The 72,089-nt window shown below is 34.7% G+C and overlaps 2 protein-coding genes, 1 long non-coding RNA gene and 1 pseudogene across 6 annotated transcripts; 2 read left to right on the top strand and 2 right to left on the bottom strand.

Annotated features, from left to right (window-relative positions):
• Positions 1-1,250: 1,250 nt before the first annotated feature.
• On the bottom strand, positions 1,251-11,059 carry LOC120174057 (annotated as a pseudogene).
• A 29,483-nt stretch (positions 11,060-40,542) lies between these two features.
• On the top strand, positions 40,543-50,164 carry LOC120174129 (formin-like protein 14). 3 transcript variants are annotated; one of them, XM_039181092.1, is made up of 18 exons: positions 40,543-40,641; positions 40,884-40,993; positions 41,088-41,791; positions 41,877-42,098; positions 42,235-43,874; positions 44,303-44,429; positions 45,386-45,457; positions 46,594-46,692; positions 47,424-47,465; positions 47,548-47,628; positions 47,709-47,759; positions 47,873-47,954; positions 48,038-48,132; positions 48,692-48,763; positions 48,854-48,970; positions 49,492-49,560; positions 49,650-49,716; positions 49,821-50,164. In XM_039181092.1, exons 2-18 carry the CDS (start codon positions 40,921-40,923, stop codon positions 50,012-50,014), a joined length of 3,807 nt encoding a protein of 1,268 aa, XP_039037023.1. In that variant the 5' UTR covers positions 40,543-40,641; positions 40,884-40,920; the 3' UTR covers positions 50,015-50,164. The 3 variants fall into 3 exon arrangements, with proteins under 3 accessions (XP_039037023.1, XP_039037022.1, XP_039037024.1); XM_039181091.1 differs by having other exon boundaries at positions 40,545-40,641; positions 40,919-40,993; positions 49,821-50,163; XM_039181093.1 differs by having other exon boundaries at positions 40,584-40,641; positions 40,893-40,993.
• Positions 50,165-60,583: 10,419 nt separating this feature from the next.
• LOC120174124 lies at positions 60,584-65,461 on the top strand. Its single transcript, XR_005521129.1, has 3 exons — positions 60,584-60,595; positions 65,228-65,237; positions 65,334-65,461. It is a non-coding gene; the product is annotated as an uncharacterized LOC120174124 (long non-coding RNA).
• LOC120174123 (nascent polypeptide-associated complex subunit beta-like) lies at positions 65,345-67,314 on the bottom strand. Of its 2 annotated transcripts, XM_039181086.1 has the most exons (6): positions 67,213-67,314; positions 66,503-66,570; positions 66,042-66,190; positions 65,902-65,958; positions 65,666-65,704; positions 65,393-65,574 (listed from the first exon to the last, which is right to left on the bottom strand). In XM_039181086.1, exons 2-6 carry the CDS (start codon positions 66,568-66,570, stop codon positions 65,393-65,395), a joined length of 495 nt encoding a protein of 164 aa, XP_039037017.1. In that variant the 5' UTR covers positions 67,213-67,314. The 2 variants fall into 2 exon arrangements, with proteins under 2 accessions (XP_039037018.1, XP_039037017.1); XM_039181087.1 differs by lacking the exon at positions 67,213-67,314 and having other exon boundaries at positions 65,345-65,574.
• Between the last annotated feature and the right edge of the window lie 4,775 nt (positions 67,315-72,089).

Raw genomic sequence — 72,089 nt, 5'->3', positions numbered from 1 at the left:
GAAATAATATTTCTAACATTTCTCTAACATTATTTAGAATTTTTCAAAATTCTGATTCAATCGGATTATCTAAAATCCTATCGAACTTTATTACTTTATAGTTTTTAATACAAATCCCGAATTAAAATTCTGATTCCCACAAAAATGTCAATTTTGTAATAAACTATTCATTTACAGGCCAAAATATACAAATTTTGAAAATTACAGTTTTGGTCTTTAAACTTTTACAAAGTTTATACTTTAGTCAATGAACTTTCAAATTTTACATTTTGGTCACTAGGCAAAATTTAGAGTTTTACATTGGGATCATATTATATATGGTTAACAAGGTACTGATTTGGGTGACCGATTAATTCGAGTCAATGACGACAATGATGGCGTCAAATACCTTAAGTACTCCATCATCGTATTTCGAAGGTGGATCTCAAAGTGGAGTGATGTTCAGTACACTCTTGTTGAAGAAGCAAACTAAGATGAAGACGATCAAGACGAAATCGAAGAGCCCCACGTCATTATCATTCAACCACGCCTCGACAACGTTAAGAATTACGAAAATATAAGTAAGTTTTTTAAGGATTGTATTAGTTTAAAATACTTTTATTATTATTTTGTAATTATAAGTTTTTTTAAGGATTGTATTAGTTTAAAATACTTTTATTATTATTTTTAATTATTTTTTAAAGAAATTTGAGAAAACTTGTCACATCAACATGACGAGTTTCAACGGTTATATTTTTTAAAATTTCAAAAGCTTCCCATTAGGCAACGGCTAGTGGATTTAAATTCCAATTGAACTCGTCATCTCGACGTGGAAGTTCTAAAATTGTATAAATTTTTAATTTATATTATAATATTGGCTCATATAGGACCCACTTACTTGGGACCATTTAAAAATAATTTCCAGACAAACTCGTCACATCAACAAGGTAAGTTTGCCCCACACTGTAGAGTTTGTCGTATATTACAAAATAAAAATTAATATCTTTTCTTTTAATTATAAGAACTTGTTATTCTATTTTATCAATGTATTTGAATAGAAATAAAATAAATTAGAAATTATAGAAAATTAAAAAAATGAAAATTGTAATTTATATAAGGGAGGGAAAAAATGTAATTTTAGGTTAAAGAAACAGATTACTAGTTTCAATTAGCCAAAAGAAAAGAAAAAGGTTTGAGTTTATTGGGAAAAGCCCTGAAATGCATGGGGAAATATCGGCGTACACAAGGGGATAGATGCAGTTTAAGGGTCTTCAGGCTTTAGCTTCATCGTTACTGCTGTCAACCATAATAACTTGTTTGTCGGTCTTCAGCTTCTTTCTAGGATGTCCCTCTTCTTTAGGGCTTTCTTCTTCCTTCAACTCATTATTGTTTGGATGCTCCATACGAGGATGTCTGTCTTCTTCAGTTCGTTTTTCTTTATTCGACTCATCGTTATTTGGACGCTCTGTATTACCATACTTTTTTACTTCTTCAAGAATTCTCTCCCCATACTTTTCTGTCTTTAACTTCCCAATTATCTTTTCCAGCTGCCAGAAACAGTACACACAGACACACATAGTTACCGGAATTGGAACTAGTTTTGTTCTACCAATTGGTAAGCATAGGATGTATGCAAGAGAAGAGTATGAGAAATTTTTAGACTTGCCTCTTCGATTGATTTTGGTAGATTGGCGCTTATTCTACTGATCTGTTGGCCAGACAACGCGGAATGAGGGAATATTCCCTCATCATGAGATGCTAGTTCCTTCCTCAGCTCATCTAGCTTAGACTCCAAACCCGTTGTGACACTGTGTTTAATGGATTTCCGGATATCATCCATGCCGTTCAATATGCTACTGACTTCCATCTTAATGATTTGTTTCCCTGCAGGCTCAATTGTAAAGATATAATATTCAATCGAATGAATAAGATCTCCACAAAATAGACAAAAGACCACATGTCCTGGATGGAATACAATGTTATACTATCAAGTGTAAAACCGTAGGCAAAAAATGAATAGCATGCATTCTGGAAGAGATGCACACAGGCCTTGCATGACTAGGTTTGTTGTTGGCCCTACTTTAACATAAGCATTTGTTGCATAAGTTGTATTCTGAAATTCTTCCTTCTGCATGATTGAAAGCGGCAAAGAGAAGTGAAAACAGATCGGAATCATAAAATCGCATTTAAAAGCAAAGTCTCTATAATCAGAACCATAGAAGCACCCAAAATCCCCTACATTGAAAACTATCTGATGATGATTATTAATTATGGTGGCAATTGGCAGGTTTTCTTCCAAATAACAATGTTTAAATTTAACATATGTTAATTGTCTATTCCTTTTTCTCCCCATATAAGTAGAGCATGAAAATGTCACTTCATAATTACTAAAAAATGATAAAAAGGTGAGCACGCGTGTATGCTCGAATAGTTCCAATTATAAAGTGCAATATAACTTCTACTGAAGTAATCATGCCTTTAATACCCTCTTGAGAGAACTTTGTGTGTTTTAGCCATGATAAACTCGAGATACTGAAATAATGACTGCCTAACCCACATTTTACATCAGTCATTTTGCACACATTTAAAGGTACAGTAGTTTACATTTAAATCATCAGCACATGATTTCCTAATCTAATTATGTAGGAATATACGTGTTAGGAAATAGATTAAATTAGGAATGCTTTTAATAGGATTCCGTGAATATTTCTTGTAGTTACAATCTCTTACTTTAAGGGATTATATATTTCCCTAGAATTAATTTCTTTCCTAACTTAAAATTTCCTAAGATATAGATATAGCTTGTCTATATATATGTAACAAATCCTATTGGTTATGGTATGGAATAACAGAGAGTTACTTTGATTTATCACATGGTATCAGATTAGGTTTTGATCATTCTAAATCCTAATCGATGGCCAACACTTCTTCCTCTTCCTCCTCCTCTTCTTCTATTGAGATTACCTCCTCGCCAGAATTTGTTTCTAGTTCTGATGACCTTCATGAAGCTTAATGGTAAACCAGTTGACTGGAAATCCAAGTCCTCTTCTGCAACTCAGTCCACCTCACCTTCTGCCACTACTTCAGAGGATGTTTAGTCAATTAGCAGGGCCTCGAGCAAGTAATCTAGTCATGGCTAAACCAGAAGGTAAAACTTTTCCTACAACCCTTCCTCTCAATAATTGACTGCCACTTGGGTCCTTGACTCCGAGGCTTCAGATCACATGACTGGCAACAAGACATTGTTTAAAACTTTTTTAGCTATATTTGGTACGGCTATTAAAACTGCAGATGGTTCCCTTTCCCAGATTAATGGACATGGTTCTATCTATCTTAATAAGATATGCATCTTGATAATGTACTTTTTGTACCTAATCTTGCTTGCAACCTCATATCTGTCAGTAAACTTTCGAAGGATTTAAATTGTGCTATCAATTTTAATGAATATAGTTGTACTTTTCAGGCACTGGACATGAAGAAGATGATTAGCAGCTTTCAAACGGACTCCTCATACTTCTTCCACAGCCTTAGAAAATATTGATAATGTTATGTTATGGCATTTTAGGTTAGGCCATCCTGGTTTTCAATATCTAGCAAAGTTATATCCTTATCTTTTTATTAATAAAAAACCACATTTGTTTAAATGTCATATTTGTTCTCTTGCTAAACATGCCAAAGCATCCTATTCACCATTTAAATATAAGCCTTCACGCCCTTTTTCTTTGATCCATAGTGATATTTGGGGCCTTTCTAGAGTGAAGAAAGCTAATGGTTGTAAGTGGTTAATTACATTTATCGATGACCATGGTAGGCTAATTTGGACTTATTTAATGAGAGACAAATCTGAAACTTCCGTCATATTTGAGAGATTTTATACCATGGTTGACACCCAATTTCATCAAAAAATCAACTTTTTCATTCTGATAATGGCAGTGAATTCCTTGCAACATCGTTGGGTGATTTTTTTCAAAACCAAAGGAATAGTTCAAATTAGTTCCTGTGTTGACACTCCACAGCAAAATGGAATTGTCAAGAGGAATAATAAACACCTTCTTGAGGTTACCCATTCTCTTCTCTTCACCAACAACGTTCCAACCTATTTGTGGGGACAGGCCTTGTTAACTGCTACATATTTGATAAACCGTATGCCTGGTAAGGTTTTGAATTTCCCTACTCCTCAATCCATTTTCTAGGAGAGTTACCTCCACTTCAAGCCTATTTATTCTGTTTTACCTCTTAAAGTCTTTGGATGCACTGTTTTTATCCATAATTTTGCTCCTAATAGGTCTAATTCGATCCTAGATCCCTAAAATGTGTTCTGGTAGGGTATTCTTCACTAAAAAAATAGTTATAAATTCTATCATCCACCTTCTAAACGATTTTGTGTCACTATAGATCTCATTTTTTTAGCAGGACCCCTATTTTCCTAAAGCTAAAATTCAGGGAGAGACATTGAATGATTTTCAGCCTTATCATCAACATCAAGTAACCTCTCCTAATTTTCAACACCTTCAGATTTGTCACCTTCAAATCCACCTTTGTTACCTACACCTAATACCTTTCCTTCCATACCTTCAGTTTCTTATACACCCACTCCTAATAATCATCCTGATACTTCCAAAACTACACCTCTTAAACAACTTCTGGTTTACACAAGAAAAAAAGAAAACTATACCCGAGGTTATTCTGCAATCTGACACTTGCCGAGAGTTGGATTTAGGTACAACTGCCAATGTGGAAAAAGAAGGAAATGAGTACAATAAGTCCACTTCTCCTAATCTTGATGGTTTTCATATTTCCATTAGAAATGGAGTAAGGTAATGCACTAGACACCCTATTCAAAGATTTATTGGTTATACCTCTTTATTGCCTTCTTTCCAAGCTTTTATAACTAACTTGAATGAAGAACAAATCCCCTCAAATATTTATGAAGCATTAAAGGATACTAAACAAAGAAGGGATGTTGAAGAGGAAATCAATGCACTCGAGAAGAATGCTACATGGACTATAACAGACCTTCCACAAGATTAAAAACCTATTGGTTGTACATGGATCTTTTTTGTGAAATATAATTCTAATGGCAGTGTACATAGATACAAAGCAAGACTAGTGGCTGAAAGATATACACAAACCTATGGGGTAGATTTTATAGAGACTTTTGCTCCAATGGCTAAACTCAATACAATACGGGTACTACTAATTCTTGTTGTCAACCATGATTGGAAACTACATCAACTTGATGTTAAAAATGCCTTTCTTAATGGAAAACTCAAGGAGGAGGTCTATATGAAGGTACCACCTGGTTTTGAGTCTATTGAAGGAAATCATAAAGTCTGCAAGCTTAATGTAGCTTGAAATAGCTAAAATAGTCCTAAAAAAGTAGTTTGTTACTGATCATACACTAGGGCTTGGTTTGAAAGGTTCACCAAAGTGATCCTAAGCAATGGCTACAGATAGTCCCTTGTCGATTATACACTCTTCATCAAGAAAAATTCCAGGGAAAAAAGAGTTATCCTAATTGTGTATGTGGATGACATAATCCTGACTGGAGATGATGATGAGGAAATTAGGAATTTAAAAACACTCCTAAACAAGGATTTTGAAACTAAGGACTTAGGAAAGTTGAGATACTTCCTAAGTATGGAAGATTACAAGATCTAAAGAGGGGCTCATGATCAACCAAAGAATGTATGTCCTTGACTTACTCAATGAAATAGGTTTTTAGGGTGTAAGCCATGGCAGATACACCAATGGAAGCCAGCCTAAAATTCAAAAAAGAGGCAGCAAGCTCCTTAGCAGATAAATATAGATTTCAAAGGTTAGTGGAAAAGCTAATCTACTTGTTATTAACCAAACCAGATATAGCTTTTTCAGTAAATGTAATTAGTCAACACATGGCTAATCCTAATGAAGAACACATGGCAGTAGCTAACAAGATCCTGAAGTACTTAAAGAAAACTCTTGGACATGGTTTAATGTTCAAAAAGTCACAAGAGAGATCTGTGAAAGTCTTTACAAACTCTAGTTGGGCAGGGGAGTTGACAGAAAGTAAATCTACTAGTGGCTATTGCACATTTATGTGGGGAAACCTTGTTACTTGGAGAAATAAGAAACAATCAGTTGTTTCGAGAAGTAGTGCTGAGACAGAATTTAGAGCCTTGGCATTGGAATGTGTGAAGGAATCTGGATACTTAAGCTGCTAAAAGAATTATACCTTGAACAAGAAGAATGTTTTGAAGTTCTTTGTGATGATCAATCTGCAATTCAGATCGCCAAAAATTCAATTCAACATGATAGAACAAAACACGTTGAAATTCATAGACACTTGATTTCAGAAAAAGTAAACAAAGGGATAGTTGCTCTATCTTACATCCCTTAGCAGACACATTTACAAAGGCTTTATCAAAATATGCATTTGAAAATTTTGTATCCAAGATGGAATAATACAATGTATAGTCTCCAATTTGAGGGGGAGTGTAGGAATATACTTGTCAATAAATAAATTAAATTAGGAATGCTTTTAATAGGATTCTATGAATATTTCTTGTAGTTATAATCCCTTACTTTAAAGGATTATATCTTTCCCTAGAATTAGTTTCTTTCCTAACTTAAAGTTTCCTAAGATAGAGATATAGCTTGTATATAAATATATAACAAATCCTATTGATTATGGTATGGAATAACAGAGAATTACTCTGATTTATCATAAATTCAGCACGTACGAAGCATTAATTCCGGACAGAATTGAGCAATTTCAGCAGTGAAGTATGTTTGACAGACAAATAACTAATAAATTTTATATCATGCTCTTATAAAAAATATATATATATCATGCAGAATTGTGAGTATAAAATTTCAAAAATATCTCAGCCACCAACACGCATTACAAAATTCTCATGTAGCACTAGCAGCCAAATTAGATGCCTAATCATGAGTCACACTAGATTCATGGCCCACAAACTGAGTGATTCTTACCAAAACACGGTTTATTATAAGCTGTGCTACGATACGAGTTGTTCCATCTCCTCCCTCTTTAGTTCAAAATCTGGTAAATACAAAATAATAGATATGTTTGTGGCTACAATACAATAAATGGGAACTGCCAAGAACTAACTTTACCTTAATGATAATGAATGTGAGACAGTGAGAGAATAAAACAAATATGACTTTAATCTTTCATATAGAGAAGCAGATTTATATAGCCCACATGTCGAGTATGTCATTAGAGATAATGTTATTATACATCTCAAACAGTACCGACGAAAAGTATAATAAGTTTCAATGGCAAAGAACATGTTAATACAATATTCTTAGCTTTGTGAATTTTGAGGTACTCTCAGGAGGCATAAGTGCCTCTATGAAAATAACCAAATCGCAAGTTATGCTTCGAGTTTTTTTTAACCATGTAATACATGATATATGTCTCTTAAGATAGCCATTATTTCCATGCACCAAGAGAGAGCAATACATGGCCACTACTCTCTAGAGGTAATAATTTTATGCGGTGCCATTATTTTCATGCACAAAGAGAGGGAAATACATACCTACCACCCTCTAGAGGTTATAATTTTATGCTAATATTTCACCCCATTGAATGTTATGCTCTCCTCACACACATACAAAACTCATCCTTTTGCTTTTCTATGCCTTACAAGATTGCAAGCAAAAAATTCAAATCATGGCAGAAATTATAAATAGAAATGCAAGTATATATTGGCATCTATAATGGCATATATATTTACCCTTGCCACACTTATTGGATGTAGTACAAGAAGAGATGGATTAACCTAGTTGCTTTTGCTTATTTTTCAATCTGTCCACCAACTGCAACATTGTCATTTTTTGATCTACATCGTGCATAGCTTGCAGCAGAGAAATCACGAGTCTTGCATGACCTGCAAAGAATGATCATATGAAGTAAATACCACTTATTAATCCATGCCAAATAAATAATACAACAAATATTTTACATACTAAAATGAGTTCAATATATGGAAAACTCAGTTTTCTCTAAAAAATTTTGAAAAATGTAATAAGAGTACAAACACGAACTCCCTTATGTCTAGAATTTTAAATTGTTAATCACTTGGTCTCACCTTGAATAAATTGTTCCTTCTTCAACCTCGCTACTTCTACCCCTAATGAAGTTCTAGTGATGACAGTGATGGAAGGGTATAAAAAGAATAAAAACTGGTTCCAGTGTGCAAGCTTTAACATGGACTCAGGAGATTATTTACGACTGATAATCAACATGCAACCTTGAGTATTTATCATGTAGTTATCTTGCAAAAAAATATATATGTATATATATTTTATCACATACAACAGGTTGTTCTGAATAATTGTAGAACACAATTTGCAAACTTTTGGAAGTATCATCTTCATGAAGGTGTTAGAGCCAAAATGTATTTGGTGTAATTGCAATTAAAACCCTAGGTGAGATTTCCCAGGTACTTTTTTCAGTTCTCCCTCTTTATTGTCTGTTTCTTTTTTCTTTTCTTTTCTTTTTCAAGGAAATCTCTAACATCTACAATATAAAAGAAGCGGGAAGGGGGAAAACATAGAAGAAAGAGAAAAATCCAAGTATCTAGAGGTAAATCAAATGATAATTGATATCTGTAAAGAGAATGTGTCTCATTTCCTTTAAAGTTTCTCAAATGAAAGGTCTAAGTTCCATTTTAAACTACATCACCATGTGGCTGGCTAATTAGAGAATTAAATAATATCAGTAGACAACTCCTGGACCCGAAAAGTCTAGGAAATAAACAATCTGTTCAAGAAGCTAAAATGAAGACAATCCTCTTCTAGAACAAAATTAAATAAGAAAAAAATATTTAGACTTCATTGAAAGGTCTAGACATATTATTGGAGAATAAAGGATGTTGAGATATTTTGCTTCCATAAAATAAATTTGCTTTTCACCTTGAAATAATACAGGCAAGACACAAAATTTTGACTAGTTGCGTAGGGAATACAAAAACGTCACGCCACAGAAAAGTTTAGCCACAAAATGTAATTAAAGGAAGAGGATAAAACCAAAACGAGATGGCTGAGCTAGAACAGCAGAAAGTGCCTTGTAAATAATTGAGTTGAAAAGAAAGTTGAAGAGAAGATTACTTGAAAGATAAATTCTAAATACTGAAAAAGTAACTTGGATGCATACAAGTCAATTAAACGTACCCGAAGCATCCACTTCCTTAATTTCACTTGGAGAATGCACAGTTGTCTCACATCCCTAACACAATATGAAATTATGATTATATTGACAAAATTTGGCATAAAAATAATTCAAAATAAAAGCATAATACCATTGCACTCTTGTAATGGCTCAGCGAAATACCGGAAAAAGGCACACTTCGTCGACATTGTCTTTTAGACTACAATAAGAAGAAAAATGTTATTCTTAGCAGCTCTCTTGAAATAAAGAATCTTTCACATACACAAATAACATAATCAAATCAAAATGCAATAAGTACTAATCCTTAAAAAAACTGCGGTACACCTAATGGCACTGAAACTAACAGCCGGATAAATCAATGATAGAATCAAACATTGATTCTTCTAAACCCTAAAAGCATAAGCATTTGTAGTAGGATTCATTGAACCCATTTGTGAGAAAAAAAATTGCCACACGGGTGCTTCTTTAACTTAAACACGGTATTCCTTCCATTTTCCCCCATTAATTCCATCAAAATTAATGAGTAAGCAACAAATAATGTACAAAGTACAAAATAGATCTATATGTATGATAAATAAACTCATTCTTTCAAACTACCTAATATATAAACAGCAAGCACCCCTATTAAGCCAATTCAGAACATATGTATACATACATGACAGATCAAAAACAGATGATTATACCTGACAATATCGTACTATGTCATAAAGGTTCTGCAATCCAGAGTTTTCATGGAAGACCATAGCACTCTGTTCAAATAAAGATCACAATCAATACAATGTCTGAAGGAAACATGACAATTAAAAAAAATATTACCTGTCTAGGAACATCAGCGGGCCTGAAAAAGAGCAAACACCCATACGGGAGTCCATCTCTTCCAGCTCGGCCACTTTCCTATAGCAAATTAAGTTAGAAAATATAGAGAGAGAATTTATGAAGGAAAAAATTCACAGAGGAAAGGCCAAAAACATGGTAATATGTCTCCATTGATTTACTCAAGCTATGATGAATAACAAACCTAACTACAAGCAGTACAACATCAAATAGTAAACATGTATTAGATATAAGAGAAGCTTGTATAAATTATACTTAACATCATACACCTATTAGGAAACTAGTTGGCTAGACATTAGGGAAGAAGGGAATAAAGAGAACAATGAAAACTATCGAAAAGACTATTTTTCTTATTATTCAACAGTGAAAACACTTACAAATAAATACACAAACCTAGGGCATATCTTAGGTAACTTCTAAACTAGGTAATAAACTACTTCTAGTAATAGAATACAGATCGTTAGAATAGGGGATCTAATCAAATAAAATATTTACAAATCCTTCAATTAAGGAAATTAATCTCTGACAGTCCCCCTCAAGTTGGGACATGGATGTCTTCCACCTCAGCTTGACTGTTAACTTCTGAAAGTCTTTACCATGTAGTCCCTTGGTAAGTACGTCTGCAACTTGATTTCTAATGGTTATATAGGGAGTACAGATTAAACCACTGTCAAGTTTCTCTTTTATGAAATGTCAATCCACTTTAACATGTTTTGTTCTGTCATGTTAAACTAGATTATGAGCTATGTTGATTGCAGACTTGTTATCACAATATAGCTTCATTGGTACATCTTATTTCACTTTTAAGTCTTCTAAAATAATTTTCATCCATAATAACTCACAAATTCCCAGTGACATGGCTCGAAACTCAGCTTTTGCACTAGATCTAACCATCGCATTCTATTTTTTACTTCTCCAAGTAACTATGTTTCCTCCAAGAAAGGTGTAGTAGTCTGAGGTTGATCTTCTATCAACTATTGATCTTGCATAGTTTGCATCTGTGTATGCTTCCAGAATCAATTTCTCCTCTCTTTTGAACATAATTCCTTTGTCTGGTGTGCCCTTCATGTACTGTCAAATTTGAACTACAACCCTTAGGTGTGATTCTTTAGGGTTGTGCATAAATTGACTCACAACCCCAACAACTATGCTATGTTTTGTCTGGTGTGTAACAAATAGATGAGTCTTCCTACCAGTCTCTGAAATAAATTTCTATCAACTTCCATATCACCCTCCTTTGAGTCTCCAAGCTTTTGATTGATTTCTATGGGTGTTGTTGTTGGTTTACATCCCAGTTTTCCAGTTTTCTTCAACAAATCCAAAGTATACTTTTGTTGAGATATAAAAATCCCTTGTTGTTAGTGTGTCACCTCAATACCAAGAAAGTACTTTAATCTTCCAAGTTCTTTCACTTCAAACTCTTTTACAAGGCACTTCTTTAAGTTATTAATTCCTTCTGAATAATTACCTCTAACAATAATATATCTACATACACCAACAATATAATTACTCCCCTTGAAGAAAAGTGTTTCACAAACAAAGTATGATCACCTTGGCTTTATTTGAAGCCTTGTCCCAGGATTACTTTGGTAAATCTCCCAAACCAAACTTTTCGAGGACTATTTTAGTCCATATAGAGTTTTCCTTAATCTGCAAACATTTTGTCTAGTAGTCGAAGCAAATCTGGGTGAAATATCCATATACACTTCTTTCTCAAGGTTTCATGTAAAAAGGCATTTTTGATGTCAAACTACTACAGATTTCATCCCTAGGTAGCTGATAAAGAAAGTAGGACCCTCACTGTGTTCATCTTTGCAACAGGTGTAAATGTTTCAAGATAGTCAACCCCTTTGCCACCAATTTTGCTTTGTACCTTTCCAAAGAGCCATCTGACTTGTATTTTACAGTAAGGAAAGGACCCACATGCATCCCACTATTTTTTTTCTTCTGGCTAGCTTTACTAAGTCCCAAGTCTTATTTTTATAGTGCCTCCATTTCTTCTTTCATAGCCTTTTTTTAGTTCAAATTTTCTAACGCCTCTAATGTTGTTTTAGAAATAGTGATATCATTCAGGCTAGTAAGGAATGCTCTGTGGCTGGGTGAAAGGTTTCTGTAAGTCATAAACAAATAGGAGGGATGTTTAGTGGTGCGGGTTCTTTTTCCTTTTCTAAGGGCAATGGGAAATTCAAAAATAGAAGTAGTGTCATTATGTTCAGAGGCAGATATAACATCATTATCATTATGTTTAGAAGAAGTTTCAGGATGTACCTCAAGTTGTATAGGAATAGGAGTAAGAGAGGAGAAGGGAATGCTTTAATATGCATAGGTGTCTTTCTCCTCGAAGAGGTCCTTAGGGGACAAATAGTATCTTGAATATTGGGTTGTGATATGTTAATGACTAGTTGAGGAGTTTGAGCAGAAGATGAAGTAGGAATAGGAGAAGATGGTTGAGTAGAATGTATTTCTATAGTAGAAGGAGTAATATGAGGCTAATCAAGAAGGGTCTTTAAAAAATGTCTGTTTCTACTTCCTTATCTTCCCTAAAAGATATCTCCCCCTGAAGATACAGAACAGTAAAATAACTCTCCTATTCAACAAAAGTAACATCAGTAGAAGTATAGAATTTTCTAGTAGGTGGGTGATAAAACTTGTAGCCATTTTTAGAGGATGAATAACTAATGAATATGCATTTCAAAGCCCTTGGGTCAAGTTTACCTTGTTTTGAGAGTGAATATGAACAAAAGCAACACACACGAATACTCTTAGTTGTAGATGAAGAGATGTACTGAAGTTTGAAAAGAATTTGACAAGGGTTTGAAGAGGACTTTGGGATGAAAGGATTTTAGAGGGTATTCTGTTTATCAGAGAATTATGAATCAATGTAGCTTCCCCCAATATTTTCTTAGGGACATTGTTTTGAAACAAAAAGGGCTCTAGTTATAGCAAGGAGGTGTCCATTATTTCTTTCTGCTACCCTATTCTGTTGGGGAGTATTTATACAAGATGACTCATGCATAATACCATTGTCTAAGAAATAAGGAGATATGAATTGATTAAAGTAGTCTCTGGCATTGTCAGATCTAACTTTCTTAATTTCAGCCTCAAACAGAGTATTAATCATGGTGTAAAAGGTTTTAAAGGTAGAGGTAACAACTGAATTTTTATTTCAAAAGATAAATACAAGTAACTCTGCTGCATCATCTATAAAAGATATAAACCACATAGCCCCAGTTATGTTTGGAATGGTAGAGGGCCCCCAAACATCATTATAAATAAGATCGAAGGGATGATTGGTTCTTTTATTACTTGCTGGAAAAGATGAACGTTTATGTTTTGCAAGTTCACAAACTTCACAATGAAATTCATTAATATTTAGGGTTTTACATAAAGAATAAAACATTTTTTAAAAGTATAAAAAAGGTGGGTGACCAAGGTGAAAATGATGTAGCCAAAGACAAAGGTTGAGTATTCAAAGCATTAGCTAGTCCACCAAGGACCTCAAGGTAGTATAAGCCTTTTATTTCCCTTGTACACCCAATCATACTCTTCGTTTCTTGCTCCTGAAAAATACATTGTGTTGGATAAAACAAAACATTGAAATTAGTATCTTTAACAAGTTTTTCTATAGACATAAGGCTAGTGAACAGCTTTGGTACATGTAGAACATTTTTAAGTCAAGTCCTGTAAAGGCTACATAACACAAGAAAATGAGAAAAGAAATCTAAGCAAAAAGGTTTCAGTGGATGTAATCCGAGACTAGCCCATAGGATTGGGAACGAATTGGTTAGATGTAATCTTAAAAGCATCTTGGACACATATCACTACAGCAACCGATGCTAAAAACCAAGCTAAGACTGTTATCCTCAAAGAAAATCGTTTTGGATCCAAATTTGGGCCCAATTTCCAACCAAGGAAGAAGGAGATGAAGAATAAAGAAAAAGCGAAAGAGGTCAACCTAAAATAAGATGATAGTCTTTTGGGCCATATAAAAAATGCTTTCCATTTTGGAAATGTTAATGATGAACTACATTTGGTAAAAGTAACTGATGAAGAAAAGCACATAAAATATCAAAAGATGCATGTCAACGAGAAGACTGAAGATGATGAGGTTGAAAATTTTGCACCGAAATCTGACCATGTTTCCCTAAAGAAGAACTGAACAAGTGGACTACAAAGGATCTCATTGTAGTTTTTAGATGAAATTTAGAGTAATACTCAGAATTAACCCTTATTCTTTTATCTGCAAGCATTAAGGAATCTTTTGTGAAGTGCTTATATGTTAATTCTACTTTTTCTGCAATTGAAGATGATTTCCTTCATTTCTCACGTGGCAATCATTTATACATTTTCATAGTCTTTATCATTCTTTACATCTTTTATTTCATTTTTGAGATTTTTATTATTTCAGTCATTCCATAAAAATGTCTATTACTCTTCCAAATGTATATATTCGTTCAAAATTTTCTTTGTGAGTGCCCTAATCATTAATATCATGGATGTTTATGAACTTTAAGAATGAGGCAAATTTCGAGCGGCTTGCGTTTAGTAGAAATCTATGAGTGTAAAAATGAGATAGAATGTGACGTTTCTAACAAATTATTGAGTTTGGTGAAAAAGAAATTTGAACAAATCTTAGCTCACCATGAAAAAATCAAGATTTTGAATGAATGAATAAAAAAAGAGAGATAGAGAGTGACATTACTTTGTAACATGAAATAAAACAAAAGCTAATAGAGTTGCTTCAAGATTTCAAATGCATATTTTTCTGGTCTTACCAAAACATGTCAGAATTGAATACAAATATAGTGGCACAAGTTCCTGATACCCCAAATGTCTTTGAAAATTCATTGAGATATGTGTTGAAGCTGGATGATAAGTCTGGAAGGATTGGAAGAGCCATTTATTATCTTAGCAAGAAGCTCATTGATTGTTAGATACAATACCTTCCGATCTAAGAGGCATGATGTGCTTTGGTATGGTAACCTGAATACTTAGTCATTACATGTTATATCTAGACTTGATCTTATAAAGTGTTTAACACATTCACCAGCATTAACTAGAAGAATGGCTCAATAGCAAGGGTTGTTATTAGAATCTGACATTGTGTATGTGAGCTAAAAGGCGATCGAAAGGAGTGCCATAATAGATTCTCTAGCGAGACGGGTATCAGATGATTATGAGTCCTTGGGTTTTAATTTTCCAGATGAGGATTTATTATGCAGCTCTACTGAAGAAGAGATTAAAACAAGTGATGAATCTTTGAAACTTTAATGGGGCATCCAACGCTTTTGGAGGAGAATTTAGGGCAGTGATGATTTCTATTGAAAATGTGTGTTATCCTTTCACAAACAGACTAGAGCTTTTGCACTATCAATATGGAAGAACTTGAGACCTGCGCTTTGAGAATAAGAGCAGTCATGGAAAGAATATGTCAGTATATAATGTATGTGGACGTTCCTCGATTAGAAGTCTGTTAACTATAAGAGCAGTGAGAATTGTCACAAGATATTATCCTTGGTCATGTATGTGTGTCAAACTTCAATGTGTGCTATGATGGGGGTACAACACCTTTCTCTTGGGTCTTGGAGTAAAAGTATACTTACTCATCACAGTCGAGATTTCATTACTTTAAATTTTTGACAAAAATATAACTAAGATTAAGCTTAAGCATGATGTGATCAGTTGAACTCCGTTGAAAGAGGTTAAAAGCTATCTGTCATGGACAAAGGTGTGAGAAGAAAATGATGCGAGCTATAGAAATCTGAGAGGGTGAGCTAGTGATTGAAAAGATCTTGCCAATTCATAAAGATTTTTGTGAGAAATGCATGCCAAATTGGGAAACGACCATACATTATCAAAAAGGTCGTTTCTGGAGGAGTTTTGATTGAGTGATCCAATAAATTTATATTCAGGTTGATAAATATTTCACCTAAAGAAAAGAAGAAAAAAAAAATAAAAAAGAGAGAAAAGAAAAAGGAAAAAGGAAAAAGGAAAAAAAAAAAAAAGAAAGAAAAAGAGAAAAAGAAAGAAAATAAAAAAAAGAAAAAGAAAACTGAAATGAGGGTTCAAGACGAGATTCCGCAAAGGTTTTCTTGAAACCAAAGAAAGGATTTGAGTTGAAAACCTGAAAGGGCAGCTCAAATATGTTTTAATATTAGGCATCTGACAAATAGAACCCTCTCAAGTGTATAGTACTATGGGACGAGTTTCACGTCTGTAAACATTTTGGCTATTTTTGAAGTCCTTTAGACACAATCTCACCTTTGATCTTTGGGGCTGTTTTGAGTTGATTGATTTAAAGAGCCCGATATTTTGAGGAGAACTTCACATCTACAAACTTTTCGAAAACATTTGAGATCTTTTAAATAAAATCTTACATCAGTGCTCCAAATTATATCAAGTCGATTGGTTCAGGAACATTCACGCTAGTGATGCTTGAGGTATCCAACTTTATTTCTTGATTTTTATCCTTTCCATGATTTCCATGACTTTATAAAATTCCAATTTTCTGATTTCAAGCCCTAACTATGTTCATTTCAAGCATCTTATAAGTAGATTAACATAGTTTAAAAGAAAACAAAAGATTTCTTGGTATTACTTTGAACTAATCTTCAAATGCAGTGAATCCAAAGTAGCACAAAACCTTGACGCACATGTTCATTTGTAAAAGAGTACATGACAAGAGAATATATACAAACTAACTCATGAGGGCAGCTACTCGATCCCCGTCAAATATATTTTCAATATGTTTTGATATGGGGCAAATAAACAAGATGATTACTCGAGAATGATAAGAGATCCTTGAAACTAGTGCGGCTTATTCTGCCTCAAATGAAATGCAAGGGCAGTGGAGACATTCTCTGATCCTTGGTACCATAAATTCTAACAGATCGAAAGAATCAAGAATGAAACTCTTCACAATTCTTAGTGACATCATCAATAACTGACCAAGAAGCAGATAACCTTCTTAATAATAAAAATTCAATGCACTCATGCATCAAGCATATTGATCAATCTTCTAAATGGCCTTGAAAATAAGAAATCTTTTCCATAATTGAAGATGACATTAACATTCCAAATCTTCATAAGGAACTAGGACAATGTTTATATGGCTGATAGGATGTAATTCTTTATGGATGATACAAAGAGTGAGTCCATTCAAATTTGAACCTTTGATACTCAAATAAAGATAAAATGTGAAAGTATCCACATTTGGGCATGACCAAAGACCCAAATCATGTGGGGATAACAAGATTCAAATTAAGAATGTATTGAGAATTAACCTCACTGCTCAGAGTATCAGGGGCAGAATATAGAGACAAGAATAACTTACTTTGAAAACCAAACAATTCATGCTTCAATTGGAAGAAAATTCTTGAAGAAACGGCTCTGATAAAACAAATGGGTCTGAGACTAAAGGCATCAAGATCATGTGTCTGATCGTAATAAGAATTAAAGAAATATCATTTCTTCTGATATTTTCATGAAAAAACAAAAAGAGAAGAGAGAAGACATGATGGCACAAGTTGATCAGATTGCTCTTCCAAACAAAAAGAGAACGTTTGCTTAAATTCACAAGTTTCCGCTCTAATGATTGGAGTAGGCTCTAGCTGAGATTAGCTAAGAGGAGGAAGATTGAGTTCTCCACTTTGAAGCTAAAAAGAAAATAAAACAACATTTTTGCAAACATCATTTGCACAGGAAAAATGGATTACATTTAGACATGTTTAATTGAATTCATATCTTCATAAATAAGTACATGTAATAAACTTCATCTTGACATCCATAAAAACATCCAAATGCATCTTTTTTATATAGATCTTTTAGGAAAGAAATTTTGGTGATGACTAGACGTCCTCAACATGAAGGAACAACGTCATTCACAGATTTGATGTCCTGAAATGAATCATTGGCAACTATGATTAGATCTCCTCAACGAGAAGAAGTAATGTCATCATTAGATTTGACACCAAGCAACGATTAGCTCTCCTCAACATGAAGGAGAAATGTCATTTCAAAGGCAAAATTATCTTCAGACAATTACACTTGCTCAGCAAGAAGGAAAAATGTTGTCTTCAGATTCACAATTTTTTAAGAACAACTAGATCTCCTCAACATGAAGGAGCAGACTGCTTGTCTCCCTTGAGACAGTTTCTCTTGAAACATAAACCTTTCTGATTGTTTCTCTTAAAACAAATTTTGTCTCACTTGAGACAGTTTCTCTTGACACATAAACCATTGAGATTGTTTCTCTTGAAACAAATTTTGTCTCGCTTGAGACAATTTCTCTTGAAACATAAACCTTTGAGATTTTTTCTCTTCAAATAAATTTTGTCTCGCTTGAGATAGTTTCTCTTGAAACATAAACCTTTGATATTGTTTCTCTTGAAACAATTTTTGTCTCGCTTGAGACAATTTCTCTTGAAACATAAACCTTTGAGATTGTTTCTCTCGAAACAAAGTTTTGTCTCACTTGAAACAGTTTCCCCTAAAACTCAAATTTTAAAATTGTTTCACTTGAAACAAAATTGATCTCACTTGAGATTGTTTTCCTGAAAACAAATATCGTCTCGCTTGAGGTAGTTTTCCTTTGAAACATAAATTTTGAAATTGTTTCACTCGAAACAAAAATTTTTGTCACATGAGATAGTTTTTCTTGAAACAAATTTATTTCCCCTAATTTATTTTCACTCAAATGTATAATATTTGACAGGAATTCAAAGTTAGAAAATATTTTGTTTCACAATTCCATGTTGAAGAAGAAGATTTCAGCAAAGAATGAGTCAACATCTCAAGTTTTGAAAAATCTAAATCCATCATAGAAGGAGGTTGATCAACATTTTCGATGGCATGGTTCACAATGGGAAGAACTCATCTGAGTAGTGAGAAGAAGTTCATAAAGAATAGTTTTCTCAACTTCAACAAGTTACTTTAAAAAGGAGTGAAGAATTCATAATAAGAAGAATTTGGAGCTCGAGATTTGTTGACAGTCCAAAAAATTGGTATTTTATGTCTTTGCTCTATTAAGTTTTTACAGAAATGAGCAAAGAGGGGCAGCTGTAATCACCAAATGTTTTACCCCACATATATTATTAATATTATTACAAAAATACAAAAATCACCACATCATATCCTGCCATCCACGCCTGCCCATGCACTACCCATGCCTTCACACCAACTGTTGTTAGTAGCCCCATCCCGAGCTTACCCTACCACCATCATACAACACACAACACCCCTTCATTTAACCCCAAAAAAAGGATTCAAAAGAGGGAGAAAAAAGAAGATGACATCATAAAAAAGAAGAAAATAATGATTATGTCGAAATGATTTTTAAAAGTGTCCCGTTTTCAAATGATTTAGTGACCTATTAACAATAAAACGTGATTCCAGGAGTTGCCATCAACTTTGATTAGGTTGTGATTAGGCACCCAAAAAGTATTTGTTATTATTAAAACAACAAATATTTCGTCTTCATTACCAAAGCGTTGAGTTCGAGAGTCAGTTACGTGTAGCGAAGGATTAACACCCTCACAACGTCCTAAATCGGTACCTGGTAGATTAATTAGTTGTCTTTGCAATGAAATTTAAGAATCGAAATCTAATTTAATTTAAGATCCCATACTCATAGTATTCTGTGAATTTTAGGACGAAACACAATAATATTGAATTATTTCCTATCGAGAAGAATTAACCTCTCATGCCTTAAAGCAATCGATTCTAACTTCAATCGAAATAAAGAAACATTACAATTTCATTCTAAAGTTCATTATTAATTTGAAATAACAACACAAAATAATTCTAAGAGATGAAATGATAATATCTAATTATTTCCAATCGATAATAAATGACCTCTTATGCCTTAAAGCAGTCATTTATTACTCCAGTCAAAATGAAGAGATGTCACTATTTCATCTTAAAATTTAATACTGATTAGAATGAAAACGATAATATCTAATGATTTCCAATCGAGAATAAATGACCTCGCTTGCCTTAAAGCATTCATTTATTACTCCAATCGAAATTAAGAGAAATACTTATTTCATCTTAAAAATCAATATTGTTTCGAGAGAAAACAATAATATCTAATTATTTCCAATCGAGAATAAATGACCTCTCATGCCTTAAAGCAGTCATTTATTACTCCAACCGAAATGAAAAGATATTACTATTTTCAATATTGAGTGTTACTACTTTGAAATCCCATTGAAAAACACATGCAAAAATAAAAAAAATAAAAACGTACATCAAGCAAGTACAATTAATTAGTTATTTTACCAACCTTTAATGAGAATAAGGATGTTCAATTATTTAAATACATCGGGACGAGACCTTAGATTCGATCTAACAATCTTTTCTCGATGAACTTAATTAAAAAATATGATCTTTTTCTCAATCCCCAAGTTTTAAAATAGAATCAATTTAATTAGTGTCACTCAATGGTATAGACTTTCATTTTAAAATTATCGAGAGTAACTTTCTTATACATTAAGACAACCACTTTACGACAATATTAAAATGAACAAATATTACGCTTAGTCAAATTATTTTGATTCGAGTCAATAAATGCTTATGAGGGAATCATGCAAATTAATATAGAATAAAACTAATCAGTGACTAAAATAAAACAACATGCAAAAAATTAAAATAAAACAGCACACAAATAGGACTAAGATATAAGCAAACAAATCATCGTGTCAAAAATTAAAACAAAATAAAGTGCAAAAGTGACTAAAATAAACATTTTAACATTAAGTGCTAAAATTACAAAGAGATACAAATAAATAAAACATGGGGACACTTGGTGTAAGGCGGCAATAGTAGAATGAGGTTAGGGTATAGAAACCATAAATTCTAGATATTGGGCCAGTTGTTGCTTGGTCTCGGGTCTAGATGTAATTTGTTCTATTGGGCTTTGGGTTTGGGTCGGATGGCCCTTTGTAATTGGGGCACAAATTGGGTTTGTAATTTTTCCTACCATAGAAATAAAATGAAAATAATAATAATAATAATAATAATAATAATAATAATAATGGTGTCAGGACAAAAAGCGGGTGTCGACAGCTATCATTCTTTTCCCATTCTTGTGTTAACAAGAATAGGTCAAAGAAGAAGAGACAATGAGTTTTCATCTGGTCAAATATGTACTTGGCGGTCTGATATTTTCTCAAATGAGACTAAAAATGAACATCTCAAGTGAGATCTTTGAATATGGAGTTTGAAAAGAGATATGCTTGGCTGCTTCTTCAGGGTAGATCAGATCTGGAAACGTTGATTCATTCCACTGTTCTTCAGGGAGGATTGAATCGAGGCAGACTTGTTCCACTGCTACTAAAGGAAGATCAAATCTAGAAAAAGGGGATCCATTCCGCTACTTCTTCAAGGAAAATTAGATCTAGAGACATTTATTCAACCCACTGTTCTTCAGGGACGATTGAATCGAGACAAGCTTGTTCCACTGCTGCTTATGGAAGATCAAACCGAGAAAGAGAGGATATGTTCCACTGCTTCTGCAATGAAAATCTGATATGGAATCGTTGATTCATCCCACTGTTCTTTAGGTAAGACTGAATCAAGGTAGACTTATTCCACTGCTACTAAGAGAAGATCAAACTTGGAAGAGGGGATCTGTTCTGCTATTTATTCAGGGAAAATAGATCTGGAAGCATTGATTCATTCCACTGTTCTTTAGGGAAGATTGAATCGAGGTAGATTTGTTCCTCTTGTCTTCAAAAATATCTGAAAATCAAATATTAACCCTTGTTAGTATATGTTTGGGGATTTGAAAACATCATACTCAAAAGTTTTGGAAGAATAATCCTTGGAAATTGATTTTTCTTGTGGGAGCTTGTCTCGTAGCCACCAAATATAGGAGTCTGAATTGGTTACTTTTATGTTGGGTCTTGACATCTCCAATATTTCCTTTTGGAAAACCTGTAAGTACTCAATTGCATTTGTCATCATCATACATTTTATGAATGTCATGATCCTATTTATGCCTAGAATGCGTGCCACGATGCATTTTTAGGGTATTTTCTTTTTAAATGAGAACTCTCTTTTGTCGACCGCTTTGTAATTTAGTCAAATATGGGCACGAAAATCAACAGTAGGTCCTCCCAACTGACAATTCTGTTTAGACACTTTTCGGTTAAACATGACTTTTAATTCTCTTTATTCCTGAATCTAGACATTAATCATGACCAACTTCTTGACCAGCGACAAATATCATGGAATATCCCTTTTTGCTGAGCTCTTACGTGTAGCCCAAGGTTCTAATTTTTGTAGCCCATCATTATGTAAGCCTCATGCTAAAGCCATTTTTTCAGCTTCAGAACACCTGCAATTTTCCAAAACTTTTTGTACAATAATACACAATGATCTCATGTTTCCCAAGTTAATCTACATGTTTTTATTTTCAACTTAAGATACTTGAAACATGGTTTTAACAAGAAAAAGACCTCTTTTTATTTATATAAATGTAAAAAGTTTCTTGGGTAAATACATAGCAAACTTTTAACTAGAAAATCAAAAGAAAATAAAGTAGGCGTTCTCATTATCAATAGTACGAATGCTTTTGAACTAGCACATTGCAGAATAACTCGAGTGTAGCCTCTGTTAAAGGCATCTTGAGAATTGTGACAATGCGCAAGGGTGTGAAGTTCCCCCTGTACTACCAAATTTCTCGAATGTTGGATGTCGTAAACCAATATTTGAATCTCATGTATTCTTCATTTATTTTCTGGTTATTTAAGCCTTCAACCTCTAGTCCTAACCTTGACCACCATTTGATGTCACTTGTTCAAGTCTTCAAAACTAATTCAGAACCTCCAAGCCGCCCTTTGCGGTTTTCAACTTGAGACATCATTTGGTTTCAAGGCGCCCTTTACGGGATTTTATCTTGAACCCCCTTTTATTTATTCTATTTTCTTTTTCTTTTTTCTTTCTTTTTCTTCATTTTTCTCTTTTCTCTTTTTTTCATTTTTTATTTTCATTTTTGTCATTTTTTCTTTTTCTTTTTTCTTTTTCATTTTTTTCTTTCTTCAGGCGAAGTATTTCTTGACAGCGTCAAAATTCACAGGGTTAGGTAACTCTGGTCCATCCACCTTGGTGAGGATCAATGCTCCTCCGGAAAAGGCCTTCTTTACAACATAGGGTCTCTTCCAATTTGACATCCATTTACCTCTGAAGTCTTTCTTAATTGTCAGAATCTTTTTAAGTACCAGATCTCCTTCCTGAAACTCTCGTGGGCGAACCTTCTTATTATGCTCCCTTGTCATACATTTTTGGTACATTTGTCCATGACATATAACTTTTAATGTTTTCTCCTCGATCAGATTCAGTTCGTCATACCTAGCTTATACCCATTTTGCTTCATCTAGCTTAATCTCTGATAACACTCGTAGTGATGTAATTTCTACCTCAATATGTAACACATCTTCCATCTAATAGGCTAAATAAAATGGAGTTACCCCAGTTGATGTCCTTACCAAAGTTCGATAGGCAAACAGAGCAAATGGTAACTTCTCATACAACTCTTTATAAGTCTCATTCATTTTCTCTATGAGCCTCTTGATATTCTTATTGGCTGCCTCTACTGCCCCATTCATCTTTGGGCGATAAGTGGTGGAATTATGATGTTTTATCTTGAACTGCTTACATATTGATTCCATCATCTTATTGTTTAAGTTCAAAGCATTGTTAGTGATGATTCTTTTGAGTAACCCATACAGACAAATAATCTCTTTCTTAAGAACTTGTAAAATGTTGACTGAGTGATATTTTCATAGGAAGTCGCTTTTACCCACTTGGTGAAGTAGTCTATTGCCACCAAGATGAAACGATGACCATTTGAAGCTTTGGGTGAAATCTTCCCAATGAATCCATGCCCCACATAGAGAATGACCACGGATAAGTCATCCCATGTAATAGATGAGGAGGGGTATGGAGTTTGTCTGCATAAATCTGGCACTTGTGGCATTTTCTGACATAATTGATACAATCAGTTTCCATGGTTGACCAATAATACCCTAATATCATTATTTGTCTAGAAATTGCATGTCCATTGGCATGGATACCACATACTCCCACATGCACTTCTTCAATGATTGTTTTGGCTTCTTTAGCATCCACACATCTCAAAAAAACTTGATCATGACTTTTCTTGTATAAGATCTCGCCATCAAGCACATACCTTGCAGCCATTCTTCGAATAGTTCTTTTGTCATTCTCAGTTGTCTGCTCATGATAACTTTGATATAGGATGTATTGCAGGATATCATAATACCAGGATTTCCATCCTCTTCCTCTTCTATGCTATAGCAGTGAGTTGGATACTCATAAGCTTTCATCTCAATGAGCATCATATTTGAAAGTTCATTTACTTTAAAGGTTGCTACCAAAGTGGCTAGAGCATCTGCCATTTGATTGTCTTATCTGGGGAGGTAATGGAATGGCACTTTTTCAAATTCTTTGATAAGTTCTAGGACCAACTTACAGAATTCCACCAGAGTCGAATCCCCATACACTTTAAGTGTTTTTACTTTACGCTCAATGGCAGTTCTGAGACCCAAAATACACGCTTCATATTCAGCTATGTTATTCGTGCAATCAAAATTCAATCGACTGGTGAAATAATAGTGTCATCCACTAGGTGAGACTAAAATTACCATAATTCCATGCCCAAGGCACTCGAAGAACCATCAAATTTTAACCTCTAATGTTCGATAACGAAATTAACTACCTCTTTAGCTAAAATAACAATCAAAGCTTCATCTGAGAAATCGAAGTTCAGCGGTTCATACTCTTCAGAAGCTCTACTTGCAATAAAATCTGCTATACACTCCTTTTAACTACTTTTTGGCTCACACATTTGATGTCAAACTCAAATAATAAAATCTTTCAATGATCCAATCTTCCAGATAAAGCAGGTACACCAATTAGATATTCAAAGGATCAAGTCTAGAGATCAACCAAGTAGTGTGATACAACATATACTGTCTGAGCCTTCGAGTGGTTCAAACTAAAGCACAACACAACTTTTTGATTAGTGAGTACCTTGCCTCGCAATCAATGAACTTTTTACTGAGGTAGTAAATTACTCTCTCTTTTTTCTCCGTTTGGTTATGCTGTCCTAAAACACACCCCATTGAATTCTCGAAGATTGACAAAAAAAGAATTAATGGTTTTCCAGAGATTTATGGCATTAAGACTGGAGTATTTGACAAATATCACTTTATTGCTCCAAAAGCTTCATGGAAATCATCACTCCATATCTATGGGTTATTTTTTTACGGAGAATGCGAAAAATGGGATCACACTTCTTTGTTAATTGTGAAATAAACTGAGCAATGTAGTTTAATCTCCCCAGGAATCCTCGAACTTCTTTTTGTGCTTGTGGGGGTGGTAAATTGAATAGCTTTGACTTTGTCCAGATCTACTTCAATCCATTTTTTGCTCACTACAAACCCTAAAAGTTTTCTATACATCACCCCAAAGGTACACTTACTTGGATTGAGTTTTAGCTGGCATTTTCTCAATCTCTAGAAGAATTTCCTTAAATTATCTACGTGCTCTTCCTCTGTGTTATCCTTAAAGATCATATCATCAACATAAAATTTTATTTATTTATGCATCATGTCATGAAACAGTGTTACTATGGCTCTCTGGTATGTTGTCCATGCATTCTTTAGCCCAAACGACATCACCTTGTAGCAAAATGTACCTTATATGGAGACAAACGTAGTATTTTCCATATTTTCTTGAGACATCTTTATATCATTGTAACCCAAAAACCCATCCATAAATGAGATCAGAGAATTTCCAGCGGTATTGACCACCAGGTGTCTTTGTGTGGCAAAGGAAAATTATTTTTCGGGCTCGCCCTATTAAGATCTCTATAATCAACGCACATGTGAACTTTCTCATCCTTCTTTGGCACCAGGATGATATTTGCCACCCACTCAAGATACTTGGCTACTTTAAGGAATCCAACATCGAATTGATTCTTTACTTTTTCTTTAATTTTCAATAGCATCTCTAGTCTCATCTGTTTAAGCTTTTGTTGTACAGGTTTAAATTCTGACTTTATCGATAATTTTTGTACCACCACCTTGGTATCTAAACCTGGCATGTCCTTATATGACCAAGTAAACACGTCTTTGTACTCTAGAAGCAGTTCAATTAGACTCAGACATTCCTCAGTAGATAGAGTGGTGATAATCTTTACTTTTTTCTTATTTTTCTCTGATCCCATATTCAAAATTTCAGTGGGCTCTTCATGAGGCATAATCTGTTTATCATCCTTCTCTATAAGTTTTAGTAGTTCAAAAGGTAAGTCACATTCCTCATCATTATCATAACCCTTAATTTCCCCTTGACATATGGGCAGCTCGAAATCAATCTTTGGGTTAGTGTCATCAACATTCATATTATTGATACCGGAGGTCCTGAAAGAATAACAAATGAGAGGATATATACATATACACATATATGAGAATTTATCCCATATCAAAATAGAATGAAATAACACTTTGTGAATTAATAGGAATGCATCATTCATTGAACATTTAAAAACAAGTATATTAACCCTTTACAAGAGATCACCTATTGCCCTGGGTTTTAGACAACAGGGAAATTTTTGTGCATTACTATGAAAAAAATTTGTAAACTACATGTAATTTCTCTGTTGTCCAATTATTTAGAATAAAGTCGGGCGGTGCAGGATAGATGCCTACAATTTTTCATTCTTCAGCCTCATCATTCAATATCATATTTATGCCCAAATATCTCAAGGCATTCTCAATAATTGGTTCCTTAGTTGACTGGCCTCCCTGAAACATATAGCCTCTGGACATGAAGGTATCACATAGAGGTGGAAAATTCATAGGTTCCCACTTAATATCCTCCCCGACTAATCTTGCTCTTCTCTTTTCCTAGCTCTTCTAAATACCTTTTAATTTCTCCATCAAGGTTGGTTGATATCCCATACCAAAATAGTCTTTTAATGGTAGGAAAAACTGGATTAACAGATCCCTGAAGACGGCTTTCTAGCCTTTTTCCAACCTTGGCTCCCCTTCTGAGAGTAATCTTCAATTTCATTCTGGTATAGTTGGACAATCTAGGCTTTGATATCTTTTTCCCCTCAATCATGAACCTGGCGTTAACAAACTCCCAAAAGGTAATTATAGGTAGACATGATTTCTGTGACAAGGAACTCGACCTCGTAAGTATATGGGCCTATGTTCAAAGGAATATCAATCTTCCCCATCACCTCTCTTTTCGTTCCATCAAAAGCTCGAACGACGCTATGGCAATTTTTCATGTGTGTACTATTGACGAGCAACTTCTTCAGGGTGCCTAATGGAATTACATTTAGCACAGAACAATTGTCAACTATTATTGAGGATAACAATGCCCCATACACCTGATAGTAATGTGTAGAGCTTTGTGATTACCAACCATCCCAGAAGGGATCTCGTCATCAGAAAAAAAAAGTTAAAATTATTAGCTTGGATATTCGCAACCAGTCGATCTATCTTTTCCACATATACAACCTTTGGTATGAAAGTCTAATTTAAGACTTTCAACAAAGCATTTCGGTGTTCCTTAGATCTTAGTAAAAGAGTCAGGATCGAGATCCAAGGGACTTGTTTATTGTCCTTATAAGGGAATAAATACGGGGGTGTGATTACCACCTTAGGAGTTAATATCTTTGCCACACGAGTTTTTGGCGTGATGACTAGAGGAAAGTTGGCATGGTAAACTCCCTTGGAATAACCTTCAGATGCACAAATATTTTCTATTTGTTATTCAGCATCTTCTTTGTAAAATTTTATTTCCTTATCATACACCATTCTTTTCTCCAAAGCTCTAAACTCAAGACAATCTTGTATGGTATGATCCTCACAGTTATGATACTGGCATGCATGCTTACTCTTATCAATGTTAGAGGCCAACAAGTCTTCCTTGATCATCTGCCTCCATACCCAATGCATGGGCGAATTCACCTCCCTCACCCTAGTTATAATCTTCTTTCCTCTTTCTTCAGCAATTACATTGACCCCTGCACCTGCATGGTTTGGCAGTGGGTCCTGAACCACATTTGGTTGCTCATTGTCACCAAAGTTGATGACGTTCCACTGCCTTAATCTTTGTACAATCTTTTTAAAGGCAATGTAATTCTCTATTAAATGTCCTAAAACCCCTACGTGATATACGCATTGGGCATTAGGGTCATACCATTTAGGGTAGGGATATTGCATCGGTGATGTATGGTAAGGTGGCACCACATGCTTATCATATAAAATTTGAAATAACTCTTTGTAGGACATGGGGATTGGGTCAAATTGAAGCATTTCCCTCTCATGTCTTGGTTCTCTTGTCCATTGTCTAGCATAGTTCTGTTTGGATGGCCCTATGGCTTGAGGTCGAGACATAGTAAACTTCCTCACATTACTAACTTCATTATCATTCATTTTCACTGGCGGTTAGATTCTCCTCCGTCAAGCCTCTCACTCTTGATCGTCATTTCGATCATCTCTCCTGCTGTGAACAAATCAACAAAGCTCTTGGATGAGTTTCCTATGAGGTGGCCAATGAAAGAAGCTCTTAGAGTATTTACAAAGAGCATGTTGGTTTCCTCTTCTTCAAGTAGAGGATGAACTTGTACAACCACATCCCTCCAAATCTATACATATAGTCTGATGCTTTTATTAGATTTCTTCCCCATGCTCTGCAACATGATTTGATTAGGCCTTATATCTTTCACGTGTTTATACTGCTCTAGAAAAGCTTTGACCAAATCCTTCTAGGATTTAATGTGAGCCCTGTTTAACTGATGTACTAACGGATATTTGAACATGCCAGGATATCTTGAAAGCAATGGATCAACAATTGATCATCCCTCATATAACTGGTCATTTTCTGCATAACATAGTGATGTGTACACAACGATATCTCGTGCCATTGAATTTTTCAAAATATGAAATTTTAAACTTTGGAGGTAACACTAAATCAGAAACCAAACTTAGCTCTTTGGTATCAATCCCATACATGCTAGTGTCTTCTCTCATGGCTCTGATTTTATTTTCCAGTTGTCTCTACTTCTCAAATTACTTACTCTGTTATTTTTTCTATCCTCGTCGAAATATGGGATATATTCAACAGGCTGTAGGTTTATAGAGTTGTCAGATAAGTTTATGTGCATTCTTCCTGACTGAGCAGTCAATGCCTGTTGTGCTCTAACATACGGTGGTGTAAGGCCATAAGGATATAAGGGTTCTTCGAAGGAACCAAAAGTGGAAGACTTTCCATGATCAGGCCGAGGTTTGAAGTTCGGGGATACACAGGTTCTTCGGTAGTAGCACTGACGATTAGAGTTTATTCACGGCTTGCATTCTTTCCCTGCAATATGCTTGCTAGTTTTTCCATCATATCATTCTGAGCTTTCAACATCTGTTCATGAATCTTCTCTTGAGCTTTCCTAAAACTCTCCTGTATTTTGAGATAAGTCTTCCTAATTTGGGCAATTCTTTTGTCCATTGCCTTTTTTTCGAGTATGGTACGAATGCTTAGAAATTTCCAGTATTCTTCCACACAATCCTTTTATTAATATTGATATTTTATTAATGAATATAAAAAATATTACTATTAATGAATAAAATGCAATGTGAAATACAATGCAATGTGCTAATTCGAAATGATTCTTTAGAACAACTTTTTTATATTAGAAATGAAGTTTAGTTATAAGGATTAAACATATCACAGATAAATCTGAGCTATCTCTCATGATTACTGCATGTGCCCCAGTAAATCCAAAATCTTGTGAGCTTCTACAATCTCAGGCTCCAACCCTTTACTTTACTCTCCACTGATATTGTTCCCAACGATGGCACCACTGTATAACTCCTTCATAGGGGACTATCGGCAGTTCACTTGCCCTTCTCTGGAAATATTGAACCATAGCTTTAAGTTCATTCACTCGCTTCTTCAAGTTTTCAACTTCTGCACGGCTTGAACTTCCTTCTCGGCTTTGGTACCGTTGTAAAGTTGTCTTCAAACTCAAGACTCTACCCTTCAATTTCTCGTTCTGGGCCCGATTCTCTTGCAATTATTGCTCTAACGCACCTTTTTCTCTTGAAAGTAGCTTCACCTGATGTCTACTTTGTTTAAGCTCTTCACTGCTTCCCCCAACTTATCTCTTTAAACTCGCCACTTCCTATCTCCATTCAGAGGGCAATTTACTTGAGCTAGTGACCATTTGAGCTTGGACCATTTGAGCTTGGACCATTCATTGGTATGATAACTAGAGATCATCGAAATCCAATATGAGTTGTTTTTCTACTTTTTCGATCTGGTCATCTCGACCCTTTTGGATATCGATTTCTAAGCTTTTCTGGTATACCTCATCCTCCATTCGATGTAACATCTCCTTCTTCTATTTTCTTTCAGCCTCAAAATCATGTCTGGCTAGTTCTAGTAGAGATGATATCACTCTGAGATGTTCTTCCATAGGCTGAGTATTTTCGAGATTGACCATTGGGATATTATCATTAACTGTATTGCTTTAAGTCGAAGGTGAAGAGATTTACTCTACGTGTATGCTTTCATGCATCAACAACCCCTTTGAATTTATTCATGTACTACTCTTATTTGAATGCGAACTCCGACCCAGATAAATCCCAAGTTATCGAAATGAACTATCTCAACCCATACTGCCTGGAAACTAGTAAATGAGCATACCCTACAGAACCTCATATTCATGGTAACATAATCCAATCTTGTTCTCCATACCTATACATTATGTCTGAAGAAACGTTCCATGAAGCACACCATAATATATCACTATCTCAGATATCTTTGAAAATGACCATGCACTTCTCTTCAGTGAAACCCTCAGGCCATTCTCGAGTAAGGAAATCCTTTAAAGGTGAAAATCCTTCTGGAAACACTCGATCAGGTTCCCTTTCAAAGTGTTTGAAGTGACTGAGGATCCAAACTAGCAACAGTAGTGCGCACCCTATAAAGCATCATTCTCCTTCTCATCTTCAAGAATGCAAGAAACGTAATGTTTCTGCCAAAATAGTCAGAACATGATCCACATGTATGTCCAGTCTATCGTACAAGTCAATAATTAATACATCAACGTGCCCTATAACCTTCGGGAATATGACTAACCTATAAATACCCAGAGCAAATAGGTCAATCTTCCTTCTTCTGTCGGGATGATGGCCAATTACTTCTCTCAGAGTGGTCCAGGTAATGCACTACCTATCTTCTTTCTTTTTAATGTCTCTTATAACCACTCTTCACTCATGTCGGTCATCAAAATCAATTTCTTCTTGAAAGAATGAGTATTTGGCGACTTAATGTACACCTTGTCTACTTGAAACCTCGGGCAACGAATCAAGGCATGGTACTCCTCTATGGTAGGTTTCATATCCACTCGTCCAAAAGTAAAACAACTGTAAGCGGGATCCCAGAATTGCACAAAAGCCCTAAACAAACTTCGGTCAATCAGAACATTTAAGAGATATGAGATGTTACCATAGAGTTAATAAAACAACTACTTATCGGATGCTTCCAACTTTCCCCAAATTTCTTTCAGATCGCTCAAGTCGTTTTGACGGACATTGATGTGTGTGTACCCAATCAAATCTGACACATACCCAGGATGTAAGCTATCTCCATTTGTTAGCTGGGACTACTCGGACCATCTCAGAACATCTGCATTATCTTCTACCTCTTTTTGAATCCTTCGTTCTATATTACTAGCCTTTTATATGGACATCGGTCACGGATCAACACCATGGATTGAATAGTGCAATGTAAAAATGAAAACACAAAATAAAACAAAAGGACAAGAGAAAATTAGTCAATAATCATAAAGAAATTAATCGGACATAATATAATTTGTCGATAAAACCTACCCCACATGTTAGCTACCCAATCATGCTTTAGAAGATCCTACCCAAACATGATTTCTACCCACATGCTTTGTTTATAGAAAATCTAACCTCATACCATCTAGTTCACATGTTTATTTGAAAAAATAAACCTAACTGCATGATCTCTAGTTCGCATACATTTATTCGGAAATTAAAATTACATTAAAAAATTAAAAGGCTCAAAAAGGTTTTTCCTTGTGTACTCTCCTCACAGAAGTACAACTATATCTGGGTTCTATGTTCACTATATGTTGGGTTCGGTTCTAAAGTAAAAGGTTCTCAAATTGTCCTTGTAAGTGCCCCCTTGGGCTGCCAAACCCTCAGTCCTAACCCATCAGAGGCTTTTGGGTCGAGTTTAATTCGAGGGGACACACCTACTTATGTCCATACGAATGTGAAAACCATCACGAGGACCATAAAGCGGGAGCCCCATGAGCGATTCACTATCCCATATGGAGATGAAAACCACACGAGGGAGTAGTTTCTTACTCCTACTTAAATAGGATGAGCAGGGTTTTAGCTCATGTTATGCAATACAGCTGTGCAATGTGTGAGGAAAAGCAAAAATAAATCAAACAAAACCAAACAGAAGTCTCAAAATCTTGAACATTTATTTAATCTGAAAATATTAGCAAACAAATCAGTACAACTATTTAGTAGTTGATCAAATTATAAACATGAAATTTATTTACACCAAACAAGTGATCAAAAATTAAATCAAAACGAAATCAAAATTCTAATTACAAAGACAATTAATTAATTGACTAAAGGTCTGATTCTCTAAAAAAAAAGGTCCCCAGCAGAGCCGCCAAGCTATCGAAACGATTTTTAAAAGTGTCTCATTTTCGAATGATTTAGTGACATGTTAATAATAAAACGTCATTCGAGGAGTCGCCACCAACCTTTGATTAGGGTGTGATTAGGCACCCAAAAGTTTGTAATTTTAATAAAAATATTAATTTTAATTAAAACAAAAATTTTGATGTATGTGTTACCAAAAAGTTGAGTTCGGAAGTCGGTTATGTGTAGGGAAGGATTAGCACCCCACAACGCCTTAAATCGGTACCTAGTCGATTAATTACTTTTCTTTGCAATGAAATTTAAGAATTCGAGTATAATTTAATTTAAGATCCCATACTCATATTATTATGTGAATTTTAGGACGAAACACAATAATATTTAATTATTTCCTATCGAGAAGAATCTCATGCCTTAAAGAAGTCAATTCTTACCCTAATTGAAATAAAAAAATATTACAATTTCATTCTAAAGTTCATTATTAATTCAAAATAACAATACAAAATAATTCTAAGAGAGAAAACGATAATATCTAATTATTTCCAATCGAGAATAAATGACCTCTCATGCCTTAAAGTTGTCATTTATTACTCCGATCAAAATAAAGAGATGTCACTATTTCATCTTAAAATTCAATATTGATTCGAATGAAAACGATAATATCTAATGATTTTCAATCAAGAATAAATGACCTCGCATGCCTTAAAGCAATCATTTATTACTCCAATCGAAATCAAGAGATATCACTATTTCGTCTTAAAAATCAATATTGATTCAAGAGAAAACAATAATATCTAATTATTTCCAATCGATAATAAATGACCTCTCATGCCTTAAAGCAATCATTTATTACTCCAACAGAAATGAAAAGATATTACTATTTTCAATATTGAGTGTTACTACTTTGAAATCCTATTGAAAAACACATGCAAAAATTAAAAAAAATTAAAAGCTTTCATCAAGCAAGTACAATTAAGTAGTTATTTTGCCAACCTTTAATGAGAATAATGATGTTCAATTATTTAAATACATCGGGCCGAGACCTTAGATTCGATCTAACAATCTTTTCTCGGTGAACTTAATTAAAAGAACATGATCTTTTTCTCAATCCCCAAGTTTTAAAATGGAATCAATTTAATTAGTGTCACTCAATGGTATAGGCTTTCATTTTAAATTTATCGAAAGTAACTTTCTTATACATTAAGACAATCACTTTACGACAATATTAAAAATGAACGAATATTACCCTTAGTCAATTTTTTTATTTGAGTCAATAAATGCTTATGAGGGAATCATGCAAATTAAAATAGAACAAAACTAACCAGTGACTAAATAAAACAACATAAAAGCAACATGCAAAAAATGAAATAAAACAACATGCAAATAGGACTAAGATATAAACAAACAAATCATCGTGTCAAAAATTAAAACAAAATAAAGTGTAAAAGTGACTAAAACAAACATTTTTAATATTAATTACTAAAATTACAAGGGATAAAAATAAATAAAACATTGGGACCCTTGGTGTTAGGCGGCGATAGTAGAATGAGGTTAGGGTTTGGAAATCCTAATTTTTTTGGTACTGGGCCGATTGTTTCTTGGGCTCAGTTCTGGATGTAATTTGTTTTATTGGGCTTCGGATTTGGGTCAGATGGCCCTTTGTAATTGGGGCCCGAATTGGGTTTGTAATTTGGCAGACCATAAAATAATAATAATAATAATAATAATAATAATAATAATGGTGTCAAGATGAAAACGGGTGTCGACAGATTCATGATCCAAAAATAAGTAGTAAGAAATCAACAACCAAAAATAGAGAGAGATCGAGAGAAAAGATAGAAAATAAGGGATTGAAAAATGAAGAGGAAAGATAATCTGACCTTTGAGTCTTCAGTGGAGGTAGTACCGGTGGTCAGACGATATATCCGAACGGTAAAAAGTTGCATATTGACAATGATACCAACATACTTCGGAATGATGATGATCTAACGGTCCGACGGTGAGATCGGAGGCATAGAAGCTGAGAAGTCCAAAGAAAAGTTCCCGGTGTTGAGACAGACCTGTCATAACCATTTTTTTGAAAAACAATTATATTATTTAAAAAAACAATTATGACTTTTTATTTGAAAAATTGACGATTTTGATTTAATTTGAAAATTTTGAATTGGAGTTGCCATCGACCTTTGAGCTAGGTAGGTCGAATACCTAAAAATGTCTTTTAAAACGATTTTCAGAAAAATTGTTTTGTAAGACAAAAATTGGTCTGCGTTTACCAAAAATCTGATTTAACGGGTCTGAGAGTCGGTTACACGTGGGGAAGGATTAACACCCAACAACACCCAAAATTGGTACTTCGTCGCTTATACATTGTCGCGGTAGTATAAATTATAAATGGAATATAAAGTTAAATTATGATCCATGTATTGAACATTGATTAATTTGTTTCGAATTATTTATTAGGGAACATTTCTTAATTCGAAAAGAAATATCGAGATTTCCTCATCCTCCGATGGGAAGGCTATCTCTTCTATTTCTTGCCTAAAAAGAATGTTCCCTCCTCGATTTATAAAAAAACTCAAATCAAATATAAATTGAGCATCGATATTAGCATAAAATAAATGGCTATTTAGAGAAACATGCATTGCATTATTTGAATAAAAATGAATTGATTATCATTAAAAATAAATTTGATTTATTTAGAGTTCACATTTCGTTCGAACTTCATATTAGATTAAACTACTTCGATCAAGCAGTGCTTTCCACGCCCATTCTACAAATCGATGTTCTCGAAAATGTTCGAATAAAATATTCAAAATATGTTATCATTAAGTAAAAATATTGATAATTGGACATTTTATAAATGAAATAATTAAATAAGATCAAACAAAATAAAATAAACATTAGTAATATATATAAATATACAAGGGTTAAGGAATATTAAGTAAATATATACACACATATATGAATAATATGATATAATATATACAAACCACAAAGACCAAATAATAATAAGAGTAATAATAATAAACATACATAAACATACTCATATGGTAAAAATAAAAGTAACATGGACCAAATTATGCCATAAATAAAATAATAGCAAACAAATTATAAATAAGAAGTGAATAAAATACATGAAATAAAAGATCACTAGCTAAATCAGAAATAAACAGTGACTAGAATGCATAAAATAAAAGAACAATAGATAAATCATAAATAAACAATGCATAAAATGCATAAATTGAAAGAACAATAGATAAATCATAAATAAACAGTGACTAAAATGCATAAATTGAAAGTATAACACCAAATTCATGAATAAATAAAGATGACAAAACTAATTAGTGACTAAAACAAAATGATAAAAAGATCAGTGGCAAATTTCAAAGAAATAACATAGCAAATAAGTGACTAAATTGAAATAATATAAACATGGGCATTAAATTCGTACTAAAAATAAATGCATAAATGACCAACATTAAATAAAAGGCAAGATAAAGAGCCAAAATTGAAATAAATAAAAAAGGATGTGATGGTGTCTACTTTGTAAAAATATGCCTAAGTTAGAGTGACTTAATAGGGATTTTACACTAAAATTAGTGACTAAAATGCAGAAACTCGGCTAAGTTAAGAGGACCAATATGGTGATTTGACCCGAAAACTAGTGACTAAAATGGAAATATTCGGCTAAACTAGAGGAGTCTAGTAGGTAATTAACCCTAAATCTAATATATAATAATCTAAAACTTAAACTAACCTAAATTAACACCCTTATTTTTTTTAAAAGTGCTCTCCCTCTCTCCTATATTCCTCGTGCGATCGGCGACACCCTTAAAGACCAACAGCAACACCGACCACCGCTCATTGGTAGCCACTCTAACCACAACTACCCCCTACCGCAACCAAGGAAGGCTAAACGACATTCAAAGTGGCTAATTGACCCTAACCCGACTTAAAACCAAACCAAACTCTCTCTTTTCTATCCTAACCCGAAAATAAAACCTATGGAACCTAGATAAAACCTCACTCTACACGGCCAAACGCCTCCAACCCTTCGGCCACCTCATTCATACGACAAACGAGTCCCTCCAATGGGAAGCTCGAACCAGGTAAGGTAAACTAACTATTTATATTCTCTCTTTTTTTACTTGGAAAATAAGAATTGGTTGCTGAAAAATATGCATAAAACGTGAAAATGCCTTGAAATGCTTTTGGTTGTCTATTTCCAATGAAAAAGTAAAGGGGAATGAGAGTTTACAATATGTTTTTTTAGAACCGAAGAAATCGGGGGTTCCCCTTTTTACACTAATTTGGGGGTTTTATCCCCCATTACATGCGTAAAAAATAAAAAAAGATGTTGTTTCGGTTGTTGGATGTTTGGTGACTAAAGTTGCTGAGAAACATGGCTGCACAGGGCATGGGTGAGGCGTGGGGGTGTTGTGGAGCAGGGCATGGTCATCAGTTGGGTTGGTGGTGGAAGCTACAATTGGGTCAATCAACCGGGTGGAGAAACCCAACCGGGTCATGGGCTCACAAACGGGCTTAACTCTTGGGCTTGGACTGAACAAATGTGTCGGGTCTAGATCGGGTCTGATGTTGGGTCGGGTCTTGTATATGGGTCGGGTTGAAATTTGGGCTGGCTGGGGTGATTTGTATCTTGGGCTTCAGTTTCGTGCCTACAAAATGTAAACAAATCTTGTTAATAACAATAATAATAATAACGTAATTAAAACCTGGACAAAAACAGGTGTCTAGAAGACCTACCCTTAAAGTTTGACGACGAACGGCCACCGGAGAACGACAGCGAACAAGGATCCTCTCTTTCCCGGTGGAACACTGCAACACTCCTTCCTCTCTACTTTTTATTTATGGTAACAAATGTGTATGTGTTTTAATTTTTATACCATATTTCATTTATTGGGAAAATTGCTTTCTTGGTCACTTGACTTCATTATTAATCACATGATAGCTTTTTTTCTTTAATTTTGGTACCTTATTATACATATATTTCATTTTGGTCCTTGTATTTTAATATATGTGTATGTCTCATATTCTTTATGTATTTTATGTGTATGCACCATATGTATATATTTATTTAAAATGTCCTTATATTTAATAGTAATTTTCAACATTTACTCATATATTTTCAAGTTTTTTTATTTTGAACTTAGTATTTTTTTCTTTCGATTTTGGCCCTAGTTAGTTCATTATTGTAATTGTTAATATTTATGATTTGTGCTTCGATTTTTGGTTGACTTATATTTTGGTCCTTTGTTAGTTGTAGATATTTATTTATCTTCTTCAATTTGAACATGTTTTTTATTTCCTATCGATTTAGTCCTAAGATAAATTTGTATTTGATTATTATATTTATTTGATGTTCGATTACTCATTTATATTTGTATTTGATCTAATCCATGTTTGACAATTTTCTTTCTTTTAATTTTGACTTGCTATTTTTGCATATGTTTATTTAATATATTTTGACCCTTATATATTAATGTACATATTTTCCCCTTTTTTAGAACTAATATTTTTGAAAAATTTACAAAACATTCATTTTATTTGCCACTATTTTCAATGTCTCTTGCTCGAATATTTTCAAGAACACTTATCGTAGAATGGGCGTGGAAATCACTACTTGATAGAAGTAATGCAATCCGATACAACATTCGAACGAAAGTGAACTTGAAATAACTCAATTTTACATCGATTAAAAAGGTAATAATTAATTCATTCTTTTATTTTAGTACAAATAATGGGAATGTGTGTCTCTTTAAATAGTACATTATTTTATGCAATTATCGACATCCAATTTATATTCGATTGATAATCTTTTTTATAATAATAAAGAGGGAATATTCTTGTATAGATGAGATAGCCTTCTCATTGGAAGAAGTGTAAATCCCGTGAATTCTTCTCGAATTAAATCATTTTCCCTAACAAATAATCCGAATAAATTAATAAATTTTAGAATTTTATTGTGTTCATAATTTTGAGATTAAAGTTTACTCTTCTAACATCTTTGAGTTAGAGAATAACATAGAAGATCATTAGGTTGAAAGTGTAGACTTATTAAATATATTTGTGATAGATTAACCTCTTTTCTTTGAAACTTTGATCCCTTTCTTTATCTTTAGTTTGATAGGTGGTGATATCAATTTTAGTATTGATCTTCATCGTCAATATATTTTTTGTTAATTATTTATTTTTTATACCATATTTTTTGTTTTCATTTATTATTTAGTTTTTAATAATTTTATCTTTCTAACACATTTTTTATCGTTTGATCTTTGATTTCGTTTATATTTTTTATAGGGTTGAGTTTGATATCGCCATGACTGATCAATATATCACTTATTTGTTATCACACTGTTCTTCCATGGTTTGAATTCTCAGATTGAATTTGGATACACGATTTGCGTTCATGGATAGTTTTCTCACGTCGCTCGACTTTAACTCACGATTTGTCGATGATCTTTCAATATCTTAATTCTTTTTGTTGTTTATTTGTCGACCTAGTCAGATCTATTCGTATCTATCATTTGTTCAATTTTTTTATTATATTTTTTAACATTTTCTTTGTATGGTCCTTGTGCGATATTAGGTGGTTAATTTCTTGCGTTAATAATTATAAAAAATATTCTTATTATATATATCTAGTTCTTGATTATAATTATAAATATTTAATATAATTATAAATATTTCATCTTTTTAATAAAATTAATGAATTCTATAAAAAAATATTTTTTTATAAACAAAATTCATAACCTCTCGAGAGTAAGTTTGAGACAATACTAGTGTCCCCGCGATATATGATTCTCAATTACACAAATATTTATTAATGGATTGATTAGTTATTTTATATATTAGAATTGATCCATATATTTTGGAAAAATTTTAAACTTCCCTTACTTAAAATATGAATTATCTCAAAATTTTAAACTTCTTTGATAAATATTTTTTTTATTAGTATGAGGTAAGTAGAAAACAATATTTGTTTAAATATAATTTTTAATTATTTGATATTAAACGCTCATATTTCTGATACTCGAATTTAAGACTTTAATGAATAACAACAATTCATTTATTCTGATAAATATTTGTTGTTCAATTATGCTCATAAATATATACTAGTAGTCAGGGACGAAGCTCTCGGAGTTCTCTTAGGACCGAAGGGGCTCCCGACCATAGTTACAATTTATATATTTAATATAATTTTGGTTTAATAGTATTTTGGTTCATGTAAAAATAAATACTTAAATTTAAAAAATATAAAAATTTATTAAATATTTAATCAAGTAGGGGTTGAACTAAAAAATGATAAGTATGTGTTCTTAAATTTTTGGTCTAGTTACAATTTAAGTCATTGTAAGTTTAAATATTAGATACATTAAAAGTTTTCTCTTGAATTTTGAGTTTTTTTTTTTAAATTTAAGATGAATACAAGGTAATATATGTACAAAAACTTTTAACTATTTGACAATGAACGCTCATACCCCTACATATGTGCTTGAACTCGGGACCTCAAGAATAACATCAATCTCTTAATCACTAAGGTCGCTTGCTTCATACTAAATTTCAAATTTAAATACATAATAAATTTTTATATTTTATTAAATAATCTAATATTTAATCCCTTTCAATATTTAGTTTTAACTCGTCCCTGTAAAGGGCTCTATACAACAGGCAAATACACGGGGGAACGTGGATAGGATAGATTTGTAATTACGTGACTGTTAACTTATTGGAAAATAAAAAAGGAAATAGAAAGAAAAAAAACCAAATATTTGAAGTTCAAAAATGGAAGAAGACTAGTAAGATTTGAAAATCAAAAGGCAGAAGTAGAGGGAGCCGGAACTTGCTTTCACCAAATCTCAAACGTCTCTGCTTTTCCTGTAATTACTGGTTTGTGTTCCCGAGATCAACCCATAACTATTTTCCTCCTATTATTTGTTATTAGGAATCATTAGTTCGCTTTATCATTTCAAATCAATGCCTTTGAGTGTGTCTCTACTCTTCACGATTGTTTATTTTTATATAATTGCTTATGTTTTTTCTTTTCCTTTTATTTCGCCTTTGTTTTTTCTCTGTAAAATCGCAAGCACGTGGCAACAAATTGAAACGATATGGTGGCTTGTTGTTGTCAGGGTTCTTAGCTCATTGGGTGAAATTGGAGCGGCAGAGATGACCCTTCTGAGTAGATTTTTTTATAGGAGACCCCCGGATGGATTGCTTGAATTTGTCGAAAGAGTATATGGTAGTTTCTCCAACTCTTTAACCTCAACTTGTTCCATTCTTAGCTTCTTTGTTTTCCCCTCATTTCTGAACTGATTCGATTTAAATTATTGCAGTTTTCGATTCGTGCTTCTCCACTGAAGTCTTGCCCGACGGTATGTACCAAGTATACCTGCACGAAATTGTGACCGAGTTACATGAAGAATTCCCCGAATCGTCATTTCTGGCTTTCAATTTTCGTGAGGGTGAAAAACCAAGTAGTTTTGCCGAAATTTTATGTCAATTTGATGTTACTGTGTTGGATTATCCACGACAATATGAGGGTTGTCCCCTGCTCCCATTGTCTCTAATTCAACATTTTCTTCGTGTTTGTGAAAGTTGGCTTTCAGTTGGGAATCACCAGAACGTTATTCTTCTACATTGTGAAAGAGGAGGCTGGCCACTTTTGGCATTTCTGTTAGCTAGTTTCTTGATTTTTAAAAAGCTGCACAGCGGAGAGCGTAAGACTCTTGAAATTGTTCATAGAGAGGCTCCCAAAGGTTTCTTGCAGCTCCTTTCACCTTTAAATCCCTTCCCTTCTCAGCTTCGTTACCTTCAGTACGTAGCACGAAGGAATATAGCTACTGAATGGCCTCCTCCCGAGCGTGCTCTTTCTTTGGATTGTATCATTCTTCGAGCCATTCCGAGCTTTGATGCCCAAAATGGGTGCAGGCCAATTATTCGCATTTTTGGTAGGGATCTTCATAACCGAGATGGCCTATCCAAACAAATGCTTTTCTCGATGTCCAAGAAAAGGAAGGTGCTTCGACATTATCGTCAGGTAAAAGTCCTCTTTTCCCCAACAATTTGTGTTAATTTATGTATGTCCTGTTAACTTATCAAAAATGGATGGCTTCTTGTTGCAGTCTGACTGTGACGTGATTAAAATTGATATCCAATGTTCGGTGCAAGGCGATGTTGTATTGGAGTGTGTCCATTTGGATCTAGATCCTGAAAGGGAAGTTATGATGTTTCGCGTAATGTTCAACACTGCATTTATTCGATCCAATATATTGATGCTGAACTCTGAGAACTTGGATATTCTTTGGGACTCAAAGGTGCGGTTTCCAAAAGGCTTCCGAGCAGAGGTAAATATCTTTTTGACCATCTATTAGGATTTTGGATACATCAATAGAAAGAAGAGATAAGGGCAGTGGTATTAAGCAATTCGCTTTCTTAGCCACTAACATTTGAATCTCTAATTCAATAAACTTCTAAATCCAGGTTTTGTTTGGGAAGGTTGAAAATTCCTCCCCTCCTAAGGCTCCTATAACAGTTTTAAACGGTGAGGAGAAAGGGGGATTACCTATTGAAGCTTTTTCTCGTGTTCAAGAACTCTTTAGTGGTGTTGAGTGGGTTGATAACAGTGATGATGCTGCCTTGTGGCTACTTAAACAACTTTCAGTCTTGAGTGATGTGAAGGAATTGTCCAGATTGCAGAATAAAGGAAATTTATACGCATCTCCTGCTGATTCTGAGGAGGAAAACAATGCATCTAGCACTGCTGATAGTTCGGATGAAGCATTTGATGTGATCAACAAGCCTTTGGTGGATCCAACAAGATCTCTCCTGCCAGACATTGTTGATACAGTTCCCTTGCATTCAGAGAATGATAGTTTACAAGATTTAGATCACGCATCAGTTGAAACTGTTCAGATAGTTTCAAGTTCAGGAATACCGTCTCATTTATCTTCTCCGATGGAACCTTCACGACCTCTTGTACCCACACCTCCAGAACCACCTTTAATACCTAGTGAAAATCTCTCTTTAGGATGTACACATCATGAACCACCACCACCGCCGCCGCCTCCACTGCATCTACCTTCATCTGTCAAGACCATTAGACCTAAGTCATCCCCACCGCCACCCCCACCCCCGCCCCCTACTTTTCCTAGTTTGTCTAAAGGGAACTCTGCGATACCTTTGCCTGCCACTACTGAAAGAGGTCCTCCACCACCTCCACCACCTCCGTCTCATAGTTTATCTGGTAGAGTGTTTTCAACATCACTTGAAGGTATCAACAGCGGCCCTCCTCCTCCTCCTCCTCCTCCCCCTCCCCCCCTCCCCCCTTTCAACACTTACAAAGAGCTGCGACCAACCCTACCCCCTCCTGCACTTTCCTCTCAATTGTTATCACCACCCATGCTGCCACCCTTGCCTCCGCCCCTACCCCCACCCTTGCATCCACTGTCGTCGGGAAGCAAATCCAACAAGAAAGCACTATACCAACCACCTCCACCACCACCTCCTGCTCCTCCAAGGGCAATCTCTACTACTAGTTCCTCTCATAGGTTACCTACTCCGCCGCCACCGCCGCCTCCGCCTCCAATGGCAACCTCTACTGGTAGTTCCTCTCAAAGGGGGCCTGCTCCACCGCCTCCACCACCACCACCTCCAATGGCAACCTCTATTGCTAGTTCCTCTCACAAGGGACCTACTCCACCACCGCCACCGCCACCACCTCCAATGGCAACCTCTACTACTAATTCCTCTCACAGAGGACCTGCTCCACCTATTCAAGGCCATAATACTAATGTCCCTCGGCCACCTCCGCCACTTGTAGGACCTGCAGGGTCAGGTTCTGTTCCTCCTCCACCCCCTGCACCTAAAGCCCCTGCTGTGCCCCCTCCACTACCAGGCACACGGCTGCCAGGTGCAAAGGTGTCCAATGTGCCGCCGCCACCACCTCCATCTAGTGGTAGGGGGAAGCCTTTGGGACAGACAGGTCATGGAAGAGGCCGTGTACTTGCTGCGAGTAATACCCCGAAGAAAAACTCGTTGAAGCCATTACATTGGGTCAAAGTCACTCGAGCAATGCAAGGGAGTCTATGGGCTGATTCTCAAAAACAGGATAATCAATCAAGGTGAGTGCATACATGATCTTATATCAGTACCAAATTACATCATAATTTTTATAACTGCCAAAAGGTTTTAGAAAGATATGGTAGATTGCACAACCTGGACTGGATCGTGGACCAAACATTTTGTTAGTCGTTAGTTGCATTTTGTTTGGCTTTCACCAGAATATATTTCAAAAAGCATTATGTTGTCTTAATGTTAAATGTCATCACTTTCTATCTTGTTATGTGGTCGCAATCTATACGCACAAAAAAGAAAAGAAAAAAAAGAAAAGAAAGGATAAGAAAAAGAAAGAGAGGCATGAATTCTTGGTCAATCTGTTCTCTGTTCTGTTTCCCCTTTTATTTATCTTTAGTTTTACTTGGATTACTTTTCCCTCTAATATGGGAATATGATTGCTTTTAACCCTATAGATCTATTCCTTTTGGTGTAGGGCCCCTGAAATTGATATGTCCGAACTTGAAAGTTTATTCTCAGCAGCCTCTGTTTCAAATGGGAGTAGTACTAACAAACTTGGCCGACGTGGTTCTAACATCAACAAACCTGAGAAAGTGCAATTAGTAAGATTTTTTCTTTCTTTCTTCAGACTCTCGATTAATAAAGAAACTATTGTCTTCCTGCTAAAATTCCATACGACCTTTTTGTATGAAATGAATAATGCTGAATCAGTTATGTGTTAATTATGGCTTAAAATTTTTACGACATCCATTATAGTAGGAAAAGCCCAGTTATGTGATCCTAATTGGCTTGATTAAAACACTAAAGAAATGAATGAGGAATGTGATATGGTGTTTCTTTCCCTGAATAACGAGCAGAATCGAACTTCGTAATTGATCATCTAGTTTCTCCAGAAAGGTTAAGTTTATAGTTCAGTAATTGCCTTGTCAATTATATACAGCAATAAGTTTATGGAGTAAGCATTAAGAGAATATCAGTGGCAGTCTTCTAATTTGTGATTCCTCTAGGTAAATGGCACAATCATGAAAAATAGTCATTATGCTTTTAGCATACAAAGCTCGCCTTTATCATGCTACATTTTTGTTATTAATTTTTATGTCAGCAGCATGAATTTCATATTGGTCTAGTTGCATGACTGATATGAGTCATCAGGAGTAGTGTATCACTGTTGTATTATATTATTATTATTATTATTATTATACCGTTACAGTGCTGTTCTGTTATAAAATAAAAAAGAATGCCCTTTTGTTGCAAATTACATATATACAACCTTAATAAAATAGTATAAGAGCAGTTCTGAAACCCTTTTGGTTCGTCTATAATACAACTACTCTTCTATGATGAATATTTAAGTTTGTAAAGATCCTTTATTGCTAGTGATGCATCATTATATGCTTTATTAACTTTGAACTTGACCATCTATTGCGAATTCACCAAGTGATGCATGTAGTCATCTAATTCCTTCTTTCATCATATAATTTCTTTTATATGCACTTTAAGAACATTAAATTTCTTTTCCCTTAATTTGTGTATGTGGCACTTGTTTTATCTTTGTCAGGTTGATTTGCGCAGAGCATATAATTGTGAAATAATGCTCACAAAAATAAAAATCCCTCTGCCCGATATGCTTGTAAGTTATTCTTTGCTTGCCTGCTAAATTTTATGTGCTAAAAAGTTATTTTTTTTCCTTGGGTTTTATTTTAGTTTATAATTGAAATGATGTTGGAATGTTAGAGATTTACCCCCATGCCCCCTCCCTTCAATTTTTTCTTTGATGTTATATTTTTTATAGTATATCATATCTGATGTCTTTTATTTGATTTTTTTTTTCATATAATATTCGTTGAAAATACTACCTTAGTTTTTGATGGTTTAAATTATGTGCATAAAGCTTTTCCTGTCAACCTGATTTCTGGAAACTGGAATCCTTGATTATGCTGCGTTTTCTATGATTTGATATCAAAATGGGTACTCCTCAGGGTCCTCAGTTTAATTTTTCTATTTTCAACTGGCAGCAATCATAAATTTAGATTTTATTAATATTCAGACATCTTATTGCTCACCTATAGCACATGATCTTTTCATTGGAACTCTATCTGCTAAAGGCCATTGGATGCGGGTCTATGATGTGATGTACTTCTTTAGAGAAACGTTTCAGTGCTTTGTTATGGATCTTTGGTAATGTTGAAAGGTGAATATTTTTGCCTGGGTCTAAAAATGTGTTTGATACAATAAGAAGTTTAAATGATATGATTCATGTTAATTTGGATTGTGAAATTGTATACTATATACGAATACCAGCTTTGGAAACTTCGTTGCACTTCCTATAGCTGTTAAAAAAGATTGTATACCAATATTATATTGAATTCATTGTGTAACACGGATAGATTTGAAAATTTTCTTATGGAATGCTTTCATAATTGAGGGTAAGGTTTGATTTTGTTTGTATTAGTTAAACCTTCTGGCTATTTATGCAGGAGTGACAGTTGACTTTACCGGATCTGCCATATATCATTAATAAACTATTTACTCTTTTCTGTGGCTCAGCTCATCTTGCTTTATAGGTTTTCATTTCCATTTAAACCACAACCAAACTTTGATACTGGATTTTCTTTTCTTCCCTATAACTATTGATTCCTTCTGTAGGTTCTTTCTATTGTCGTGCCAGCTTGGTTAAAATTTTATCATGACATGACATTTTCAGCTTTCTGTTTTGCTTTAACTTGTAAAGTTGGTTGCCCTAAACATTGTGCCCTTTATTTTCAGTCTGCCATACTAGCATTGGATTCTTCGGCTCTTGATATTGATCAGGTGGAGAATCTGATTAAATTTTGTCCCACTAAAGAAGAAATGGAACTGCTTAAGGTAATATATATATGCTGTAACATTTGATTGTATATGTTTCCAAATGCTATGTTTTCCAGTCTATTTACTATGTTATTTAAATGAAACTGTTTTTAGAAAGAACTCTTTACATGTTATCACCTAGGAAATAGCATGTTACCTTCTATACAATGAAAATTATTTGACATGGGAATTCACATATCAACATTGGACAGTTGTATTGCCCCCATTCTCTTAAGGTTTAAAAGGCAGTAGACCTCTTTATGGAAGATTTAAAGCTGCCTTTTGCATTTTTATATGTTCAAAGTCCTGACTGAACCTTTCCAGTTTTAGGAGGATCATTTAAATGTCCAAATATTTTTCTTATTAGTTATGAATAAGACTACATCCCAAACTAATTTGCAAGCATGGTAAGGATTCAGTTATAGTTTGATTTCAACCCCATACCAGACAAGAAAGGAAAGAACACTTCCATTTAACTTATGTTCTGGTAGGAGTGAGGGGAAGAAAGGGGAAGGGATAAGAAGGACTGGTGCCTTCTCCCATCTTGGAAAATAGGGATGATCTGAGGGAAGATTCCTTTAGAACCTCTGAAGTTTGGAATCGCCCTTTTCTTTAAATTCCTTAAATAGGGATGATCTAGAGGAAGGAATTCCCTTTTACGACTTTTATTAGATAGCCCTCATTTGAACATTTTATTTAACTTAAAAGGATGTAATTGTAAAAAAAAATTGCTACTTTTTTTTTGGTAGAATTATACAGGTGACAAGGCAATGCTTGGGAAGTGTGAACAGGTCTGTTCCAGTATCCATCTTTAACAAATTCAGACCCCTTAGCTTGATCTGCTGTTGATACTATAATTGATAAATCTTTCAGTTTTTCCTAGAGCTGATGAAGGTTCCACGAGTAGAATCAAAATTACGAGTATTTGCATTTAGAATCACATTTTCTTCTCAGGTATTGTCTGGATAATTTGTATATTCAATCTTGTATGCTTGAATTCATTATTAATCTATATTCATTCTCACCTGTTTCAGGTGGATGACTTAAGATCTAACTTGAGCATCATTAATCATGCAACTACAGAGGTACTGTTATACTTAACTAAATCTCAAATGCGTGATGCATAATTGCTCATTTTGCGTGCTAAATGCTGTATTTTTTTCTTCTTGCATCTAAAATCTCAGAGACTAATTTTCAGGTAAAAGAATCTGTGAAATTGCGTCAGATAATGCAGACAATTCTCACATTGGGAAATGCATTGAATCAAGGCACTGCACGAGGTACCCAGGTGGTCCATGATTAGGAGTATGAACAGTTTTTCTAATAATGCCTCTTCATATCATTATTTCACTTCTATTTGCAGGATCTGCGGTGGGATTCAAATTGGATAGTCTCCTTAAATTATCTGATACACGTGCAAGGAACAACAAGATGACTTTAATGCATTATCTATGCAAGGTAAGAATGATGAAAGTGACTTCTTAGTTCTATACATGCACTGGGAATTGGGAATCGGTAATAAGGTTTCTTGTTCTGTTTATGGGGACAGAGGTAATGATGCTGTAATTTTGTGCCCTTCAAATAGTATTTTGGTGACTTATGGAAAGTTCTCTAATACTTTGGTAATGTGTATTTTATATTTACTAGTTCCTAATGTCACATGTTTCACGTGATTTTGTGTTTGTTTTCATGTAGGCTATGACGTGAGAAGTTAGATGCTCTATTATTATTGTTGTTGTTGTGCTTTGGGTTTGGGATGGTCAATCATCACTATAAATAATTTTTGGTGCACAACTCGTTTTTGAAAGGAAACAGCCGTTTGTTTTGGTTATTTCTTTTTCCTTTGGTTCAATCATATAGTAACCTTACTCTTAACAAATTTTACCTCCTTGCCCAACATGATTTTTTTCATTTTAAATAATTCGGAATGTGCTAGTATCCCTTCTGGCATCTGCATGTTTTACATAGGTCCTAAATTGTGCATCTCTTTTTTCTTTTTCTTTTTTGCATGTGTTAGCTTCTATCAGAGAAAATGCCAGAGTTGCTGGATTTCGATAAAGATCTTGTTCATTTAGAAGCTGCTTCTAAGGTACGCTCTTTACAGTTCTAGTTTTTTGGATCTTTTCTTCTTAAAGTTGTTAATTTTTATAATCCGTTTGGCTTTCATGTATCTGGCTAGATTCAATTGAAAAACCTCGCTGAAGAAATGCAAGCTGTGAGTAAGGGTCTTGAAAAGGTTGAGCAAGAACTCACTGCTTCAGATAATGATGGTGATATCTCTTTGGGCTTTCAGAAGGTGAGGAAAGATTGTTGCTTAACAAAGAATCTAATCCATTAACTTTGCTACAGATTTATCTACTCTACTTTTTCCTTCTAATGTGTTGAGTTCTCTTGCAATAATCTCGGTTCCCTTTTTCCTGTCATTATAGATGTAGGGATTTTGCTTGATGTTGAAACAAACAAAGGATCAATTAACTATGATTTCCTTTTAACAAACAAGTGCACCTTTTGGGGAAAATTTGTTTGCAGATGTATCTTGCAGTGAGCTTCATTGACTCTTAGATGATTAGTATCTTTTATGATATGCATTATAGTATCTAAGCATGAAGACTGATAAAACTTTTGATCAACAAAAGCATATATCTGTGCTTATCATGTTTCTAAAATTTCTATTTTAGATATTATTCAGTATAAGACTTTCATGAAATAAAATTTATCTTGTAAATAAAAAAGACTGAAGATTATACTAAATTTCTTTATCTTCACAACTCTTATTTTACATTATGCAATTAGTGTTAAATGTTTACTTTGTTCTAGGTGTTGAAGAATTTCCTTGATACGGCTGAAGCTGAAGTAAGGTCACTTATCTCCTTATATTCTGAAGTGGTAAGTGCTTTCCCGGTTTTGTAGTTGCTCATGCAATAGTTTAAACTTGTCATGCGTTGTGGTTTAGTCGAAATTATGTTGTCCTGCAGGGAAGAAATGCTGATTCATTATCCCAGTACTTTGGAGAGGATCCGGCACGATGTCCTTTTGAACAAGGTTTTCCACGTTCTGACATTTACGTTTCGAATCAGAAACCTTTCATATGATCTTTTTCTAATGGAACAAATACCGACTGCTCGAGTTTATTGTTTGTTCTGCAGTGACTCAGATATTGGTTGTTTTCGTTAAGATGTTCAAGAAATCACGGGAGGAGAATGAGAAGCTAGCTGATTCCGAGAAAAAGAAACTGGAGAAGGAAGCCATGAAAGAACGAGCAGCTGTAAAGAAGGATGGGGCTGATACGGATGAGCCGAGTTTTACTTCTCAAATCCTGAAACACACACTGCAAAGATAATGATGCTTTTGTAGTTGGAGACACTGAATACCACATTTCAGTAAATAATCTTCGGGATATTTGGTGGGTAAAGATGGGAACGGGTCGGGTTGATCTTGAATAATAAGAATTATATGTGTCCAAGCTTGGCCTGCCGAAATCTTGTTTTGCTCTTGAAAGATTTTAAATTCAAAGGGTGAATTTGTGCAAGTGTTTTTGCATAAAATACCCTCGAGTTGTAAAAGATTAAATTTTAGAGCTTTGTCAATTTCTCTTCAACCCCAATCTTTCCATGTATGCTTTTTTCCTTTCTCCTTGAAAATTGTAATTCACGTATTGTGAGCGTGCGTTTTGCAAATCATATCAGAAATTTCAACGTCAAGTTCCTACAAGTCCGTAAGCAAGTCGAGTTGAACTTGAGTATTGTTGAATTTGATTCAACTCAAAAACTCTAAAATAAAGTTCGATTTAACTCGAAAACTCTCGAGCTTAAAATTTTTCAAGTTTGGCTCGAACTCAAAATCATGAATTTGAACTCGTAAAAGTTTGTAAAAGCACAAAATGAAAAAAAAACATTTTAAACTTCACTCGATTGAATTTTCAAATTCGAACTTAAATCTTAAATATATGAAAATCATATATTACATTGTTTTAAATCAGCACATAAATGTTATTATTATTATTATTATTATTAAAAATAAGATCTTAATATATGATATTTCGAGTTGCTCGCGAGCTTTTCGAATCGAGTATCAAGTAACCCGTTTCGACTCATTAAGAACTCGAGACGCTCGAGTTGAGTCCATTCAAGTCAAGTATTTATTAAGCTTTGACCGAGTCTGTAGATGCTCGTTTTTGTCCGGGGCTAAGTCGGAGCAGACCCGAAGCAGAGCAGTTGGAGGCCCAATCCAATGATCAAGCCCAGTCCACGTGAAATCCTAAACAATTAAAAAGGCGGTTATTGGGAGTTAACCAAGGCAAAGTGGAGGAAATGGGTCAGTTTTAAGGGATTAACTACTGGAAATTGTGGGGGTCTGATTTTTATTTTTTATTTTTTACACAAGAGAAAGAGAAAGGGAGAAGCAAAAAAAACAACACTTTCGATAGTCAAAGATCAAGCAGTGTAACAGAGGCTCGATCCTCGTCTTTCGGGAAGGCAATAGCAAGCAAAGAACAATTCATTTGGTATTTTCTATCTTTATTTCAATAGCTGGTGATTTCTACGATTGCTTTTATTTCTAAACAAGTAAAATACAGGAAATATGAGTTAGTTACTTTACCTTGCTCGGTTTTGTTTTCCATTTGCATCGTAGTCATCATTTGGTGATTAGTTGAGTCATTGATCGCTTGGTTTCCTTGAGTAATTGTCGTTCGAGAGTTAAGAGATTGAGGTTAACATTATTAAACTAAATAATGTCCAATATACGGAATCCTGCACCGTCTTTTGTTTAAGAGCAACTACCCAATCTCCTTGTTTCGAGACCATTTTCGATTATATTTTTCCATGGCCGGTTGCATGAGTGGTGGGGACCTAAGATGATTCGAGGATCAAAGCTGGTGACACATCGTTGATGTTGTGGCTATGATTGTGATCTGCTTCATATGTTACAATCAGCATCGTTGGATCATCTAGAGCTCGCTCTACATGTTTCCTTGCAGGATAACCTCTGACGCTGCTGCACTTGTAATAGCCCATGTAAATTGTCCGAAAAACGTGTTAGGCCGGCTCGCACAGCCTTTACAAGTGAATTCACTCGGTAGGCATAAAAGTCAATGGCACTTGCGGTTGATAACAAAAGGATGTTAAATGCAGATTTGAATTTGTTGTGTTTTTGGGGCATTTGGTCAAACAGGTAACATGTGAAATAACTATTAAAAGAACCCCACAAGAAAACATAAATGGTAAGAAGTTTTGATCGGTTGATTGAAGACGGCATGAGCAAAGTACTAATCTTTATGAACCTTGGATGAGGGGAACCCTTGACCGGTTTCTGGCCATATTTTCGCCATGAGTAATCATCGGGGGTATATCGGCTATCTTGTTGCTAATCGCAGCAACTCTGATGACCTTCTTCACTCTTGATTTCCTAATGAAAATTGAATCATAAGGTTCAGACTTGGGAATCAAATCAATTAAACGATTAATAAGAGAATAAGTTAGAGGAATGAGTTCTTTCGATCGATACCCATGAGAGCCCCATTAGACTTCGTACATTGGCTTCAAATCCAACTCCGACAATCATCATTGTTGGTCGAACAAATCAACCAAACTGAACTTAAAGCTCCTTCTTTTCCTATTGAAAGTCCCAAATTACAGCCCCTAAAATTAATTACAAGTCCTTAAAACCTTTCGTCATTCTACCCAACGACCACACCTCCGATTACCTACTTCAACTCTTGGCGAATGACTCGAATGAAGTGATAGAGCGATCAATTGCATGAGATTATTGGAGTGGCTTGAACAGCGACGATGGATGCTTGGGCGAAGCTTTAACCGTGAGTGGAAGAGAGGGAATAGTGAAATGAGGAACGACATAGGTGAGTTTAGTGTAGGTTAGTTTTCATTTAGGTTATATTAAATGTTTTAGGGTAAATTAAGTTTTAGCCATTGACGCTTTAGGGTAAATTAGGTTTTAGTCCACTTAGTTTATTTGTTTGCATTTCATACTATTCACGTATTTGGTCTGTTGTTTTGAGTTTTTTTTTTATTTCAGTCATATGCATGCTTGTGGTTTATTAGCAACTTAGGGTCTGAATTATTCATCCTTCATGTTAAAATGGCATGTATTTGTTTAGTATGTTGGTTACTTCCCTTAAATTTGTTATTATTGGGTTTTAATCACTCTTTTTCTTGTTTAAGCATCTAAGTTAACTCCTTTGTATATAAGAATATTTATGAGTACATAGATTCAACTTGTATCATATTACGTTGTATATTTTTATTTCATTATGTATAGATATATAGGATACATGTAATTTCATTATGCCATGTTTCAATGCTATGCGTATAGGCTATTTAAGTTATACTTATTATTTTGTAAACACGATTTATTATTTTATAAATATTAATTGGGCATGTATTGTATGTTATAATTAAGGGTGAAATCATATTATTTTACTAAAAACATATGTAAGTTGTGCGAATAATGTATTCTATGCGATGGTTGCCCTTTTTATTTGTATATTAATATTGTTAATTACATGATACCTGTTTTGTATAATATGTATGAAAACCTCATTTGCATAACTCGACATGTTACATAATTGGATTAAGGGTAATAGACTTTTAATTTTAAATCGTTCTAAGCGGGCTGTCTTAACTGATTAGAGGTCCGTTTCTAACAATTTTAAATTAAAAGTGTATCCCATCAATGACACCTAAAAAATGATCCATCATTTTAAAATTTGAGAATGGAAGAAAAAGAAATGTTCGTTTATTTAAATTTATCGAGAAAAGGTTGTTATAACTTTTAAGATATAGTCTCGATATTTGTAAATAATTGAACATTCTTTATCTTTCTAAAATGACTCGGTAATTTTAATTTAATTTATTTGAGTGCTTTTGAATGTTTTTAAATTTACATCTTTGTTTTATGGGATCAAAAATCAAATTGAATTCGAATTTGTAAAGTTCATTGCAAAGACGCCAATTAATCGACTAGGTACCGTTTTAGGGCGTTGTGGGGGTGCTAATCCTTCCCTGCACGTAATTGACTCCCGAACTCAGATTTTGGTAACGCAGACCTTAATTTGTTGTTTCAATTAAAAAAAATTTATTTAAAATAATAAACATTTTTGGGTGCCCAATCACACCCTAATCAAGGATTAGTGGCGACTCTTCGAACCGTTTTTTTTTCTTTCCTAAAAGAAATCTAAAATTTTTCGAAACGAGAGGTTTTTTAAATCGCATTTGTTTTTAAATTAAAAATCAATTGAAAGAGGTAAATTAAAAATTAATGTGGTTTTCAAAATCTCACTTTTTTCACCTTAAAGAAAAAATCGTTTCGACAGCTTGGCGACTCTACTGGGGACCTTTTTTTAGAGAGTCAGGCCGATAGTCGGTTAATTAATTGTCTTTGCAATTGAAAATTACAAATTCGTTTTAATTTAATTTTTGATCCCTTGTTTGGTTTTTAATAAGTTTCGTTTGTATTTTGATTTCTTTAATTTAATTCGATTGATAATTAAATAGTTGTACTAATCTGTTTGTTAATGATTTCAGAATAATTGTTTGTTTTAAGAATTGATTTTGAGTGTTTTTGTTTTTTTTTTCGTTTTTCCTCACACACTGCACAGTTGCATTTTCATGACATGAGCTAAAACCCCGCTCCGTCCTAATTAAGTAAGAGTGAGAGATTATGCCCTCGTGTGGTTTTCACCTCCGCATGGGATAGTGGATTGCTCCTGGAGCTCAAGCCTTATGGTCCTCATGATGGTATTCACCTCCGCATGGACATAAGGAGGTGTGTTCCCTCGAAATTGAACTCGATCCCCTAAAGCCTGTGATGGGCCAGGATTGAGGGTTTAGTAACCCAAGGGGGCACCGACAAGGACAATTCGAGAACCTGTTACTTTAGAACTGAACTCAGCATATAGTGAACATAGAGCCCAAATTTAGGTTGAACCAAACCCGAACCTTAAGAGTCCCGTGAGGAGGGTACACAAGGAAAAGCTTTTTGTGTCATTTATTTTCGTTTTTCGAATAAATGCATGCGAACTAGATATCATGCAGTTAGGATTTTTTGCAAATGACAAGGCATGGGGGTAGATATCATGTTGGGTAGGATTTGCTAAAGCATGATTGGGTAGCCAGCATGTGAGGGTAGGTTTTATTTAATGACTTTGATACTTATTATCTTGTTGTTTATCTTATGAGTATTAACCCATTTTTTGTTTTATGCCTATTTTATTTTTAAGATTTATTGCATTTGCATCTTCATGTCATCCAAAGGTGTTAATTCGCAAGTGATTGACTAATAAGAAGGCTGGTCATAATGAGACAAGAAATTCTTAACCATGTAATCAAAATCGGGAGATCCAGAGGTGTTCAGATGATTCATGAAGAATGACATACGATGAATGAAGAAATTTGAAACTGATTGAAGACTGATCCACAAACAAAGACATCCTGAAGATGTTCCCTCAGGAGATAGATGCAGTAATGCCAAGGACGAAAAGACCCTTCATAAAGACGTGAAGAGCACTTTCCATTGAAAGTGGAGATGGAGATCCCAAGATTCAATTCAAGGACAATCGATTTCATCAAATGTGATAAAATACGCCGACCATTTTGGAGATGCAATGCCAGATTCCATGAAGAGTATGATTCAAGGAAATGAAGAATCACAATTGTATTTTGATTACATGGTGTAATGAAATCTTGTTGTCTAAATGAAGGTTGTTCTATAGTGGTCACTTTTGGGATTAACACCTTTTGCATTTGTATTTTTGCATCCACATTTGCATTCACATCGCTTTAATTTAAGCATTTTTACATGCATAAATCATGAAAATATGAGAGTAACTCGTGAAGGATGATGTGGCAGAAGCTCTGAAATTAAATTGAAGTTACCCTGAGACGTGTTTCTAGAAAGAGAGACAACAATGAATGAGATCTTAGCACGAGTTAGTAAGATCGAGAGAATTCAAGAACAGCTTGTAAGGACCCAACAAGAAATGATTGATGAAGCAAGGAAGTTCCAAGTTGAATCCAGGGGACAGATGTCCAAGTTGATGAGCATGATGATTACAGTGATATATGGGGATAAATCATCAGATGACCCTATTACACAAGAAAATATGAAGACTTCGGGTGAGAATCTGAATGTTAGTGGTGCAGTCAATATGATGATAGCAAATGATCAAGAACAGATGAAGACTTCGAGTGAGAATCTGAATATTAGTGGTGCAGCCAATATGATGATAGCAACTGATCAAGAACCTGTTAGGGGATGTGGTAATTCAAGTCAACTCCAAAAATTAAGTAAGATTCCAGAAGATGCTACGGAGATCATACTGGGAAAAGCAGAAGTTAAGGGTGAAACTTCTAATACGAAAGTGGATCCGGACTCAAAGAAAAGAGGCATAGAGGAGGTTCAAGTGTCACTAAAGAAGGCCAAAAAGAATAGAAAGAAGAAGAAGAGGACACCTATGGTTTTGATTTCGATCTCATATTCAGACTTGTTACCCTTTCTCTTTGAAAGTGGGCTTCTAAAGCCTTTTCCTTCGAGGTACAATACTTATTTGCGTCCAGACTGGCAAGGTGTCAAGAAATCATGCGGTTATCATTCTCATGAGTTTATCCACTCTACAGAAGATTGTACGATCCTAAGATTTAAAGTTCAAAACTTCATCACGGAAGGGTTGTTATGCTTTGAAAATGGAAAACCTAAGCTCCCCGGAAGCTCAAAACTTATCGATGAAGGGAGATTTGCAAATCAATGTCTCTCCCAAGATGTTGGTCAAACGTTAAACCTTCAAAGCGAATGTTCCAGTGGTCAGTCACAAGGTCTTCAATATGATCATAATAACGGCAAGGAGAAAGTGGGATCAAAAGAGTTTTCATATAGCCAGATATATCCAAAGTTGCTCCAAGCCCAACTGATTGTCCCACGTCTGGCCAAGCCTTTGCTGCCCCCTTATCCGAGTTAGTATAATGAGGATGTTACTTGTGAATATCATACTGGAGCCCGAGGACACTCCATCAAGAATTGTAGCAATTTCAAGCGACAGGTTCGAGATCTTTTGGCTCATGGAGTTATAGAGGTGGATGCTCAGTAGTTGAAAATTAATCACCAGAATGAAGTTGATGGGGTTGAAACAAGTGAAGTACATGCCAAAGAGAGTTTTGAAGAGGAGAAAAATAAAATCAAGGAAAACGAGATATGTGAAGCAGAGATAAAGGACTCAACTCTTGAGACCTCTTTGATGCTAAAAAAGAAGATAGAAGTGGGAAGTAACAAGAAGAAAGTTAAAGAAGAGGTAGTCCGAGACTGGCCGTAGAAAATGTCTTGGGAAAATACGACCCTCAAGGTTTTTCAAGTGCCCATTTCCGACTTGTTATCCCCTTTAATCAAGAATCAATACCTCACTCCAAGGCCATTAAGAATGAAGACTAGCCCATCCGCTTATGGCTACGACCCGAATAGTGCTTGTGATTTTCATATGGGGGAATTAGGTCATCCCACTGACAAGTGCATACCGTTGATGGAAGAGATAGAAAATCTCGTTGATAAAGGAGTCTTGACACGAGAAATAATCGAGATATGGGGAGAGAATGCTGATGAAAACCCTAATCCAACAGGGCACCCGTCATTCTAGGGAAAGTAGGGCATTTTAGTTGAACAAGTGAAGGTTGTGCTCCACCACAATCGCATTTCCCATTTGCAACATCATGTTTGAACTTGTTTTTCATCATTTCTCAGTTTTTTTTAAGGATATTTTAATTGAATTCATGCTACTTTATGGATGGTGAGCATTGAATCGAATTTACGACTTGGAATTCTTTGAATATCAACTGAATTAGAAGCTCTTTAATGATTAGAGTTATAAATCTTTGACAAAATGACAAGGTTAAAACCTAATAAAACAAGGACCTTGACCTTATCCCCAGAAGATACAATTGAACACTATACCCTTTTCTTGTAGGGACCGATATAGCCTTCTTCTATCATAAGGGGATGAACAATAGGCTTGGTATTCAGGTATGCACAGAAGCAGGCAACATGGGGCATCTTTTGTGTATGATGTTACGAAACTGAATAGACCACACTTTTATTGATGACGTTCAATGATGATTATGATCTTTACGGATGGAATAGTCAAGCAGATGAATCTAGTTTAGGTCAATTGCTTGGAAATTGAACTCTAACGATGAGATTTTCTGACTTTCAACAACACCTAGACTATGACAGGTTCTTCTTGAAGAGCTTAAGAAATTGGATCCGTATACCCAGATTATAATATTATATGTATATAATAAAGCTTGAGTTGTCCCTATAGAGCAATTGGTTAAAAGCCCCAGCTTTATGGATAGAATTCAGCTACCCTGATAAAAATGATTATATATATAAAATAAAGCTGAGCTATTCCGCTAAAGCAATTGGTTATAGAGGAAACTCGAAAGCCCTGGCTTTATGAATAGATTATATTCAAACCATGACCTTGATTGGATACTTGGCAATTCGGTGTATGCTCCACTGTGATTGTCAAGTTAAAGACTTTGTGATGAGATGGATCCTTCAGCTAGCCCAATAGAGGCAAATTACAATAAAATTAATTTCAGCTAGCCTGACAATGGCAAATTAAATCAATTTTATAAATAAAGAGTTACGGCAAAAATAGACTAAGCGAGTTAAGGAACACTTGTTATAGTCAATTTCACACGTGCACTTAGAAATTTCATTTCTAGATCGATATTTCTGCACTGCCTTGGTTAGAGGAGTCTACGAAGCTTGAACAAATGGAAGATTTCAGAGAACTGAAATGAAAGTGTTCTAAAAAGTCTAGTAATGGATTATGCTAGTTGCGTCATTTTGTCTGCATTCGATTAAAATACCAAGCCAAGAAAGAAGAGCATGTTGCAATATTCACGATGACCGAGAAGGAAATGATATTTCGGTGGTTGAAACCTTAGAAAATAGGAAGCCAACCTGAAGTCAACCCCTCGATTTTGACATTTGTCAAAGAGCTATAACCCTAAAAATATTAAAGAGATATTGATTCTTTTGATATTCTGTGAACTCATGTTTATGATTTGATTAGATTGTGAGCCTGAATTAAGGGACAATATTTTATAAAAATTCTTTCATTCTTTGATCCCTAAAATATGAAAAAGGAAAAAACATTTTCAAACAGGACAGTTCAAATATGAAAGGTCCTTGGAGTTGATGAGGCTCATTGTGCCTCTATGTGAGAAGAAGAATAAGCAATGCCGGAGCATGAAGCATTATGCAATCTTGAAGCAGATAGTCTGAAAGATCAGAAGGACGAGGAATGGAGCTTGTACCGTTTCCTTGTGACGTTGTCAGTAACCCATCAAGAAGAATATGATCTCATCATTCAGAAGAGGCACATCTTACGGCTTGTATAAAATCACAAGACATTTTGTTAGAAGAATTGATCACTTATTAAGTGTTTAGGGCAACATGAAGAGAAACCCTCAAGATATTCGACTATACTGTTGTGTAGCGGCACTAGAATTTGAGCATTCAAAGTCAAGAGATCTTGGTACGAAGGGAGCCGTGAATACCCACACTGGGGCATGACTGAACCCCCATCATTTTGAGATGACATGATTCAGACGAAGAAGGAATGAGCCCTACAATTTGAGGTGTTGGGGTATTTTGAAGGCCCGTATCAGAATAAGATAATGTCGCGCCATTAGTGAAGGCATGTTTCAGCCAGAGGTATTAATGTGGGGCATCTTTGGAAGCCAATGAAGACCTGTTGAACGATCATTGAATTAAACAAATAATTCCAATGAGATAGAAATGTATGAGTGTTGAAAATGGTGAAACATTGACAGTGGAGTTTACCATATATGATCATTTTGTCCATCATCAGTTGCATTATTCCAGTGATTTCACATGCATTAATGTTGGCGAGCCAAAATATCCCATCTTAATCTCCATTGAGTTTTGGTATCCTTGTAATACCATGCAAAAAAAAAACTCTGAGCGCTTTGTAAAAAGCTTCTCCAATTGAAAGATACGGGCAGAAGCCACAGGAAAAGATGAATGTGTTAAATATTTTACGAGCCAGTAAATATGATGTTGAATCAATGTTGCGATCATGTATTGTTTCCATTATCCAAGATGAAGGTTGTCTTACGCAACTCCAAGGTTAAATGAGAAATGATGTGATGAAAATGAAATTTGGATGGGTTCTCTTGGCGTCATGTTTCAAGAGTCAAATCAGAACAGATGCAACTATCCCATTGACCTTTGTGGAGTTTGGCGCAGTCATGTACATAGTCTCTAAAAACGGGGCAACACAATCATGCTTCTGACCATAGCAAGAAGTTGAGAGAGAAAACATTTTCTCCGAAATAAAGATAGATAACAAATACGACAAGGAGATATAAGAAGATCAGAGGGCTCGTCAAAAATGCAAGTTGGAAATTATGAGTTGCTACACGGGTATATAAAGCAGGTCCTGGAAAGGAATGATCAAGTATAAGAAGACTAAGTTCACCACTTTAAAGTCAAATGAAGATGGAATCGGCATTTATGCATTCATGAGAACATCATTTGCATAAAAGAAAATGCATTACACTAATATATTTAATTGCATTTGTGTTCGTGTTTCATGCATAAACACATGGTTTTGACAGATCTTCCAGTGAAAAGAGAAGATGCATAATGTCAGAAGCCCGACAAGTCGAAAGGAAGATTTCAAACCTCAAATGCAATAAATCACATTTAGAGAGGCATACCCTGAAGAATTGAGAGGTCTAATCCACAAAAGAAGCATTACTCTAAAGTGATAACCATCAGATATAGAAGAAAAACAGAGATGTTCGCTTATGAAAAGAGAAATCACTCGATTAAAGTGACTTGTACACAGAAGATTGGGGCAAAGCCAAGTCTTCACCAAAGAGTAGTGAAGCAAATCCATTTTGAGCCTTCACTAAAGAGTAGTGAAGCAAACCATCTTAAGCCTTCATCGAAGAGTAGTGAAGCATATCCTTTTTAAACATTCTCGGAAGAGTGTTGGAGCAAACCATCAGACTATCAGATGTAGGAGAAAAAGCAAAATTTCTCGAGTACAAAGAAAAGGAAACGCGCGCGAGGAGTTATTAACCGATTCAATATCCCAGGAAGGGAGGGGTTCAAATGACAGTCAAGTCAAGGAAGACTCTCGCATTTAGTTGCGGCGAGATAAGCTCTCACAAGAGAAATGAATTCGAAAAGATTCTCTTAAATTCTAAATTTTTGAGTATAATGATTTTCAAATTTTCAAGCACACATTAATGATTGATAATGTTTGATTTTCAGGTTCGACTTTCGAAGCAAATCAAACTTAAGTCTTCACGAGAGAGTAGTGAAGCAAATCATCTAGAAGTCTTCACAAGAAAGTAGTAAAGCAGAAGAAGATGTTCGAGTTCCATACTCCTTAGATAAAGAGGGAGTGAACCCGTAAGAAGAAGATATTCAAGTTTCATACTCCCTAGAGAAAGAGGGAGCAAACCCGTAAGAAGAAGATATTCGAGTTCCATACTCCCTAGAGAAAGAGGGAGCGAACCTGTAAGAAGAATATGTTTGAGTTCCATACTCCCTAGAGAAAGAGGGAGCGAACCCGTAAGAAGAAGATGCTCGGGATCCATACTCTCTGAAGCAATAGGGAGCGGACACGTTTATTGAAGATCGAGTCTTATACTCTCTGAAGGAATAGGGAGCAGACACATTTTATTGAAGATCGAGTCCTATACTCTCTGAAGGAATAGGGAGCGGACACGTTTGTTGAAGATCAAGTCTTATACTCTCTGAAGAAATAGGGAGCAGACTTATCATTTGAAGATTTTTACAGTTTCATTTATCCTGAAGTAACAGTGAGTGGTTTAATCTTTTGAAGTTCTCATGACCGGACAAACTCGATCATCTTTTGATCTTTGCTCTATTCTCGTTATACGACAATGAGCAAAGAGGGGCAGCTGTAGATGCTCGTTTTTTCTGGGGCTAAGTCGGAGCAGACCCAAAGCAGAGCAATTGGAGGCCCAATCAATGATCAAGGCCAGTCCACGTGAAATCCTAAACAATTAAAAAGGCGGTTATTGGGAGTTAACCAAGGCAAAGTGGAGGAAATGGTCAGTTTTAAGGGATTAACTACTGGAAAACGTGGGGGGTCTGATTTTTTATTTTTTTATTTTTTACACAAGAGAAGGAGAAAGGAGAAGCAAAAAAAAAACAACACTTTCGATAGTCAAAGATCAAACAGTGTAACAGAGGCTCGATCCTCGTCTTTCGGGAAGGCAATAGCAAGCAAAGAACAATTCATTTGGTATTTTCTATCTTTATTTCAATAGCTGGTGATTTCTACGATTGCTTTTATTTCTAAACAAGTAAAATACAGGAATATGAGTTAGTTACTTTACCTTGCTCGGTTTTGTTTTCCATTTGCATCGTAGTCATCATTTGGTGATTAGTTGAGTCATTGATCGCTTGGTTTCCTTGAGTAATTGTCGTTCGAGAGTTAAGAGATTGAGGTTAACATTATTAAACTAAATAATGTCCAATATACAGAATCCTGCACCGTCTTTTGTTTAAGAGCAACTACCCAATCTCCTTGTTTCGAGACCATTTTCGATTATATTTTTCCATGGCCGGTTGCATGAGTGGTGGGGACCTAATATGATTCGAGAATCAAAGCTGGTGACACATCGTTGATGTTGTGGCTATGATTGTGATCTGCTTCATATGTTACAATCAGCATCGTTGGATCATCTAGAGCTCGCTCTACATGTTTCCTTGCAGGATAACCTCTGACGCTGCTGTACTTGTAATAGCCCCTGTAAATTGTCCAAAAAAAGTGTTAGGCCGGCTCGCACAGCCTTTACAAGTGAATTCACTCGGTAGGAATAAAAGTCAATGGCACTTGCGGTTGATAACAAAAGGATGTTAAATGCATATTTGAATTTGTTGTGTTTTTGGGGCATTTGGTCAAACAGGTAACAGGTGAAATAACTATTAAAAGAACCCCACAAGAAAACATAAATGGTAAGAAGTTTTGATCGGTTGATTGAAGACGGAAGGAGCAAAGTACTAATCTTTACGAACCTTGGATGAGGGGAACCTTTGACCAGTTTCTGGCCATATTTTCGCCATGAGTAATCATCGGGAGGTATATCGGCTATCTTGTTGCTAATCGCAGCAACTCTGATGACCTTCTTCACTCTTGATTTCCTAATGAAAATTGAATCATAAGGTTAAGACTTGGGAATCAAATCAATTAAACGATTAATAAGAGAATAAGTTAGAGGAATGAGTTCTTTCGATCGATACCCATGAGAGCCCCATTAGACTTCGTACATTGGCTTCAAATCCAACTCCGACAATCATCATTGTTGGTCGAACGAATCAACCAAACTGAACTTAAAGCTCATTCTTTTCCTATTGAAAGTCCCAAATTACAGCCCCTAAAATTAATTACAAGTCCTTAAAACCTTTCGTCATTCTACCCAACGACCACACCTCCGATTACCTACTTCAACTCTTGGCGAATGACTCGAATGAAGTGATAGAGCGATCAATTGCATGAGATTATTGGAGTGGCTTGAACAGCGACGATGGATGCTTGGGCGAAGCTTTAACCGTGCGTGGAAGAGAGGGAATAGTGAAATGAGGAACGACATAGGTGAGTTTAGTGTAGGTTAGTTTTCATTTAGGTTATATTAAATGTTTTATGGTAAATTAAGTTTTAGCCATTGACGCTTTAGGGTAAATTAGGTTTTAGTCCACTTAGTTTATTTGTTTGCATTTCATACTATTCACGTATTTGGTCTGTTGTTTTGAGTTTTTTTTTATTTCAGTCCTATGCATGCTTGTGGTTTATTAGCAACTTAGGGTCCGAATTATTCATCCTTCATGTTAAAATGGCCTGTATTTGTTTAGTATGTTGGTTATTTCCCTTAAATTTGTTATTATTGGGTTTTAATCACTCTTTTTCTTGTTTAAGCATGTAAGTTAACTCCTTTGTATATAAGAATATTTATGAGTACATAGATTCAACTTGTATCATATTACGTTGTATATTTTATTGCATTATGTATAGATATATAGGATACATGTAATTTCATTATGCCATGTTTCAATGCTATGCGTATAGGCTATTTAAGTTATACTTATTATTTTGTAAACACGATTTATTATTTTATAAATATTAATTGGGCATGTATTGTATGTTATAATTAAGGGTGAAATCATATTATTTTACTAAAAACATATGTAAGTTGTGCGAATAATGTATTCTATGCGATGGTTGCCCTTTTTATTTGTATATTAATATTGTTAATTACATGATACCTGTTTTGTATAATATGTATGAAAACCTCATTTGCATAACTCGACATGTTACATAATTGGATTAAGGGTAATAGACTTTTAATTTTAAATCGTTCTAAGCGGGCTGTCTTAACTGATTAGAGGTCCGTTTCTAACAATTTTAAATTAAAAGTATATCCCATCAATGACACCTAAAAAATGATCCATCATTTTAAAATTTGAGAATGGAAGAAAAAGAAATGTTCGCTTATTTAAATTTATCGAGAAAAGGTTGTTATAACTTTTAAGATCTAATCTCGATATTTGTAAATAATTGAACATTCTTTATCTTTCTAAAACGACTCGGTAATTTTAATTTAATTTATTTGAGTGCTTTTGAATGTTTTTAAATTTACATCTTTGTTTTATGGGATCAAAAATCAAATTGAATTCGAATTTGTAAAGTTCATTGCAAAGAAGCCAATTAATTGACTAGGTACCGTTTTAGGGCGTTGTGGGGGTGCTAATCCTTCCCTGCACGTAATCGACTCCCGAACTCAGATTTTGATAACGCATACCTTAATTTGTTGTTTTAATTAAAAAAAATTTATTTAAAATAATAAACATTTTTGGGTGCCCAATCACACCCTAATCAAGGATTGATGATGACTCTTCGAACCGTTTTTTTTTTCCTAAAAGAAATCTAAAATTTTTCGAAACGAGAGGTTTTTTAAATCGCATTTGTTTTTAAATTAAAAATCAATTGAAAGATGTAAATTAAAAATTAATATGATTTTTAAAATCTCACTTTTTTCACCTTTAAGAAAAAATCATTTCGACAGAATCAATCTAGAATAACGATTTGTCTGTCACAGAACTATTCCCTATAGTTTTTAAACAGCAATATGAATTTCATCCAAATTTTATTTAATAATAAACTGAAATTAAATATTAAATTTGATTTATAAAATCTATTTAACACCATCATGGATCTCATCCATAAAAGCAATATATTTATCTTGATCATCGCACTTTTAAAAGTTGTCATTCACAATTTCAGGAGGACTTAAACAAATGGATGTCAAATTCCTCTACTTACTGAGGACATACAAAAGTCGATTGGTGGAAGCGGTTATATATTCCAACATATATAACTCAATTCATTCACCTGAAAACCAAAAAAGTTATCCTACAGCTACCTGCAACATTCCTAGTAGATAAGTAGACATACTGCATAGATTATCATATTCAGGAGAATGCATCAAGTCTCTGGTTGCAGCAATAATTTAAAAAAAAAAAACTCTAGATAAAAAAAGGCTTACTCTCAAGAGTACAAGATAAAGCACCAAAAACAACAAAAGAGAAACAAGTGTAATTCATCCAAAACATAGCGACAAAATTAACAGAAAAAATAAAAACACTATTTAGCAGCTTGGCCTTCTTCTGCTGCAGCTTCGAAGGTCTCACCAGGTACAAGATCTGGTACCTCATCATCATCATCCTCTTCCTGAGTGGCGGCTGCATCACTACCACTACCGGCAGCTGGTGCCTGCTTCTGGAATTGCTCGGCCAATTTCCTCAAGTTGTCCAAGTTATCTGGCCCTACAAGTTTCACAATATGGGTCAACAGCTGACATCGTTTTACAATCACCAAAATAAAGAATCCAAGCTACCCACAGTCAAGTGTACATACCCAACTGGTTGATGATTCCAGGGAGAATATCCTGCAATTCTGGAATAGGGAAAGAAAGGGCAAGTCAGACCAATAAAGCTAGAAAACAACAGAAAAAAGGCATAGTGGATGACAAGAAACCCCCCCACAAAAAAAAAGTGTTAATGGCTTGGGAGTTGAAAATAGCAAATCTTCAAAGGGTGAATAACAATAAGATTTTATCAACTACTTGAGGCTTAGAAGTTAGGGAAGCATACTCTTTGTCTGAGGCAGACCACTAACAACCCAGGTGTTGGCAGCAATAGACGCTTGAACTGCAATATAGACCATCACGTATTAGTTTGTAATGCAAAACCTCAGAAAATCACCCAATCCACTTCAACAAAGTTATATATACCTTTTGGATTAATAAACTGGATAACAACATCATCTTTGAAGATGTTGACTTCCTCAATAGCAGGAATAGCATTCACTCCTATTCTCTTGAGGGTGCTCTGTAACCGTTTGTCGTCGGTGGTGGTAGTCTTGTGGATAGCCTTCTTCTTTCTATAAACACAAGTCAAAATAACAAGACAATAATTGAAAAGCAAGCCATATAGGGACATCAAATTCATGGACCTAACACATGGCATACAATGCAGATGAATTGAAGTTCCAAGTTATGAATGACTAGAGGGTAAGAACATTCTGCTTGACATGATATGTTGATCATACAGACATTCTATTTGAAATGATAAAAATTCACTACCGACAAAAGCATGATTCAAGAGCCTCTCGTAAACAACTGAGCACAACAGTTGCCTCCTATTTTTGGAGATGATAAAAGCTTAATATAGATAATTCAAATCATGGACATACCTTCTCATGCTACCCTTCCCACCGGTGCGGACTGCACCAGCCATTTTCATGAGCCTCTCCTTATTCATCTGCCCATGGGTATAAACAGCTAGTCAATGAGAAGTACAACCGATATCACAATAAAATAAGAGAAACTTGAGACAACATGCTTAGCAAAATTATTAAAGCAAATCAATAAAAAACACCACACATGAAAACACCATGTACTACACAATATGCAAGCAAATCCTGGGAAACACAAGAGAAATGAATTAGCTCACGCTTCAAACACCCACCCCAAAACCACAAAAAGCAATTCAGTCACAATCTTATATTTACTCTTTTCCAAGAGGGAAAATAAAAAAAACAGAAAATACATTTTTGAAAAGAAAAAAATAATAATGACAACTTTATACAAAAATACCAGGTACCTTAATTTACTTACAGCAATTGTATTTACGCGTTAAAGTATAAGATTAGCTGGAAATCTAAAAAAAGAGAAACTTAAGCAGCAGAAAAGAATATCAACCGGAAGATTTTTCACACAATAATTTACCCAAAATATATGAACAGAAGGGTCATCAAGAACGCAAATCAAAACAATCTAAAGAGGGGGGGGAAGAAATCAGAAATTGATTAAAAATTAAAATGATAGAGATGGAATAAACGACGGCTTTCACAAAACGTAGATGCCAAATGATAAAAGGAACAGAGAATTAAGAGATTGAAACCTTTAAAGAATGGGAAATATAATAGATATGCCGCGACTGAGACTGAAACTACAACTGGGAAAAGATGGGGTTGAACAAAATAGGGTTTTTCTATGACCCCGTAAGCACGCTGAAGCTCCTACCCTCCAAGCTCCAGCATTTTATGCCTTTAGGGTTTTTATCTCCACCCTTGGATTTTGGTATTTCGATCCGACGGTTATAACGCCATCGAGTTCATGGTTGTGTTTGCAGCAATGGACATGCCATTTCCCTCCCCCATTTTACTTTTTCTTTCCGTCTGAGTTATTTATATTATTCATCCCTGAATTATGATGACAATTTTAAAGTAGCATTATATTTTTGAAATATTTTAATTAAATCTTTTTGCTTAGGAATGGACCGTATTTATTTAGCGCTGAGTAAAACTGAATTCAAATCTAAAAATCAAATTTCTTGACTTTCCTCTAATTGACTTGACTCCTAATTTATAAAGGTTTAAATATATAAAAGGTGCCTAACCTATATCCCTTTTTTTAGCTTGGTGCCTAACATTTATTTCGTTCTAGTTTGGTGCCTAACGTTTCATTTCGTTACTCAAAATGGGTCAAGCTGTGACGGGCAACTAAGTTTAGTCGTTAAGTGACACGTGTCAAAACCTGGTATTTTTTAAAAAATTATTTAAAATTAAAAGATTAAAATTATATATATATAAAGAAAACACGGATTTTGAAATAAACCCAAAACTTTGAAAACCTTCATTTCAATCCCTAAACCTATATCGGCCATCGCATTTTTTCGTCGACGAAGCTTCACCCCACCTCTCCTCCACTCGACGACCAAAATCTCTATGAAATCGTGATCGATTGACGGTCGATCTGACGTCGGAATCGCATGGGATCGTGATTTTCATCATAGGATTCGTGGGGTATAAAACATTGTTCGTCATCGATTGAGCGTCGATCGATCATGATTTTATGGGAGTTTTGGTCACCGAGGGGAGGGGAGGTAAGGTGGAGCTTCGTCAACGGAAAAAGGCGGTCGTCGTGAGTTTAAGGGTTGAAATGAATGTTTTCAAAGTGTTTGGTTTATTTCAAAATTTATGTTTTCTTTTTAATATATATATATATATAATTTTAATTTTTTAATTTTAAATAAAAAAATAAAAAATTACCAGGTTGTGACACGTGTCACTTAACGGGGAAATTAATGTCGTTAACGGCCAGGGCACCTAAATAAGTAACGGAATGAAACGTTAGACACCAAACTAGAACGATATAAACGTTAGGCACTAAACTGAAAAAATGGGCATAGGTTGGACACCTTTTGTATATTTAAGCCTTTTATAAAGTCGACTCAACTTAATTTTTTAAAATTCGAGTCGAGTTATAAAATAGAATTTGAATAATAACTCAAATAAGTTGAATCTTTTAGTAATTAATTAATTGATTTTCAAGCTTGAGTCGAGTCCCTCAACTCTATATGATATATATATATATATCACATATAAAAAATATGAAAAAAATGTATTTGTACTGTATATGATTATAGAAAAACATTTAAAAAATGTAATCAAAGAGTACCATAATTATATAAATATTTATAATTAAATTTAAATAGAAACTCGAAAAACTTAACTCGAATTGAATTTTATAAACTTGAATCAATTAAAAAAAATTTAAATAAAATTTGAGTTATAAAATATAACTCGTTAACTCGAAAAATTAAAAAAATTTGACTCAACTCGACTCAATCAAACGCTACCCTCAATTTTTTAAATATTACATGAAGGTTGGAGTAGAGCATACAATTTTTTAGAAGGTGGACGTGAAGTTGTTTTGGTATTTATTTGTACCGACATGTTCCATTCCTTTATTTAAAATTTTTATTTTACCATTATATATAATTATTCAAAGGATAAGAATATAAAATAAAAATAGACTAAATTATAATTATAAAAATTATTTTATTTTATATCAAATGTGTAACACTGCTTTTCCCATATTCGACACCGAAACTGAGTCAGAGATATCACATAACATTTATAAAACATTTATCTTTTGAAATTCAGTAAAATTTCGTTTCTATAAAATTTATACAATTTAACTATAATCACCAAATGTAATGCCCTGAAATATGGGTTAGGAGTTTCAGGTTTATTCGAATGGACCTTAGAATAAATTCCCCTTGGCTTTGTGTAGTGTGACCCAAGAAGATTTGATTTGGGCTTGAGATGAGCCCAATAAGAATTAAAAAGGGAGTTTTTAATCTTGACCAAAATGTGAAGGGACTACGGGAGTAATTCCCCCATTTTTCAAAAATAAAGCTGAAATCCCAATTAATGGGATGATATCACGTCTGTCACTTCTCCTCTTTTCATCATTTGTTTGTTTCTTTTCCTTCATATCTTCATTTTCTTTCCTCTCAAAGATTCAAGCAAAAGCTTTGACCTTTAAGGATTCCAAGAACCATTTGAAAATACTAAGGTAAGAATTACAATCTTCATCTCCCAAGCTTCCATTTTAGCCCTCATTTGTAAGATTTGACTTAGTTTTTCCAATGGTGGGTTTTAGCGGGGTTTATGGAACCTTGGGGTTTTAATCCATTTTTAGGGAGTTTTGAGTTGTAAGAATTGTTTCTAGTGCTCCCTTAAGCTTTAAATGAGTTAACAACTTATTATACTTGTTTTAATTAGTGCAAGAGAATGGTGAGAGCTCTAAGGCAAGATGCAATGAGAAACTAACTCTTGGGTGATTCAAGGACGTTTTCCAGTCACCTAGCATCAAGTTAACACGATTCTAACTTGACCATACCACATGTAGGTCATTGTATGGGCATATATGGTTATTTAGTTCATGAAAACATGCTAGAGTAAATTCATGGTTAATTTCATATTTGATGTTTGTTTGCATGAAAGATGATAAATTTTGACCTCTAATACCTTAAATAAGACTTTAATAAGCTTTGCTAGTTTTAGGGTGAGATTTAGATGCAATTTTGTCCCTAAAATAGGGCACTCTAGACTGTCGGTATCGGTACTGTAGGAACAATACTGATATTGTTCTTTGTATAGGTTAAAAACAAGGCAATTTGTGAGGGTATCGATACTCAGAGGGTGGTATTGATACCGTGAAAATTTTAGAATTCCAGAATACCATTTTGGTATGGATACTCATGGTAGTATCGATACCAAGGGTAGAGTATCTATACTCTCTCTAGGAGTATTGATACCAAGGTATTTTTCAAAACATCGAAGCTATTTTTTGTATCGACATTTAGGGTGAGTATCGATACCCAAGGGTCAGTATTGATATTGCTGACACAGTATCAGTACCATCATTGATTTTTGGGGATTTTAGTTCAATCGGTTTGGGTGTTTCAAGGTCGTACAAGCTTTAAGTATCCGAATACAAGTGAGAACAAATAAAATAACTAATTACACACCTATAAATCAAGTAAGTTAGGTGACATAAGATTTGCCTTTGTATAACACTTGGGAAACGATCAATACACTCGAAGTACTTTAGTATTATGACGATCGTCCTCTATTTGTGAAATATTCGGATATTGTCTGATAAGTTACACATCTGATGCATGTAAAATTCTAGGTTGTACTCCTATGCTCATCGAGTTTCAGGATGTGAGTTTCCGATGCACGTAAAATTTTGGCCCCTACTCCGACCTCTCGGGTATCCGAGACAGACTAGGGCTCTAAGTTCTAATGTATGAGAAATTTCGGCTCTTAGCTGAAGCTATCATGTTCTAGATAGGCTGATATGTTATTCAAGATGCACGTTTCTCTGACCACATCAATAGGCCTAACTCATGTTTGTATGTATACTTTGTATGTTTATGGCTTTACACATAGACATGTTCATGTAATGGATACATGCAATATTGCATAGTTATTTTCGAGGCAATGAGCTTGTGAGCTCAACGTATGAAATGTGTTTGCATGCTCATATCAGTAGAAGATTGACGAAGAGCCTATCATACCAGTACATTCCAGATTAACCATTTCAGAGCATGTCTTGAGTCTGTTAGAGGGCATGTATTTATGTGGAAATTCTCTTATTCGAGTCATAACTCTATTTTGATTTAAAATTAGTGGGGATATTTGTACTATTTGGAAGAATTCCTTATTTTTGTAACTCGAATTATGATCTTTTGTTTAAGTCATGATGAATGATTATTGATGTTTTATAAATATTTTTAAAGAAATTTTTGGGTTAACTATTTCGGTGGTTTCGTGTGGCATCGTATTCCATGGATCTTTTGGTCGGACTGGATTAGGGTGTTACATTTAGTGGTATCATAACATCCAGGTTTAGTCATTTCTAGGACCTGTAGGTCAGAGTTAGTATGCGTCTGTAAAAGTACATACCCCTAGAGTGCCAAGTATACTTAAGTTTCTAGAATGGCGATAGTGACTTCTCTTTCCTTTCTATTTGTAGAATTAGATCATGACCGATGGCATTGTTCCTAGTCACGAGGGCCTGGAGAAGAGTTGTGACTCCCTGGTTGGAGATTTCGGTGATGATTTTTCCTCGGACTCAGCACGAGATGACTGCGAACGTAAGAGTCGATGAGGCAACCTTCTATGCCGTCTCCCCCACCTGTACCCCTAGCTCATCATGCCATAGCTCCTCAGCCCCAGTCGAGAGGCTCCGTAGGTACATGACTACCAACTTTTTTGGATCTAGGGACAATGTTCTCATCTCTGCAGATCAATGGCTTAGGGAGACACTCTCGAAGGCAAGCTAGAGTGTGTCACTGCCCTTCTTAAGGGTGACGTGATCGAGTGGTGGGAGACCGTAGAGTTGGCGATGGAGCCAGAGAGACCCACATGGGATTAATTCTTTTTGGAGTTCAGGGAGAAGTACATAGGAGAGGTCGATACT

This window comes from Hibiscus syriacus, unplaced genomic scaffold (assembly GCF_006381635.1).
Source record: "Hibiscus syriacus cultivar Baekdansim isolate YM2019G1 unplaced genomic scaffold, ASM638163v2 tig00112000_pilon, whole genome shotgun sequence".
Taxonomy (NCBI): domain Eukaryota; kingdom Viridiplantae; phylum Streptophyta; class Magnoliopsida; order Malvales; family Malvaceae; genus Hibiscus; species Hibiscus syriacus.
This window is presented reverse-complemented; position numbering and strand designations above follow the sequence as displayed.

Bases quoted from the DNA above. Each gene is read 5' to 3' on its own strand.
- LOC120174129 (XM_039181092.1), top strand. From the start codon at position 40,921: ATGACCCTTCTGAGTAGATTTTTTTATAGGAGACCCCCGGATGGATTG. The intron at 42,099-42,234 runs GTAAATATCTTT...TTCTAAATCCAG, and splicing joins CAAAAGGCTTCCGAGCAGAG to GTTTTGTTTGGGAAGGTTGA. The intron at 47,466-47,547 runs GTCTGTTCCAGT...TAAATCTTTCAG, and splicing joins TGCTTGGGAAGTGTGAACAG to TTTTTCCTAGAGCTGATGAA.
- LOC120174123 (XM_039181086.1), bottom strand. From the start codon at position 66,570: ATGAATAAGGAGAGGCTCATGAAAATGGCTGGTGCAGTCCGCACCGGT. The intron at 66,191-66,502 runs GTATGTCCATGA...TTGTGTTTATAG, and splicing joins GGGAAGGGTAGCATGAGAAG to AAAGAAGAAGGCTATCCACA. The intron at 65,705-65,901 runs GTATGCTTCCCT...TCCCTATTCCAG, and splicing joins TGGTCTGCCTCAGACAAAGA to AATTGCAGGATATTCTCCCT.